Source organism: Macaca nemestrina, chromosome 15 (assembly GCF_043159975.1).
Source record: "Macaca nemestrina isolate mMacNem1 chromosome 15, mMacNem.hap1, whole genome shotgun sequence".
In the NCBI taxonomy this organism is placed as follows: Eukaryota; Metazoa; Chordata; class Mammalia; order Primates; family Cercopithecidae; genus Macaca; species Macaca nemestrina.
This window is the reverse complement of record NC_092139.1, coordinates 33418431-33490048: the sequence shown is the minus strand read 5'-3', so window position 1 is coordinate 33490048 and position 71618 is coordinate 33418431. Positions and strand designations below refer to the sequence as shown.

General features: G+C 42.4%; 3 protein-coding genes, 1 long non-coding RNA gene and 1 pseudogene across 7 annotated transcripts in view; 2 read left to right on the top strand and 3 right to left on the bottom strand.

Annotated features, from left to right (window-relative positions):
- Positions 1-5848, bottom strand: part of LOC139358483 (uncharacterized) — an 8256-nt gene extending 2408 nt beyond the window's left edge. For 2 of the 3 annotated variants that reach the window (XR_011613435.1, XR_011613434.1), the window contains exon 1: positions 3284-3759. This is a non-coding gene — a long non-coding RNA (uncharacterized lncRNA). The other variant, XR_011613433.1, reaches the window with a different exon arrangement.
- The window catches only part of LOC105496150 (beta-defensin 119), a 13187-nt gene extending 7155 nt beyond the window's left edge, over positions 1-6032 (bottom strand). The window contains exon 1 of the mRNA XM_011766273.2: positions 5864-6032. Within this exon, the coding sequence (XP_011764575.1) occupies positions 5864-5924 (61 nt within the window). The 5' untranslated portion in view covers positions 5925-6032. The remainder of the gene's footprint in view (positions 1-5863) is intronic.
- Positions 6033-20361: 14329 nt separating this feature from the next.
- On the bottom strand, positions 20362-28358 carry LOC105496152 (defensin beta 121). Of its 2 annotated transcripts, none has more exons than XM_011766275.3 (2): positions 28133-28358; positions 20362-20648 (listed from the first exon to the last, which is right to left on the bottom strand). In XM_011766275.3, exons 1-2 carry the CDS (start codon positions 28152-28154, stop codon positions 20476-20478), a joined length of 195 nt encoding a protein of 64 aa, XP_011764577.1. In that variant the 5' UTR covers positions 28155-28358; the 3' UTR covers positions 20362-20475. The 2 variants fall into 2 exon arrangements, with proteins under 2 accessions (XP_011764577.1, XP_011764576.1); XM_011766274.3 differs by lacking the exon at positions 28133-28358 and adding an exon at positions 21660-21801.
- A 21577-nt stretch (positions 28359-49935) lies between these two features.
- Positions 49936-54220, top strand: LOC105496518 (regulator of nonsense transcripts 3B-like; annotated as a pseudogene).
- Positions 54221-56673: 2453 nt separating this feature from the next.
- LOC105496154 (defensin beta 123) lies at positions 56674-63951 on the top strand. Its single transcript, XM_011766277.2, has 2 exons — positions 56674-56827; positions 63722-63951. Exons 1-2 carry the CDS (start codon positions 56770-56772, stop codon positions 63865-63867), a joined length of 204 nt encoding a protein of 67 aa, XP_011764579.1. The 5' UTR covers positions 56674-56769; the 3' UTR covers positions 63868-63951.
- Positions 63952-71618: the final 7667 nt, after the last annotated feature.

The window sequence follows — 71618 nt, the reverse complement described above, 5'->3', positions numbered from 1 at the left end:
GGGAAATCAGAGCATGGTAGATAAGAGGTGAGTCACAACCACAGTGTAAAATATTAAATTTAGGCAGATATCTGTAATTTGAAAATTGGAATTTGGAAGAAGTGTCCTCTATTCTACATGTATGCTGATTAGGATCAGCTGAGATCCCTCCACTCTGACATTATCCTCCCTAAATACGTGAAATGCAGACTTTTAACACAAATTTTTAAAATTTTTTTCTGATGTTCAGAGACAGCCTTTCCACTGTTCACGTTTCACTTCATGTGAGTGGTAAGAACAATAATGATCATTATCATTCTTTTCTTTTTGTTTTTAACCTAACCTGAGTCAATTCTCTCTGCCTTCTATTTTTGTAAAATATAGACACTAGAAGACACCATCCCAACTGAATTTAGACAATGTTATTGTAAATTTCAAAAATAAAATAAAATAAAACTGAAAAAAAAAGCTACTGCTCTCACCTTAATCTGAATGAATGTGAATACACAATACAATAAACAAACATTTCTGCCTTAGACCGCAGGAATACAAATTAACAAACTGCTAGACAAGACCATTATTCTGCTAGATGGAGAGTGAGGAAAGTCTAAAAGAGGCAAGGAATGGTATCACCTCACTGTTTTCTCAACTTAAAAATCCTTTTTCTACTCCAGATCTCTGCTCAGGCCTCATTTTAGGATTCCCTGAGAATTGTTCCTTTCTTGTAGAATGCCCAGAATCAGGTGATAATCCAATGTCTGCATTACTCAGTGACAGTTTAGTACCTACTTTCTATCAAAGAAACAAGACAAATAACAAAAGACAAAAAAAAAAAAAAGAACTCAGTTTGATCCCCTGCTCTATCTTAATACTGTGTGACTTGGGCTAATTATATCACCTCTCTGGGCCTCAGTTTCCTAATAAGTAAAATAGGGATGATAAGAGGATTGTTGTAAGAATGGAATGACACATAGCAAGGGTCAATGAGAACTATTATTACAGCTATTATAATTATTAAGAAATAATAAGACAGGGCTGGATGTGGTGGCTCATGACTGTAATCCCAGCACTTTGGGAGGCTGAGGCAGGTGGATCACTTGAGCCAAGGAGTTTGAGAGCAGACTAAGTGACATAGTAAGACCCTACCTCTAAAAAAAAAAAAATAGAAAAATTAGCCAGGCATGTTGGCACGCAAGTGTAGTCCCAGCTACTCAGGAGGCTGAGGTGGGAGGATGGCTTGAGCGTGGGAGGGTGAGGCTACAGTGAGCCATGATTGCACCACTGCACTCCAGCCTGGGCAACCAAGCAAGACCTTGTCTCAAAAAAAGAGAGAGAGACAGTGAGACAGAGTTTATGTGAAGACTTTCATGGGTGGGAGCATCAACTGAGCTTTGAAGGATGAGAGGGCATTCATCACAGAGGTGAGCTGAGTGTTGGGGACCAGCCGGAGGGAGCCATGAACAAACACAATGTGGGGGACAGGAGAGGATGGCAAGAGGGTGGCAGTGGCTGAAGAGAAGGTATGTGAGGGACAGTCATGGGAGGTGAAACCAGGTCACCATGTGAAGGCTTTGAATGTCCAGACCCTGGGTGGTGATGAGCAAAGGAAGAAATCTAAGCAGGAAAATGACACAGAGAAACTTCCTACTAAGAATCCTTCTAATAATAGAGATTAATGCAGAGAAAACCTGAGGGTAGGGAGACCAGCGAGGAAACGTTTTTGATGGTCTCACCCCAGGCCTGGGAGCACAGGTAGCTCTCATGGGCAGCCTAAGTGTCCCAGCTCCCAGAGAGGCAGTAAAACTGTGAAAAGATTATGCAGCTCCTGTCTCTGAAGTGGGCTGAAAAATACGTTGTGAACCTAAATATACATCAACAGATGAAGGGATAAAGAAAGTTTGCATATACACACAATGGAATACTATTTGGCCACAAAAAAAGCATGAAGTTCTGTCATTTGTGGCAACATAGATGAGCATGATGTTAATTGAAACAAACCAGATACAGAAAGATAAATATTACTTGTTCTCACTCTTATGTGGAAGCTTAAAAATGTGGATCTCATTGAAGTAGAGAGTAGAATTGTGTTTATCAGAGACTGGGAAGGGTAAGTGGGAAAGGAGAATACAGAGAAGCTGGTTAACAGATACAAAATCACAGCTAGATAGGGGGAGTAAGTTCTAGTGTTCCATAGCTTTGTAGGGTGACTGTAGTTAACAATCATTTATTGTGTATTTTCTTTTTTCTTTTCTTTTTTTTTTTTTTTTTTTGAGACAGAGTCTTGCTCTATCGCTCAGGCTAGAGTGGAGTGGTGCGAACTCAGCTAACTGCAACCTCCGCCTTCCAGGTTCAAGTGATTCTCCTGCCTCAGCCTCCCAAGTAGCTGGGATTATAGCCACCATGCCTGGCTCAATTTTCATATTTAGTAGAGACAGGGTTTCACCATGTTGACCAGCTGGTCTCAAACTCCTGACCTCATGGTGATCCACCCGCCTTGGCCTCCCAAAGTGCTGGGATTACAGGGGTGAGCCACCCACACCCAGTCTATTGTGTCTTTTCGATTAGCTAGAAAGAGGACTTTGAATGTTTCCAACACAAAGAAATGATAAATGTTTGAGGTGATGGATATGCTAATTACCCTGATTTGATGGTTACACTTTCTATACGTGTATTGAACTATCACGTTGTACACCATAAATATGTGCAATTATTATTTGTGAATTAAAAATAATTTTTTAAAAGAAATGGATTATCAGCCAGAGTAGGATCCAATACCAGGCACAACCCTAACATTTGAAGGTCCCGGGGCAAGAAGGCAAATGAAGGCTACTGTGTCATGTCATTTGTCTGCATGCTTAAATGTTTTAATCAAGCTAATAAAAAGAATACATAAAAGATATCTAGCTTCGTTTACAAGATAGCCCTTCATAATGACCTGAAAGGTCAGGTTTGAATTTATAATTCTCTGATTCCTCAGAACTCCATGCAGGAACATGGCATTCCGAGGGGAGCCTGCCCAGCCCACAGCTCACCTCTCTTCTCACCCGTCCCCAGCTCTGCCCACAGACCCTGCAAACAAGAGCATCCCTTGATGCTTCTCCTGCCTAGGGGTTGGCACCCAGTGGGCCCAACCCTCCAAGGATGGACCTTGAGGAAAGGCCCCTGCAGCTCCTTGAAGCAGGCACAAGGTTTCTCTGGGCAGGCAATCCCAGGACCCAGCTATTCAAAGCATGGCCCAGAAAGGGAGGAGGGTAGGCAAAGGCTCCTCGTGGGCATATTCCCCTTGCCCCCAGCAACTCCTTACCGCATGAGGAGGGACTTAGCCAGAGGAGGCCCAGAGTCAGATCGAGATCAGAGGAGAGGCCCCTCTTTCCAGAGTCTAAGAGCGGAAATATTGAGCTGAGAGCAAATAGTCTTCCTGGACGATAGTGAACTCCTTCTGTCTGTCTCTATGCCATGCATCACGCTTTATCGAGCACTCTTGGTCCCTGGCCTCACTGCAGAGGACGCAGTTCAGGGGTGAACAGCTGTGTTGGTTAAATGGGGCCCAGAGAATAGGACTTGAGATAATGAAGCCTGGGAAGACACCCAGATCCTCTAGGTTCCCAATCAGGATTCTTAAATGTTCCCCACGAGTGAGTCTTCTCCCGGGCTGAAGTACCAGTTCAGATGAGTCAGGCTTCTGTCTCCCTCAGAGTCTAACACCGTTAGAAGGCACACAGCTCATATTTCATAAATCCTTGAATAAATCAATGAACAATAGCTGATGACATTTGTTGAGTGCTTACCTTTGCATTAGTATGTCATTTCATCCTTACTGCAATCCTGAAACAGATTCTACTATTACTCTTATTTACAGAGGAGGAAGATAAAGTTCTGTGAGGTTTATATGCAGAGTCTGCCAGTAGAAAGTGGCAGAGCTGAGGTGAACATGAGTGAATGGATCGATGAAAGAATGGAAAAAATGAATAATGAACAAATTCATATATAAGTAAGCAAATCATGTGCTTTATCTTTTTTTAGTACTTAGACACCTTCTAACCCCTGGGGCTGGGCCTCCTGAGCACTAGAAAGCATCAGCTGGTTTCTCTAGAACCCCAAGGATTTGGGTTATATTCAGCCCCATCCACCCTCAGCCCATTCACTCTCAAAATGGACTAACTCTCCCAGCCTAAGGATTCTCCCACTCTCTAGGCATCTGCTATGCCTTTAAATCTCTCAGCTCCCACCATGTTCTCCCCACTCCACTCCTGACTCAATAGCCTCTCCTGCAGTTGGTAGATGGGGAATCATCTTCAAGACTGTAGTGATCACACCATCGCTATGACCCAGCCCTAGTGACTTCTCTCGACTACCTCTTCACCTCCCCTACCATCCCCCCACCCTCAATCCATTTGGGGTATCGTTCCTTATGACTGACAGACACCAGAAATAAATTTGTGAGTTTTAATTAAATGTGGAGCCTAAACAATCTGAAACAAAGTCATTTCTATCCATTATGTATATTTCTCTTCGGTTGTGGAGCTGTTGTGGACATCCGAGGAGTGGTCCAGCCAAGGATTCCATGAATTGTTACTGGTTGGATTGTTAAATAACGACTAGGGACACAGCACCGTTTACGATTTCGGCAGCGTATGATGCTGTCTTCACCATCTTTGCACAACAACCGGCAGTGTCCATCCATCCAACACTCTACTTTGGGGCATACGAACAACGATTAAGCAGATGTTAGTATCCCTCAAGTGGAGAGAAAAGAGAAGGCAGAGGAGGAACAGGAAGACAGGGAAGAAGAGAAGAAAGCCAGTTAAGTGAGTAATGCTAGACCCAGTCCCAGGAAAAGAGAGAAGAGACCTTGAGAGGGAAGAGAACTGAGACAATGGTTCCAACTGAGAACTCCGAAGTTTTCGGGGGAGCCTTTTTTGGACTTCTCACCCTTCTGTCTTCCTATCCCCAACTTCCTATTCCTTACTTTGGAATCAACTGAAGCTAATTAATGTCCCACCTAGCAGAGCTAGGAGTGAAGGTAAAAGGACATGAAAACCTGTAATATTAGGGAAAAGAGGATTCACTCACATTACACAGACCCGGTGTCTTATCAATAACCTGACCCTGTTTAACATAAGCCAAACAAGCCTCAGCTCCAGCCGCAGCTCAATCTCCAATCTTCCTTGACCCTATATTAACCCAATTCAAACTCAAACTCATTCAGGCCTACCTTAATTAGAACTCCCAGCCTTACTCAACTCAATGCCCCTAAGCCCCAACTCCAGGTCAAACCCTAATCTAATCCAATCTAACCCTAATCTAATCAAGTCACTAACCTCAATTCCCAGCAGTATCCCATCACCAAGCTGAACCCAAACACCCTGCAGCATCCAGCACTGACTCCCAGCCTCAGCCCAAGCCCCAGTCTAATCCCCGACACCAGCTCCACTCAACCCCAAATCCCATCCTCTCTCCAACTCTGCCCTAAACCTTCAGGGAAGCCCAGCTCCTCACCTCCTGCTCATCCTGACATTCCTTCTATCACCCCAATCCCAAGGTTTTTCCTCCACATCACAACTCACCCCAACCTCCACTCTAGTCTCCCAAAGCCCTCAATAAGTCCCCAACTTGCACCCATGCTTTGCCCCTCAAACCTCTCCCAAGCTCCCACCAGGATACCACCCTGGCCCTCAAGTGCCAGATGCTCCAAACGTCTATCATCCCACCACTCTGGCAAAAAAGAATCAGAGAGAGATATTAACCTGAGATGATCCTGGGGAAACTTCCCAAAGTTGCAGGAGAGAAGGAAAGGCTTTACATGATGCCCACAGTGAGAGAGGAGGGAAAGATGGGAAGTCCATGACCAGGAGCCCAGACCCCTGAGAGAGGCTCACGTTACCTGATATCACTGGTACTTCTGTGGCCAGAAGGATGGCAAGAAACAAGAAAAGAAATTTCATGGCTGGCAGACCCGAGAGGAGGAGGCGCCTGAGCTGCAGGGGAAGGAAATAGGGTTCCCTGCAGCAGCGCAGAGATGAGCTTTGCTTTTATCAGCAGGGCTGTGGGCAGTGAATTAGAACAGGAGGGGATTTATATGAGGTCATCCGGGCCAAAGGACAGTGTGTAGCAGATGTCTCAGCAAAGCACAAGATGAGAGTGTGGGAAACTGGCCAGTACCAGTGCCAGTAAAGGGACAGGCCAATTAAAGCCATTTGGCCTTTGAGAGCCACAAAGGAATTAATTAATACATAATAAATATATATCAAGAAATATTTAACTTAAAAATTACTTTGGCCGGGCGCGGTGGCTCAAGCCTGTAATCCCAGCACTGTGGGAGGCCGAGATGGGCGGATCACGAGGTCAGGAGATCGAGACCATCCTGGCTAACACGGTGAAACCCCGTCTCTACTAAAAAATACAAAAAACTAGCCGGGCACGGTGGCGGGCGCCTGTAGTCCCAGCTACTCCGGAGGCTGAGGCAGGAGAATGGCGTGAACCCGGGAGGCGGAGCTTGCAGTGAGCTGAGATCCGGCCACTGCACTCCAGCCTGGGCGGCAGAGCGAGACTCCGTCTCAAAAAAAAAAAAAAAAAAAAAAAAAAAAAAAAAAATTACTTTGCATTTCTCTGATAAATAGTAAGAACATTTATTCAACACTGGTCTTTTTATTTCTTCATTTTGAATTATTCAGTCAGATATCTGGACAATTCTATTGGGGTGTTGTTGTATACTTGCTGATTTGCAAGAACTCTTCAGTGCTGTTATTATATCAACTGTCTTGTCATGCTTGGTGACAATATTGTTCTCCATGATTATGTTCTGTTTTAAAATATATTTTTTGCCTATAAATGTTTAAATCATATTTAAATCTTAAAAACTAAATAAACAGGCCGGGTGTGGTGGCTCACACCTGTAATCCCAGCACTTTGGGAGTGCAAGACGGGGAGATCACAAGGTCAGGAGTTCGAGACCAGCCCGGCCAACATGGTGAAATCCCATCTCTACTAAAAATATAAAAATTTTCTGGGCATGGTGATGGGTGCCTGTAATCCCAGCTACTAGGGAGGCTGAGGCAGGATAATTGCTTGAACCTGGGAGGCAGAGGTTGCAATGAGCTGAGATTGTACTATTGCACTATAGCCTGGGTGACAGAGTAAAACTCCACCTCGACAATACAAATAAAAAGTTTTTAAAAAATAAATTAAACAAGAATTACTTATTCTCTGCTTTCTAACAGAAGGATACACATGTGTAATGTCTTTCGGGACTCTGAACTTGCCAATCTTGTTTCCAGTTCAGGGCCTTAGCAGTTGTCATCTGCTCTCCCTGTAAAGCTCTTTCTCCAAATCTTCCCACGAAAATCTCCTGCTCATCATTCCATATCATCCCAAATGTCACCTTCTTGGAGAGGCTTTCCCTGGTCACCTTAGGTTACGATATTCTAACCCTCAGTCACTCTGGACTGTAATAACTTGGTTTATGATCTTCATATATGTATCCATTCTTTCAAATTTTATTTTACATATTTGATCTTTGTCTCTCCACTTAGAATGTCAGAAACCTGGCTTATAACCCCAGTACCCATAACATCACCTGGTGTATTAAAATACTTATTCAACTGTTTTAACTGATATTCCCCCCAAACAAGAATGACTCCAAAAGACAGATATGGATTTCTTTTTTATGTAAAAGTCTGGGTATGCGGTTAAGTGTGACGGCTTCACCATTCAGCAGGGAGCTAGGTTCCTTTTGGCTTGACGCTCTGCCATCCTCATGAAGAGGCTGCTTCGTGTGATGACCATGAGCTGCTCCAGTTCCCACCGTCAAGTTCCCATCCAGTCATCAGGAAAGGAGGAGCGATGGAAGTGAAATGCAACACCCTTCCTTTTAAGGACACCACTCAGAAGTTGCACCCTTCAGCTTGGCACCGTGGCTCACACCTGTAATCCCAGCACTTTGGGAGGCCAAGATCGATGGATCACTTGAGGTAGGATTTTGAGACCAGCCTGGCCAACCTGATGAAATCTGTCTCTACTAAAAATACAAAAAATAAATAAATAAACTTAGCCAGGCGTGGTGGTGGGCGCCTGTAATCCCAGCTACTCAGGGGCCTGAGGCAGGAGAATGTCTTGAATCCAGGAGGTGGAGGGTGCAGTGAGCTGAGATTGCACCATTGTACTCCAGCCTAGGCAACAGGGTGAGACACCGTCTCTCCAAAAAATAATAATAATAAGTTACACCCTTTGCTTCCAATTCTGGCCACCTCCCAAAGCTCATTCAGACCATCATGCCCAGCTGCAAGGGAGGCTGGAAATACTTTCTTTATTCTAGGCAACCATTTCTAGCTAAAATGTACGGGTTGTTTTACTAAGAAAGGAAAGAGATACACGGGGGGGGTGGAGTTCTAGCAATCTTGGACATACCTGGCATTAAATATTAAATAATATTTAATAAATATCTGTAGGCAATAAATAATAAATATAACTCACTTTAATAAATAATTATAGATAAGAAATAACTTATACATTGAATAAGTATATGTTATTCTATGAGAAGTGATCTAGTGGGAAGGCTATGAGAAGTGATCTAGTGGGAAGGCTATGAGAAGTGATCTAGTGGGAAGGAAACCCAAGTCCCTGTAACTCCAGGGCTTTGGGAGGCTGAGAGGGGAAACTGCTTGAGCCCAGGAGTTCCAGGCCAGCCTGGGCAACATATGTGACCTCCTCACTACAAAAAAATTTTTTTTAATTAGCCAGGTGTGGTGGTACACACCTGTAGTCCCTGCTACTCAGGGGGTCAAGATGGGAGGATCGATTAAGTCTTGGAGTTCAAGGCTGCAAAATGTTCAGTTGTTTTTCTGCCTCTCCCGCAGCTAGAATATGAACACGTGGGTAGGTTCAGCCAATCAGATGACTCCATCCTATTTTTTGAATCAGGTGCTCATGATTCCAGGAAGAAGGAACAGTAGAGAATTTATCTTAGCAAAGGAGCCTGTCATGATGTCCAGTGTCCAAGGGCAATAGGGAAGCCGGGCAAATAGGGGTAGAGTTTAGGGTCCTGAGCAACAGTGTTTGGTGGCAGCTGTGTCCTCACTAGACTGGGTCCATGGGGTGATTTTTCACTCTGGGTCCTCCTACCCTTCCTCCCTGATTGCTACCCGTTTTCTAAGCCTTGCTCTAGGAATTCTCTGAACTTCCAAACAGCCAAAAGATGCCCTTTGCTAAACACCCTTATGGATGCAGTGACCACGGGCAAGTTGTTCAACCAGTTTTGGAGATAGTAATACTGGCTCATGGTTTGTTGTGACCTTTAAGTGATAAGTGCCTATCTGGAGTTCAAAATAGTGCCTGGCAGGTAGGAAGTGCTCAATACATTTTAGTTACAATTTCTTTGTTTCGAGGTAAGGGAGGAGGGAATTTAGAGCCTTGAGCGCTTCTGACCTCAACAGCCTCAGTGAAAACGAAGCCTAGTTTCTCTGCTGTGTTGGGGATTAGGTCTTGGAGAAAATGGGCAGGATCTCGAGAAGCCCCTGTCGGGCACGGAGGAGATACACTGGGCAGAGGAGGACCTGTGATCAGGGCTGGATGGCCCAATAGGAGGACTGAGCACCTGCCCAGGCTCCGGGCACTGACAAGGCATGGGCAAAATAAAAGGCAGAAAATCTAAAGAACCCCCTTCAACTTCAGCAGATAGGAATGTTTTGTATCATTTCACAGAAGTAAAATTGTATTTCAGAGTTGAGTGTTGTTTTATTTTGAATTCCACTTGGGAGCGCTGTAAACTTCTTGGTGTTTAACGTCACTAAAGGTGTTCGTGAGGACTTGCTTGCTGTGTGACGGAGCTGACCAGGATGAGGAAATTTGGGGGTGCTATCCAGCAGTGTGATGAACACACCAGGCATGCAATTTGGTCCAAGACTGAGCAACTTATCATGTGTCCTTGACGTGTCATGCAACATCTACAAGGCTCAGTATTGAAATGATACATCATAGGAGAGGGGTTACAAGTCTATATTCTGGAGTTAGTCTCCTGGCTGTGTTAACTTATAAAAGTTACTTAAAGCTGGGCGCAGTGGCTCACGCCTGTAATCCCAGCAATTTGAAAGGTTGAGGTAGGCGGATCATTTGAGGCCAGCTGTTTGAGACCAACCTGGCCAACATGGCGAAACCCAATCTCTACTAAAAAATACAAAAATTATCCAGGTGTGGTGGGACATGCTTGTAATCCCAGCTATTCAGGAAACTGAGGCAGGAGAGTTGCTTAAATTCTGAAGGCAGAAGTTGTAGTGAGCAGAGATCACACCACTGCACTCCAGCCTGGACAAAAGTGTGAGACTCTATCTCAAAACAAACAAAAAAAAAGTTAGTTAACCTCTCTGAACCTCAGTTTCTTCTGCTATAAAATGGGGATAATAATATTTCATAGGGTTGATGTCAGGATTAAATGAGTGTAATCACATAAGGCACTTCAAACAATACCTGATATTTGACTTCAATATAGATATCTGGTGTTATTATTGTACTAGAACAGAAGTTCCCAACCTGGAGGTTCCAGGCATTTCCTCACTATAGCTCTTTTCAATATTTCATAAGCCTTCTTAGGAATCCCTGTTTGCAAAGGACTGCCCAGGGAGTACTGTGATGACTCAGAAAAATGGCCTTGACCAACATAAGGAGAAATTGAAAAAGATGATTTAATTGCTATAGAACATTTACATTTCAGTAGCTGCGTTTATATTTGTGTTGTATTTTGTTTACGTGTACTTACATGTATATGTGTAGATTTGTAATTTTATGTATTTTCTGCATATTCTATGTATGTCTATATGTATTTTGTGTGAGTACTTGAATGTGTATGTGTACATACATTGATTCTTGCCTTAGTTTGCATGTAGACATGTAGAACATGTGTTTCTGTGTTGTTTAGTATCTGTGTACATGTGCATCTGTTCTCAGATCTCCAAATGCCATAGCCTGAGCTCCAGTCAGCTCAGTCCCTTTGTTCCTCTCAGGTCTCTACATCCTGTGACTCTGGAACATGACAGTTGTTTGGTGATTCTTCTATTCAGCTGGGAGATCTGGGCCAAGGCTAAGGGAAGTGCAGGGAGCATCGTGGCCAAGAAGCAGAGGCCACTAGGGGAAAAGAGGCCAGGAGATAAGAGATGAGGGGAGTCTTAGTCAGAGAGCCAACTTGGCCCATAATTGCTGCCTGATATCTCCTGGGGCCCACCAAGACTAGAACAGACTGTAGCCTCAGCCTTTGTAATGCCTCCCACATGGGTACAGCCTGGCCTGGCCAGTTCTGAAGACTGGACACCACCCACTCCCTCGAATCTGTGCAGTTGCCTTTGTAAGTCCTTGAAAAGCCACCCACTCCCTGCAGCCTAAATTCCACAGTAGGGAGAGTGGGGAACTATTCATACTAGTTATCAAGTTCCCAGGAAGGAATTCACACAGGCCAGGTATTTTTACCTTATCTCGTTTACTCCTCCCACTAACCTATTAGGTTAATAATATGACAAAAAGGTGAAAGAAATAAGAGTCATAATGTCACAGCCTTTAATGGACGTCTTTCACTTCCATGCATTTACACCATCTCCTTCCTTTCCCAGCGAGGCAGGAAAAGTGTCCAGGCAAGGGTAGGTGGCTCAGAGAAAGATAATATGAGGACCAAGTTTGCATAAAAGTGTGATGCAGCTTTTTTAGAATGGCTGGATTCCAGAGAAATCCTCTATGCCAGCATATCCCCAACTGTGTCCTGTTTCAAGCAGTGTTCCATGGAAAAAATAAATGCTAGTGAGAATATTTATCCTACAATTTATTAGAATATTAACAGTCACACACTAGCTATGAATGCCCCACACACTCAAGCCTCAGGAAATGCTGTAATTACTTGTTTATTTTAAGTGCAGCTTCAAGACACTACTTGCCAAAGTTAGTGAGATGTCCAGTGTCAGTTATTATTGGGATTTCATGCCGTCCTCCACTTGATCCCACTAGGACCCCATGGTTCTGGGAAATGGGGAAGGATCTGGTCCTTATTCCATGATGATGATCTTTATTTCCTTGCTCTTCATGGTTGGGATATTGCTGATGGACTCCATTGGCTGTTCATTGGATAGCTGTTTGTGTGTGTGTGTGTGTGTGTGTGTGTGTGTATGTGTGTTTCTTGAGACAGAGTTTCACTCTTGTTGCCCAAGCTGGAGTCCAATGGCACGATCTCAGCTCACTGCAACTTTCACCTCCTGGGTTCAAGCAATTCTCCTGCCTCAGCCTCCCGAGTAGCTGAGATTACAGGCGCATGTCACCAGGCCCAGCTAATATTTTGTATTTTTAGTAGAAACGGGATTTCAACATGTTAGCCAGGCTGGTCTCGAACTCCTGACCTCAGGTGATCTGCCCTCCTCAGCCTCCCAAAGTGCTGGGATTACAGGCATGAGCCACCGCACCTGGCCCTTCAGATAGTTCTGGGCAGCTGGAAAATTGCTTTTCACCATGGCTATCTCCACCAACCACCAACACAGCCGTCGAGACCTTTGCTGCTCCTCTCAGGACTATGGCCACAGTGGCTGTCTCCACAGTGACTGCCTTCCATGCAGGCAACCCCATTCAGCACCTGCTACCTTGGGGTGCTTCATCAAACTCCCTTGGAGCCAAACCCCCATCTCCTCTCCCGGTTCTGAGGAAATTCAACACCCTTAGATGCTATGACACTCCTCTCTCTTGCCCTCGAAGCTAAAATTCTTCATCTCACTTCTCCTGAAACGATACAATTTTTTTTCTTCCAAAAGTTTTATACAAATTTTATTTTACTTTAAGTTCTGGGATACATGTGCAGAACATGCAGGTTTGTTACATAGGTATACATGTGCTATGGTGGTTTCCTGCACCCATCAACCTGTCATCTAGGTTTTAAGCCCCACATGCATTAGGTATTTGTCCTAATACTCTCCCTCCCCTTGCCCCCCACTCCCCAACAAGCCCCGGTGTGTGATGTTCCCCTCGCTGTGTCCATGTGTTCCCATTGTTCAACTCCCACTTATGAGTGAGAACATGCAGTGTTTGGAAACCACGCAATTTAATTGCTCTCTTTGTGCCTAGTCCTCCCAAATAAAAAATGGTAAAGGTTATCTTCAGGGCAACCGATGACCTACACACACACACACACACACACACACACACACACACACAGAGTTTCAATTCCTCAGTAGAAAAGGAAGGCCAGGATTTAGAACACAAAGTCCTGACTTCCTTTCCAAAAACAGGATAGAAAAATATCTTTTCATTCTTTTTGCTGATGTCTGTTCAAACAAAATGAGGAAAAATTATGAGGTAATTGCTACACTAAATTCTTGATACATCAATCACCCTGCCAAAATGTTTGTTTTAAAAAAACATTAAATATGTGTATATAGTTGATCTGATTAATACACAAGACTGAGCAACTTACCATGTGTCCTTGCTTTTTTTTTTTTTTTTTTTTGAGATGCAGTCTCTCTCTGTTGCCCAGGCTGGAGTGCAGTGGTGTGATTTCCGCTCACTGAAACCTCCGCCTCCTGGGTTCAAGTGATTCTCCTGCTTCAGCCTCCTGAGTAGCTGGGATTAGAGGCGCTTGCCACCATGCCTAATTTTTTTGTATTTTTAGTAGAGATGGAGTTTCACCACGTTCACCAGGCTGGTCTCGAACTCTTGACCTCAAGTGATCTGCCCGCCTCAGCCTCCCAAAGTACTAGGATTACAGGTGTGAGCCACCATGCCCAACCGTGTCATTGCTTTTAAATGAGGATACTAGACAGGGAAGGAAAATGTTGCCTAATTTATGAAAGCACAACTTTCTCTCTCTCTCTCTCTCTTTTTTTTTTTTTTTTTTTTTTTGAGATGAAGTCTCATTCTCTCGCCCAGGCTAGAGTGCAGTGGCATGATCTCAGCTCACTGCAACCTCCGCCTCCTGGGTTCAAGCAATTCTCCTGCCTCAGCCTCTCAAGTAGCTGGGACTACAAGCACATGTCACCATGCATGGCTAAGTTTCGTTTTTTGTTTTTGTTTTTATTTTAAGAGGAAGTCTCACTCTGTTGCCCAGGCTGGAGTGCAGTGGCGTGATCTTGGCTCACTGCAAACTCCACCTCCCAGGTTCAAGTGATTCTCCTGCCTCAGCCTCCTGAGTAGCTGGGGTTACAGATGCGCACCACCATATTCAGCTAATTTTTGTATTTTTAGTAGAGACAGGGTTTCACCATGTTGGCCAGGCTGGTCCCGAACTCCTGACCTTGTGATCTGCCCGCCTCAGCCTCCCAAAGTGCTGGGATTACAGGGGTTAGCCACTGCGCCTGGCCTAATTTTTGTATTGTTTCAATAGAGACAGTATTTCACCATGTTGGCCAGGCTGGTCTCGGACTCCTGACCTCAAGTGATCTGCCCACTTCGGTCTCCCAAAATGCTGGGATTACGGACACGAGTTACCACGCCTGGCACAACTCTCAATCTACTCATTGATAATGAAATCATTGACTGGTGACCATCACAGTGATGGACGTGACCACCACGTATTTCTGTTGTGTCTCATCTTATATTTTTAATATATATTTTAGTATCATTCTGTGCTCACTTAATATCAAACACTCTTCTAATGTGAATAAACCTGAAAGAAAGAATTTTCTTGTGAGGCCATTTCTGCTGTCTATTTTAAGCTACTTATATATCTCATTTAGCCCATCAATTGCTCAACTCGTGGTCTGCGTCTTCATGGAGATTACAGTCTATCATGAAGATGAACACTAAGCAAAGATTAAGTACAGGTGTGGTGGGTGCTGCAAAGGTGATGTGCAGGATGCAGTTGGCAGGGCTGGGTCCAGGGTGAAGTGAGAAGTGCAACAGGTACCTAAAGGGTAACATTTAAGGAGGCATTTGCATGACCCTGAGAGTGAGTGCCTCCTTATGTGTCACACCCTAGGAACCTCCCTCTCCTCACCCTAGTCCTGGCCCTGGCTATCAGAAAAGCGAAGGTGGGGTGGGAAATATTCTGATGCAATATTCGGGGTAACATTCTCTGACAGTTGTCATTTACTGCATCTTTGGACACTCAGTATCTGAGTTCCTTTCCATTAGGGAAGCTAGTCTCTATTTTTGTGGTCTTGGTGGAAAGGAAGGCTGACCTTCAACTACAGAATGCCCTAAAGGCAAATATTCTCTTATGCCACCTTGAAAGTTAGCAGACAGGTGCATGACGCAGGCTCAGCCAAGTGGGCGCTCCAACAAAGGACTTGAATCTTAAAGGACTAAATCCAAACCACAGGGAAGGTGGAGGAAATACACAGTGGCAGCAGCAATGACAAGAGTCCAGGTGTGATACTGATGCCCAGTGCTCTGGCAGCAATGCTCGTGGTAAGATCTTGGCAGGCTATTTCTGCTGCCCACTCTGTCTCGGTCTTTTCAAGCCCGATTGTATAGACTTCTGGTCAGTTCTATGAGCTACATGATATCCTTCCAAGAAATTATCCTTTTTGCTTAAATTCCTCTCTAATGAACTCTTACATTGCATCCAATAATAAATGTAAGGTGTTTCATCTTCAAATACGTTGAGGGAATGTTGCTATATTCAGTAAGGAACTCTTGTGAGATTGGGTGCCAGAACGTGGGACAATCTGACCTGGCACAGAGACTAGAGGAACAGCAGCAACACTCAGGATAGAAGGCCTCAAATATGGGAAAGAGGAGGGAGACTGCTAATGAGGGACTGAGCTGAGATAGCAGTTCCAAAAAGAGTGAAGAGAGTAAGGTTTGCATCAAAACATTACAGGGGAAGAATCAGGGGGCCTCGATGGCTGACTTGATGTGAGAAGTCAAGAAATGAACGTACAAAATCAGTCTCAAGACAGCATAGAGCTGCCATCAGATTCTCTCTCTTTCTGTTTTCTTTTTTCTTTTCTTTTCTTTTCTTTCTTTCTTTCTTTTTGAGACGGAGTCTCGCTCTGTTGTCCAGGCTAGAGTCCAGGAGCGACCTCAGCTCACTGCAACCTCCGCCTCCTGGGTTCACATGATTCTCCTGCCTCAGCCTCCCGAGTAGCTGGAACTACAAGTGACCACCACCACGCCCTGCTAATTTTTTGTATTTTTACTAGAGATGGGGTTTCACCATGTTGGCCAGGCTGGTGAACTTGAGAACTCCTGACCTCAAGTGATCCACGTGCCTCAGCCTCCTAAAGTGCAGGGATTACAGGTGTCAGCCACCACACCCAGGCTGCCTTCAGATTCTTGAATGACTGTCCATACACAGACAGGTCTTTGTGTACTCAAAATATAGAACAAAGGCTTCATGTAAATGTAACCAGAATTTAGATAACTCCAGTTTGGGCGCAAACAGTATTTTCCACCCCTCCCTTCCCACCCACTCCCATTGCTAGATATGTTCTATAATGTACTCAAACCCCTGAATGTCCAGATTGAAGAAAGTCCTTTCTTCTTCAATCTAATGTTCATCATAACCTCAAAAAGAAGTGCTTGGATATCTTAGACTGCCCCCTTCCGTAAGGTCCCTTAAACTCACGCTGCACCACTCCTCAGACCATCCACATCAAGGAAAGAGGAGTTTTACTAAATCATGGAGAGTCAAACGTGGGTGGAAAAAGAAGGCTTGAGTTTCAGGTAATGGTAAAACACAAGAACTTGAAAAGGAAAACGTGTTTGAGTGGGAAAGCGATCATCCTTGGAGTGTAACTATTCATATAGGTAGCAAACACTGATTGTGTTCTGACAGTGTGCCAGGCACCATGGAATGGTGAGCAAAACCAACAAGGTCCCTGCAATCATAAAACCCAAATTCTCCTGGAAGAGAGACAGGAAACAAGTACATGAACAAAATAATTACTGATTTTTGAGAAGTGCTAGGACATACATTTGCATAGTGACATAAAGAACTTCATTAGATACAATAATCTAGAATGCAGTTAAATTAAGGCCTGGAGGATAGGACAAAAACAGCCATATAAACATCAGAGTCTTCTTGGGAAGAGGGAACAGCATGTAGCAAGGCCCTGAGACAAGAAAAGAGCTTGTTGACATCAAGGAACAGAAAGGAAACCTGGGTGACCTAAGTATAAGGAGGAGGCCGGAGAAGTGAACAAGGCCTGGTAGGGCAGGGCCTCCCAGTCCATGGCAAGGAGTCTGGATTTTATTCTTAATGAAATGGAAAGCCATGGTTTAGTGCAAAACAGAGTAGTGACAGGATATCATTTACCTTTCTGGATTTAGGACTAGATCTGAAAAAAAATGAAAATAATTTACCATTTGGCTGCTATGTGGAAAATTAATTAGAGAAAACAGGAGACTATTGTAAAAGATCAGGTGAAAATGGCAGTGGCCTGAACTAGATGGAAAGAAATGGATAGTTTTGATATGCATTTTGAAGGCAGAGCCACAGGACTTGCTGAGAAATTGAATGTAGGGAGGTGAAGTGAGGAATCACACATGACTTGTAGGTTTGGTGCATCTGGGCACACGTTGTTGCCATTTACTAAGAAGGGAAATAGCAGGGTACCAGCAAGGCCTGGTGAGGTGAGGTCCCCACTGGGAGTTCCATTCTGATATATTAGGTAACCAGATGGAGATGTCATTTAAGGGAGAAGATATACCGGTTTAGACGTTAGAGAAAGTTTAGGGTAGGAGCTATGAATTTGAAAGTGATCAGCATATAGAGGGTATTCAAAGTACCTAGTGAAAAAGAACAGAGAGAAAAGACAAAAGGAGCCTAGAAACAAGTCCTGACCTTTGGAAAGGGAAGGAGGAGCCAGGACAGAAGACTGAAAATGAACGGCCCAGGTGATCAGACGAAAACCAGGAGAGTCTGCCGTCTTAGAAGGCAAGAGAAGAAAGCATTTCAATGAGGATGTCATGGCCTCTATGTCAAACACCTCTTCAGGGGTCGACAAGAGGAAAACAGGGGTGCCTCTGTTGGATTTGGCAACACTGGAGATAGTTGGTAATCTTTACTAGAAAAGGTTCAGTGACACAGTCAAAACCAAATTGAACTGAGTTGAAAGGTGAATGAGAAAAAATTGATAAAGTGAAGGCAGGCGACATTCTGAGAAGTATTTTTTTTAAGCACTGCAAATAAATGAGGCATTGTCCAGAGAGGAATGTGGGACTCAGGGATTTTTTTTTTTTAATCTGGGAGATACTTGAGCATCTTTGTATGATAGAAATGATCTGGAAGAGAAGGGTAGAATAAGGAGAATAAATGAATGTGAAATTCTTGAGTAGGGGAGAGGAGACAAATGTGGACAAGTAAAGGGGCTGGTTCCTCAGGAGTAGATATCATTCTTCCACTGTAAACAAAAGGAAGACAGGAGCTGTAGGACCCAATACCAGAGTGTGTAGACTTAGTAGAGAGAAGATGAAGGAGTTGCTTCTGATGGTTTCTATTTTCTTGAAATATGAGGCAAGGAGTGATATTTTAGTGGGGACAGGGAATGGTAGAAGATTGAGGAGAGAGGAAAAATCATGGGCTAGTTATTTCAAAGAATGAGAAATCAACTTCTTAGGGAAAAACAGGAGATTAGCTGGGCTGTGTTGAGTGACCTTTGAGGTTGAAGGCCCTGAATTTCCAGTGAAATCAGTGAGACTAGTTGGATTATTTTTTCTAAGAATGATCAGCTGCTGACCTATAGGTCAGGCACAGTGACTCATACCTGTAATCCCAACCTTTAAGGAGACCAAGGCAGGAGGATGATCACTTAAGGCCAGGAGTTCGAGACCAGCCTGGGCGACATAGCAAGACCCCCATCTCTACAAAAAAAAAAAAAATTAACAACCAAGAGTGGTAGCACACACCTGTAGTCCCAGCTACTTGGGAAGCTGAGGCAGGAGAATCCCTTGAGTCCAGGAGGTTAAGGCTGTAATGAGCTATGATCATACCACTGCACTCCAGTCTGGGTAACAGAGTAAGATCTTGTCTCGAAAAATAAAGTTTACCTATAGAGAAGGCAAGTAGATGGTTATATTCTACCATGGTTGGGAGTTTGGCATTGATACCATGCAGAGTAGAGCAAGGGAGCTGAGTCTGCAAGAGAAACATTACAGGGCTAGGCTGGACAGAAATTGAGTCAGGAGGGTAAGACGATTAGTGAAAAAATGGCAGGGTACAGGGTTTTACTTCAACTTTAAGAGTCATTAACTCTGAGAAGTAGGAGTTGGTGGCAACGTAGTGAAGGAGGATTTAACTTTTTCCAGGCAAAGAATTGCTATGCAGAGCCAGAAGTAGAAAATTACAAAATGAGATCAACCTAGATTCTACTTACACTTATCAAGAACTGAATGTGCGCTAGATTCTGTGCTGGGCACTTTCCTGTCTGTTATCTCATTTAATTCTCATGACATCCCTATGCCTTGAGTAGGAAAGTTCTCCATTTTAGAGACGAGAAAATAGAGCACAGAGGGTTAAATGGCTTGCCTAGGGTCATGTAGCTGACCTGTGATTAAACAAGGATTTGACCCCAGATCTTCTGATCCTACATCAAACGCTCTTCCCTAGACAGCTTTGGTGACACTTAGACACTGACACTGAGGCTGAAGTTTGTCATCAGGAAGATGAACTGGGGACATGAGGCTGAAGCCAGGTCAGGGCTCCAATATGAAAGGGCTGAAGAGGAGGCGGGTGACTCCAAGTAGAACTTTTCAACTCAGGATAAAGAATCAAGTTCTTTTAGATTAGTCAGATAAGTAGCAAGAGTTGGGGATACTTGGGATCATGGGGCTGCATGTTGTAAAATTCCTGTTGTCTCAGTTCAGGATCAGTCCTGGAAAACGATTAGCCAGTTTAATGTCCCATGGCCACAACTAGGGGGAATGCAAAGAGATGGAGCAAGGATCCACAGATGGCCTGATACCAGCACTCTCCACCATGAGGAAGACTCACAAGAGGCATTGCCCTAGAGCCCCTGAGGGGCAGAACTGCAGGCGTGATCAAGGGAAAGTTACAGCCTTTGGCGTGGGAGTAGAGAGAATCCATGGGCCAAGAATGGGTTCTTGTGTTCATCATAGACTCTTGCTTGCCTCCTGGACTCTCCTGAAACACGCATAGATTGGGACCCACAGCCTGCCTCAGCCTAGACTCTAAAGCCATTGCTGTACAATACAATCACTACTAGCAACATTTAGCTATATAAATTTAAAGCTAGATTGAATCAAATTAAAACTTCAGGTCCACATTCACACTGGGCACATTTCAAGTGCTCGGTAGCCACATGTGGCTAGTAGCTACCATATTGAACAATACAGATAGGAAATATTTCCATCATGGCAGAATGTTCTATTGGCAGTGCTGGTCTAGAAGAAAACAGGAATCAAGTAGATATAATGAATATTCTTTAATTCATATCCTCTGGGACCAGCTATGGGTCAGCAGACTAGGAGCTAGTTGCAAGGTTTAGATTATTACCACCCACTGGTCCAGTCTGTTCTTCCTAGGATCCCATGATGCAGGATCCCATGATGCTGAGGCTCAAGGTTGGAAGATAGGTGTCAGACTGCAGAAGTTGATTCCAGGCTTGTATTTGTGTCTGTTAATTTTGATCTTACAGGTACATACTTGGGATCCACACAGCACTTAGCCTCAGTTTTGCATAATATATAGTATACTTCACTTTTTTTACATGTTGTTCTGCACCTGCCTGACTTACCCCAACATTTCGTGACTGAAAACAAAAGGGAAGAAGAGAACAGGGTCAGTTTTGAAAGAAAGCAGAAGGGTGGGAAAGGGAGGGGCTAAAGCCCAGTAGAGGAGTAGGAGGGAAATGAGGAGGTCTGTGAGGGAAGAAGCTCTTACACAGGATCCCCTAAGTTTAAGGGAGATTATAGACCACTACACTTTCTTCCTTCACTCATGCCCCCTGTTAGAACCCCCAGAGTCCCCCCAACTCAGTGGCATGGGACCTACTGGGTAGCTTCCCCCCCTTGGCCAGCTCCTTGGGAGGGGGAAGAGGACCCCTCTCCCAAAGGTTTTATCTCCCCCATATTATAACGTACCCAGGTGCCCAGTAGCAGTTAGCCACCTTTTCTTGTTGTTCTTCAGTATCCCCTCTGACCATATCAATGAAAGGTGACAGGAATATTAAATAAACTCATTTGAACATCTGTAAGGTTTCTAGGGCACCTGTAAAACTCCCAAGAACATCATACTGCCTTCTTCACAACATCCTGGGACTTTTCTCTGGCCCCAACCAGTTAAGGGAATTAGAAATAGCTACTCTGGGGAACCTACAACCTAGGGCAACCCAGATAATTTGAGGTTGCATAAAAAAGTGGAATCGGAATCCTCAAACAATCAGAAATTTGAGAACCATTTTCCTAGAGGCAACAAGAGATCAAAATTCAAATCCTTTCAAGAAAGATTTTTGAAAAAGTCCCCATTTTCTCTATACTCCATACCCAAGTCTCTCTCTTTACACTCTATCCCCTCCTCAGGTCATCATGTTCAGATTTTCCAGAGCTAACCAGAGATAAGGTTGGAGGGGTCAAGTACTGGGCACTGGGAAGATCATTTAGTACCAGAGAACTCAAACTTCCCCATGACTAGAGGGACTACCTAAAGGCCTCAGTGAGCTCTACTAGGCCTTTCTCCCAGCCCAACCTGTCAGAGCCCCCAGAGTTCTCTGAACATGCATCGGGTTCCCTGACTCCCATCCCCTTCTGGAGATCCTGTTTACCTGGGGTGACCTGGGCCAGGAGCAGGGTAACAGTCAAAAGCAGAAGAAGGAGCTTCATGAATGACGAGTGATCAGGGAGGGATAGGAGGCTTCTCAACTGGTAAAACAGACAGAGGACTCCATTCTGGGCAGTCCAGACTGGTATTTATTGCCCTGAGGAGCATGGGCAGAGCCAAGATCAGCGAAGCAGAACGGGAACAGTCATTGAGATCAGACAGGTAGGCAAGGAAAATATCAACCACACTGACTGAGGAGGCTGGGAGAGCGGAAGGGAGGTTAACAAAGAGAAGATACAGCCTTGCCTTTGAAGAATTTCATAGTACAGCGGAGAACCAAGAAGGGGGAAAATAGTTTCATCACTAATTTGTTTTTCATTAATGAGAAAAAAAGAGAGAAAAAAAGAGGTAAGACAAAAAAGGAGTGATACTTCTGTGCGCCTTGGCTTCTTCCCAGCAGCAAGGGCATCTTAGGATGTCCCATATGATGATGATTCCTTATAATACCAAATAAAGGGCAGAGCAGGGGAAAATACCTTAATAGCTGCATGGCCATTACCACTGGAAACCAGAATGTCAGAATTCATGGAGTGGAATGAGCAGGAAAGCCATAGCCCTTACTTTTAACAGTACATGTTTAATAGGAACAAGTAACACCCTCATAGGTAGCAAAAGAAAAGCCATTTATTATTGTTGTGGTCTTTTTTATTTTTTTATTTTTTTTTTTTTTGAGACAGAGTCTTGTTCTGTCACCCAGGCTGGATCATAGCTCACTGGAACCTCGAACTCCTTGTCTCAAGCAATTCTCCTGCCCCAGCCTCACAAAGTGCTAGGATTAAAGGCATGAACCATCATGCCCAACTTGGTCTTTCTTTAAAAAAATGGTAGATTGCCCCAGCATTTTGGGAGGCCGAGGTGGACGGATCACAAGGTCAGAAGATCGAGACCATCCTGGCTCTCTACAAAAAAATACAAAAAATTAGCCAGGCGTGGTGGCAGGCCACTGTAGTCCCAGCTACTCGGGAGGCTGAGGCAGGAGAATAGCTTTAATCCGGGAGGCGGAGGTCTCAGTGAACCGAGATTGTGCCACTGCACTCCAGCCTAGGCGACAGAGCGAGACTCTGTCTCAAAAAAGAAAGAAAGAAATGGTGGATTGCAATCTTGGCCCTTCTTCACCCCTACTTGAATTCACACATTTGTCAAGGTCTCATCCTAGAAGAACTCTATTTCGTTGTCTCTTCACTTTGGCCTTGGCATGTGCTTTTCTTTTGCTAGTGACATGTGAGCAGAAGTGACAGTGTGCCAGTTGTGAGCCTATGTTTTAAGAGATGATGAATGTTTTCATTTTCCCTTCTGTGCCTCTGCCATCACTATGAGAAGAACATGGCCCAGTGGTCCAAGGAGGATGAGAGATATGTGGGGCGGAGCTACTCCAGGTGACTCACAGATCTACAGTGAGAAATATAGCTGCCCCAGTCACTCCAGCCTCAGCAAGGCAATCTAGCCAAATATAAAGGAGTGCTGTTTTAAGCCACTGAGGTTGGGAGTGGAATGTTACATAGTAATGGCTAACTTATACATAAGGCCAGCAGATAGATCAGGGAAGAGTCAAGTGCTTTTTAGGACAATAATGGTAAGGTCTATCTTTCTTCTTTTTTTTTTAAGACAGAGTCTCGCTGTGTTGCCCAGGCTGGAGTGCTGTGGCACCATCTCAGCTCATTGCAACCTCTGCCCCCCGGGTTCAAGCAATCCTCCTGCCTCAGCCCCCCGAGTAGCTAGGACTACAGACACGCGCCACCACACCCAGCTCATTTTTGTATTTTTAGTAGAGACGAGGTTTCACCATGTTGGCCATGGCTGGTGTCGAACTCCTGACCTCAGGTGATCCACCCACCTCGGCCTCCCAAAGTGCTGGGATTACAGGCATGAGCCACCGTACCTGGCCTAAGTCTATCATTTCGAAATGGACAGAAGCAAAGACAAACCAACAAGAGGAATATCTTCTTTCTAACATGGAAGAAAACAACAAGCCAGGAGCAGAGGCTCCTGCCTGTAATCTCCACAATTCGGGAGGCTAAGGTAGGAGGATTGCTTGAAGCCAAGAGTCTGAAACCAGCCTCAGCAACATAATGAGACTCCATCTCTACCAAAAAAAAAAAAAAGTTTTGAATAGCCGGGCACGGTGGGGCAAAGCTGTAGTCCTACCTAATAGGGAGGCTGAGGCAAGAAAATCACTTGAGCCCAAGAGGTCGAAGCTACAATGAGCTAAAATTGCACCACCACATTCCAGCCAGGGCAACAGAGACTCTGTCTCCAAAAACAAAAAAAAAAAGACAAGATAAATTTTCTTGTTGTCCGAAGAAAAATTAATGCTCTGGACCAGAGGTCACCAGACTTTTTCTGTAAAGCCCAGATGGTAAATACTTTAGGATTTGCGGGCCACAGCTATCACAACTACTCAACCCTACAGTTATAGAACAAAAGTACCCACAGACAATATATAAGCAAATGAGTGTGGCTGTATTCCAATAAAACTTATTTATAGACACTCAAGTTTAAATTCTGTATGATTTTCACATCTCTAAATGAAATTTGATTGTTTTCAACTATATAAAAATGTACTGGCTGGGCATGGTGGCTCATGCCTGTAATTCCAGCACTTTGGGAGGCTGAGACAGGTGAATTACCTGAGGTCAGGAATTCGAGACCAGCCTGGCCAACATGGTGAAACGTCATCTCTACTAATTAGCCAGGTGTGGTGGTGAGCCACTGTAATCCCAGCAACTCAGGAGACTGAGGCGGGAGAATCGCTTGAACCTGGGAGACGGAGGTTGCAGTGAGCTGAGATCGTGCCACTGCACTCCAGCCTGGACAACAGGAGTGAAACTCTGTCTCAAAAAAAAAAAAAAAAAAAAAAATTGTACCAAGGCAAACAGATCACTTGAGGCCAGGAGTTTGAGACCAGCCTGGATGACACAGCAAGGCCCCTCCTTTATTTAAAAAAAAAAATTGTTAAAAAAAAAATTAAACAAAATTATTACTGATTTTGTTGGTATCTCCACTTTGGAAAACTAGTTTAACAGTTTCTTTTAAAGTTAAACATACACTTATCACACAACCAAACAACTCTACTCCTACATATTTATCAAAGATAAATGTCCACTCCAAAACTTGAATTGTCATAGTAACTTTGTTGACCATCAGTGAAGACAACCCAAAAGTCCATTAATTAGTAAACAGACAAATTCTGGTATCTTCATGTAATAGAATACTATTCAGCAACAAAGAATTAACCACTGCTATGCAACATATGCATGAACCTAAAGAGCAGGCTGGGTGCGGTGGCACACGCCTATAATCCCAGCACTTTGAGAGGCCGAGGTGTGTGGATCACCTGAGGTCAGGAGTTCGAGACCAGCCTGGTCAACATGGTGAAACCCTGTCTCTACTAAAAATACAAAAATTGGCCGGGGGTGGTGGTGGGCACCTGTAATCCCAGCTACTCGGTATGCTGAGGCAGGAGAATTGCTTGAACCCAAGAGGCGGAGGTTGCAGTGAGCCTGAGCCAAGATCGTGCCACTGCACTCCAGCTTGGACAACAAGAGTGAAACTCTGTCTCAAAAAAATAATAATAAAAATAATAATAAACATTTTTTAAAAAGCATTAGCCTGAGTGAAAAAAAGCCAGACCAAAAAAGAACATACTGAACAAGCTTATTCACATGAAACTCTAGAAAACACAAATGTAATCTACAGTGACAAAAAAACAGATCAGTAGTTGTCTGGGGCTGGTGGGAGGAAGTGGGCATTGACTGAGATGGGGCATGAGGGAACTTTCAGGGTGATGAAAATGTTCTATAAGCAGATGTCAAAACTCATCAAAATTGACACATTATATTTTATATAAATTACACCTCAAAAAAGTTGACTTTAAAAAAAAAACCTGTGCTAGTTTTTAAAATAAGCAACAGAATCAGATAAATAACATAAAACCACTTAAAATATATACACATTTAATGTGGTACACATATACCACGGAATACTATGCAGCCATCAAAAAGAATGAAATCATGTCCTTTGCAGCAACATGGATGCAGCTGGAGGTCATTATCCTAAGACAACTGATGCAGAAACAGAAAACCAAATACCACATGCTCTCACTTACAAGTGGGAGACAAACCTTGGGTACATGTGAACATAAAGATGGGAACAATAGACACTGGGGACTACTAGAATCAGGAGAGAGGGAGGGAGGCAAGGGCTGAAAAACTACTTATTATATGCTATACTCACCACCTGGGTGACAAGACACATCATAGGAGTTAAATTAAACATCATAGGAGTTGCCTATATGAGAGATGGATAGGAGTTGATTATGGGGATAAAAGTTAATAAATCAGTAAAATAAAATAAGACAAGGGCTTTGTATAAGGCCGACTATGATTAATCTGCCATAAAGGCATAGCCCTCTATAACAGAGGACTAAAATAAAGTGCTATATTGACAAAGGGCTTGCTTATAAATATCATTACTAAGGAATCAGCCCCCTGGACTGGAACCCATTTCCTCTCCTTCCAGAAGGGGCTGCAGAGAGGAAACCTGAGATGCCATTCAAGCAAACGGCACAACTTCCTCTACTCTTGAGAAAGGGAATTGTTTCTGGTTTGAAGGGTAGGATACTGGGCTGAGAGCCTTGAAAAACGAGAGAGAGAGAAGAGAGCAAATCATGGGAGCACCATCTTTACATAAGTCTTAGTCTAGAAGGTACTTTCTTTGTATATCTAAGGAATCCCCAGTGGCACAGAGTTTCACCTACACTGAATGGTTTTGAGATCTACTTCCCTTTCTTTAAAGAACTCCATCATAGCCCTCAAGTTTGTTCTTGCGAACACTGATAAGCAGAATAAGGCTGCCTAATAAAAGGATGACCTGAATCCATTATGTGCATGATTTATCAGAATTAATAGTAGTTTTCAGCAGTAGAGAAGACTCTCATAAAAGACCCTTTTCCTATCTGTCATAAAAGACTGTGAGACAAAATGCCTTGATTGCTTTGCGAGCTAAAGAGGACTCCCCCACAGTTGAACTATACACATCTACAGTTCTGGAGTGTCCACCATTCTTAGATTCTGCTTAAGATTCCACATCTTCACTTCTACTGATATCCAACCATGTTGTCAAGACTACCATTCCAAGCTCTCCAAGGAAATAATCTGATTGGCTAAACATCATCTTATTCATTATCTAATAGAGATAAACCATTTTAAAAGGATAGAAAACTGTGGAACAACCTCCCTTACTGATATCTGCAAATTTCAGCTTTTCTTTGTTGCCACACATGAAGTCATATCATATGCTCTCAACAGATGGGGTGAATGCCTTTCAGTAAAAAAAGAAAAGGAAAAAAAATGTATGAAAGCAGAGCAAAAAAATAAGAAAGCGATAAAGATCTGAGGAGATAATACGTGTTTTCCAAAGATTACAGAACTACAAATGAATCTGCAAATGGTCCATTAGGAAAATTATCTGAGGATGAAGAAAGGTAGAAGGCACTCATCAGAGAAAGGTTGATACTGATGAGTGGATTCTGCTGTGAAGTGTCCGGGAGCCTGCAGTCCACATACTAAAGGTGTATGCAGTAACCTGGACCTGAGTCCAATTCAGTGTACTCAACCCCTTTAATTAGGTTTCTGCAGTGCTGTGGTCCTTAATTCAACATCATTCCCCTCTTCTTGAGCCTCAAGTGGGTACCACTGCCATCTCTGGCTTAGTAGAAGATAGGGTGGTATCTGAAATTCAGAAAACTCTGAACCTGTTCCCTGCCTGGCCATTGACTCTTGCTTTGACCCATAAGTCATAAGTGACCCTAACTGAAGAGTTTGCCCAGCATCCTTCTACTCCCTTATCAGATTTCTTCCATCCACTTCTGGTTAGTTCCTTGCTCCCAGCACTACAGCAGGGAAAGGAAATATATCTACATATCACTTCTTTGTAATCTTTAGGGGTAGGAAGCATTGGAGGGTAGTGGGCAAAGAAGATGAAACTTCAGGCCCAAATAAGGCTTGGAGATTTTCTGGGGTTCTATTATATTCCAACTCTCTGGCTCCTGGTGCTATGTGTAACTAGCAATGGTAATGGATATGTTGGGCTTTTTTCTTTGACTTATTCGAAATGATGTTTGACAATCTCTCACTAGGAGTAATGTGGGGAAGTGGAAAGAACACAAGCTTTGGAGCCAGACAAATCTGGGTTCAAATCCTCACTTTGCCACATATTAGCCACGTGACTTTGAACAAGTTAGTTAATGTCTCTGAACTTCAGTTTAATCATCTCTAGTATAGAGATGATACTACTGACAGCAGAGGTTTGCTGTGAAGATTAAATTAGGTGATACTTGTAAAGCTCACGGAATAGTGCCTGGCATAGACAAAAGCCTCTGATAACTGGTGGTTATTGTTATTTACTATGAATTCTCACCTTCCTTGACTTCTTGAAACATTTGGCTATTGACCTCTTTCCTCCTTGAAGCTCTACTGGCTTTTCATTGTCAACATAGTCAATGTTCAATACAAGGGACATTAGGATTGGCAGAGCACCAGAGATCTCTCTGCTCACCGTGATTTTCAAGTTTGAAAATTTCAAAACTTTGCATCTCAAGTCTAAGACCCAGAGGGCTCACCCAGAGTCAAGGCTCAAGAACAGCCCTCCTTTGTGTCCAGAGTGTATACGATGTAACTCTGTACAGGCACTGGTGAAAGATAACAGAGGAAACGCCTGGCTTTTTATCAGAACATGTTTCCAAGCTTATCCCTTTTCCCAGCTCTCCATGTCCCTCCAAGGATCTCTTCACTGGCCTCTTATCTTTACTGTTGCCAAACCTTTTCAGAAGCTGCTGTTTCCCTCAATCGTTCGTTTGTCTTCTTGTCCAGTAACCAACCACTGCTGTCTTCATGTCAGATCAGCTTCTCATCTCTCCTCAGGGGCCTTCAACTACTCCACATCCAAAGCTACCCAGGCCATTTTAAGTTTCCTGTGGACTAAGGACTAAGGTGCTGGGAGGTGAGGCCAGAAATGTTCAAGAGGGTTTCTGTCCCTAACATGCTTACCACTTATTGAGGAAAATGGAAAACAAGTATTTTTAAATGAGCTTCATATCCCTCAAAAGCATACACAAGAAGTGTTTTCTAAATAAATCAAATCTTGATTAAGAACCGATTACATGCAGAGCACTCTCCTGAGCACCAGGAATTCAAAGCAGTAAGGATCCTGACCTCTTAACAGCCAGCTCTGTTAGGATAAACTAGCGTATGCCGCAGTAACGAAAAAAAGAAGAATCTTGGTAGCTTCTAAGAACAAAGGTCTGTTTGTCCATTCCCCATACATGCTGCATATCCACTGAAGGCTGGCTGGAGACACTGCCCCATATCTGAGTGTGGAGCCCAGGCTGACTGAGTAGCCACTCATTTGGTGCTGATCACTATGGCAGAGGAAAAGAGAGCTCTAGAGAGTCTTCAACTGGCCAGTATATGCCCTGGCCTTGGAAGTAAAATGTGACCACTTCATAACTCGCTGGCTACAAGTGACATGGCTCCATCCAACCACAAGGGGGCCAAAAGTACAATCCTACAATGGGCTTAGAATGCAGAAAGCCAGAATTATCGAAACAACAAAAGACAATTGTGGGCAAGGCTGTGGAGAAAATGGAACCCTTGCACACGTTGTGTGGGAATGTAAAATGGTGTGGCCACTATGGAAAATGGTATGGAGGATCTTCAAAAAATGAAAGATAGGCCGGGTGTGGTGGCTCACACCTGTAATTCCAACATTTTGGGAGGCTGAGGCGGGCAGATCACCTGAGGTCAGGAGTTCGAGAACAGCCTGACCAACATGGAGAAACTCCACCTCTACTAAAAATACAAAATTAGCCGGCCATGGTGGCACACACCTGTAATCCCAGCAACTCATGAGGCTGAGGCAGGAGAATTGCTTGAACCTGGGAGACGGAGGTTGCGGTGAGCTGAGATCACCCACTGCCCTCCAGCCTGGGCAACAAGAACGAAACTCCATCTCAAAGAAAAGAAAAAAAAGAAAGAAAGATAGAACTACTATATGACCCAGCCATTCCATTTCTGGACATATATCCAAATAAACTGAATCAGTATCTCAAAGAGATATCTGCATACCCACATTCATTGGCATTATTGACCATAGCCAAGATATGGAAGCAAGCTAAATGTCCATTAAAAAATGAATGGATTAAAAAAAAATGTGGTGTATACACACAGCAGAATACTATTCGGCCTTTAAAAATAAGGGAATTCTGCAATATGTGATGACATGAATGAGCCTTGAGGGCATTATGCTAAGTGAAATAAACCAGTCACCGAAAGACAAATGCCGCATTATTCCAGTTACATGAGGTGTCTAAAACAGTCAAACTTATATCAACAAAGAGTGGCATGATGATTGTTAGGAGCTGGGAAGTGAGGGAAATTAGGAATTACTAATCAATGAGCAGAAAGTTTCTGTTAAACAAGATGAATAAGTTCTAGAGCCCAGGTGCAGTAGCTCATACCTGTAATCCCAGCACTTTGGGAGGCTGAGACAGGAGGATCCCTTGAGGCCAGGAGTTCAAACCAGCTTAAGCAACATAGCAAGACCTTGTTTCTATTAAAAATAAAAAATTAGCTGGGCATAGTGGCATGCATTTGTAGTCCCAGCTACTCAGGGAAAGTGGGGAGGTGGTGCTGAGATGGGAGAGGATCTCTTGAGTCTAAAACTTGGAGGCTGCAGTGAGCCGTGATTGTGCCACTGCACTCCAGCCTGGGTGACAGAGAGAGACCCTGTCTCGAAAAATTTTTTTAAATGTTTAAAGTTTTAGAAATCTGCTGTATTACACTGTACCTAGAGTCAATAATAATGAACACAAAAAAAATTGTTAAAACAGATCTCAACATGTTAAGTGTTCTTACTACAATAAAACAAAATCTTTGAAAAACTCAGAAAGCCAGAATATTTGAAGAACAGTTTTTTTGTTGTTGTTGTTTTTTTCTTGGAGACAGAGTCTCGCTCTATCCCCCAGGCTGGAGTGCAGTGGTACGATCTCAGCCCACTGTAACCTCCACCTCCCAGGTTCAAGCGATTCTCATGCCTCAGCCTCCTGAGTAGGTGGGATCACAGGCACCAGCCACCATGCCTGGCTAATTTTTTTTTTTTATTAGAGACAGAGTTTCACGATGAACAGTTTCGCGATGAACAGTCTTAATGACTACCAAATATATCATCACAGTGGTCAGGCAGAATGGCCATATACATAAAAATACTGCAAAGTGGGCTATGTCTAATCAAAATATATATATATATATATATATTACAGTAGAACAGAGCATGGGAACAACCACCCAAGGGCCAGGGCATTCAGGGAGGGGTTCATGGAGGACCTTCCCCTTCCCCAAGGCTTGAAGGAGAATAGGTTTCAGAGAAATGGTGGAGAAGGAGAGGGTGTAAAAGAGTACTCCAGGCAAGGGAGCAGTGTGAACTGAGGAGTGGTGGCAGGAACACTTGCAAACCATCTGGAAATAACGAAGATACTGCCTTCCCGCAGCTGCCAGCTCCTGTACCATATAATGTGGGAAACTGCATAGAAATAAGATTTTTATAGTCTTTGAATGCAAATGTAAAATACTTAGACTTGGTTCTCAGGTCAAAATCAGGGAACTGAGGAAAGTTGAAAAGGCAGAGATCTGAGCCCTTCTTCCCACTTTTTTTTGTTTGTTTGTTTGTTTTTAGACAGAGTCTAAAGAGTGGCATGATGATTGTTAGGAGCTGGGGAGTGAGGGAAATTAGGAATTACTAACCAATGAGCAGAAAGTTTCTGTTAAACAAGATGAATAAGTTCTGGAGGCCAGGTGCAGTAGCTCACACCTGTAATCCCAGCACTTTGGGAGCACGATCTCGGCTCACTGCAACCTCCACCTCCAGGGTTCAAGCAATTCTCCTGCCTCAGCATCCCAAGTATCTGGGACTACAGGTGTGCGCCACCATGCCCAGTTAATTTTTGTGTTTTTAGTAGAGACAGGGTTCCACCGTGTTAGCCAGGCTGGTCTCGAACACCTGACCTCAAGTGATTCACCCACTTCGGCCTCCCAAAGGCCTATTACAGGCATGAGCCACTGCGCCCAGCATTCTTCCCACTTTAAACTGAGCAGCTCCATTTTTATCTGTTTGATACATTGAGTTTCATGTAAGTTTTTGGTTTTAAAAAGTTTTCTCCTTTAAAAATTTATTTGAAAAACCTTGGTTTTGGAAATACAGAGCCATTTTTTCTTTAAGATTTTGAGCATAGAGTCTCAGAATTCAGACCTTAGAAGTTGTTGCATCTGATATATATGAAAAGCAAGAATGCCCTCTAAACAACCCTTGCCTTCTCTCTTAAAGCTCTTCCAGCAATGGAAAAATCAATACATGTCAAGATAATGCATTCCATCACTGGACCCCTCTAATTTTTAGGAGATTATATCAATTAAGCCAGAATTTACCTTTCTGTAACATCTACCTATTATTCCTAATTCTGACCTTTAACAGTTCCAGAGAATAAGTCCAAAAACAATTCCATGTCAAATGCTTGAAGACAGCTATTATGGTCCTATTTGGTCTTTTTTTTTTCTAGGCTCATTATCCAAGTTTCCTCTCCCTACAAAGTAGAGCAGCATATTCTCTTATACTGGTGAGGCCTCTCAGTATACGCTGTTTATCTGAATCCTCTCCCTTTCTTAAAGCAGGGAGACTGATCTCAAGCAAAAACCTGAAAGGGGGTGTTTTAAGAAGGATAAGGCCAGTAGCTTGTGTATATAGGCCTCCCTTCACATTAGAAAAGAAAGAAGAAGGCCGGGTGCAGTGGCTCACACCTGTAATCCTAGCACTTTGGGAGACCGAAGCAGGCAGATCACTTGAGGTCAGGAGTTCAAGACCAGCCTGGGCAACATGGTGAAACGCCGTCTGTACTAACAATATAAAAATTAGCCAGGCATGGTGGTGCGTGCCTGTAATCTCAGGTACTCGGGATGCTGAGGCAGAAGAATTGCTTGAACCCGGGAGGTAGAGGTTGCAGTGAGCCAAGGTCACACCCTTGTACTCCAGCTTGGACAACACAGCCAGACTCTGTCTCAAAAAGAAAGAAAGAAGAAAAATGAGTAATGATAAAAACTTAGAAATTAAAAGTACAAAGATGAAATTTCCAGAAATTATAATAAAATGACAGAGATAAAATAAAAGCAGTAGAGAAAATATAAGAAAACCAGTGAATCAATCAAGGAGTCCAACATTTGAAAAATAAGCAGACCACAAATAGGGAACAGGAAAAACAAAGACCAGGAAATTATCAAAGAAATAAGTAAAGGAAGATTGTCCTAAAATTGAAAGACATGAGTTTGCAGATTGGCAGGGCTCACCGAGTGCTCAGAAAAATTGATTTCAGTAATCCTACATGAAATTTAGGCACAACAGCCAGGGGCGGTGACTCATGCCTGTAATCCCAGCACTTTGGGAGGCTGAGGCGGGCCGATCACCTGAGGTCAGGAGTTCAAGACCAACCTGGCCAACATGGTGAGACCCCCGTCTCTACTAAAAATACAAAAATTAGCCAGACTTGGTGGCAGATGTCTGTAATCCCAGCTACTCGGGAGGCTGAGGCAGGAGAATTGCTTAAATCCCAAAGAAGGAGGTTGCAGTGAGCCGAGATCATGCCATTGCACTACAGCCTGGGCGACAAGAGCAAAACTCCGTCTCAAAAAAAGGATAAGAATAAATTTAGGCACATCAATATGAAACGTCAAAACCCTAGAGAGAAGACCTTAAGAGCTTTCAGAGCGGCCGGGCGCGGTGGCTCAAGCCTGTAATCCCAGCACTTTGGGAGGCCGAGACGGGCGAATCACGAGGTCAGGAGATCGAGACCATCCTGGCGAACACGGTGAAACCCCGTCTCTACTAAAAAATACAAAAAACTAGCCGGGCGAGGCGGCGGGCGCCTGTAGTCCCAGCTACTCGGGAGGCTGAGGCAGGAGAATGGCGTAAACCCGGGAGGCGGAGCTTGCAGTGAGCTGAGATCCGGCCACTGCACTCCAGCCTGGGCGGCAGAGCGAGACTCCGTCTCAAAAAAAAAAAAAAAAAAAAAAAAAAAAAAAAAAAAAAAGAGCTTTCAGAGAGAAATAACATAGAAGACTGGCTGAAACACCAAAAGCACCTTTTCATAAGACTCACCCACCAATGTCATGACAGTTTACCATTGCCATGGCAACACCCGGAAGTTACCACCCCTTTTCTAAAAATTCCTAGATAACCCATCCCTTAATTTGCATGGAATTAAAAATGGATATAAATATGACTGCAGAGGTGCCCCTGAGCTGCTACTCTCAACACACTGCCTGTGGGGTAGCCCTGTTCTGCAGGAGCCCACACCGAGCTGTAACGCTGCCACCACCTCCATAAAACTGGTTTCTTCTACCACCGCTCACTCTTGAATTCCTTCCTAAGAATTTGCCCAACATGGGTAACACTAGATATTGGAAAAGACAATGAGGCAATGCCTTCGAAAGTCTAAAGTAAAATAATTTCCAATTTGGAGTGACCAACCAAACCACTAACCAAGTATAAGGATAGTACATTGAAGTCAGACATTTTCAGGAAGCTCTCAGGAGGTGCTCTGTCCAAATAAGAGTAAATCAAGAAAGATCTAGGATCCAAAAAGCAAGGCATTGATCTCAGGAGAAAGTCGAAAAGAATCCACAGGATGACACAAATAGAGATCTAGGATAACATCAGGTCACCAGGTGTAACATCAACCAGTTCAGAGTGAAGCAGGTCTGAATGCCCAAGGAGAAAAGTCTCCAGGAAGACAAAATTGATAAAATACCTAAAGGTTCTGAACATATTCAGAGCAGATGGCAGACAGCTAAATCCTCATTTTCCATAGCAGAAATCCAATGGAAAGTGCTTAAAACTAAAACATTAAGAAGTAACCATATAAGCATATTGGTAAATAATGACGGAAGACATGGAAGTGAAATCCAAAGGAAAAAAACAAAAGATGTGAAAGTAGTTTTTTGAAAAGCAAGAAATGAGGAAAGGGAGACAGATGACTCCTATATTTTATTATAGTCTTATGTGATACTATTATATACTATTATAGTCTCTTATTCAAAGTCAATTTTTAAAACTATGTGGATGTATGGTTTTGATAAACATTTAAACTAAATATGAAAATTAAAATAACAAATACAGAGAGAAAGCAATGGAGTAAAAATTAGACTTGTGGATAAAGTTAATTTTCCTGCTTAACTGCTCAACTTCTGTAACAATCCCAGAAATTAAGACCCCTTTGTTTTTGTTTTTGTTTTGAGACGGAGTCTCGCTCTGTCACCCAGGCTGGAGTGCAGTGGCACAATCTTGGCTCACTGCAACCTCTGCCTTCCAGGTTTGCACCATTCTCCTGCCTCAGCCTCCCAAGTAGCTGGGACTACAGACGCCCGCCACCACGCCTGGCTAATTTTTTTTTTTTTTTTTTTTTTTTTTTTTTTTTAGTAGAGACGGGGTTTCACTGTGTTAGCCAGGATGGTCTCAATCTCCTGACCTCATGATCTGCCCACCTCTGCCTCCCAAAGTGCTGGGATTACAGACGTGAGCCACCGTGCCCAACCTAAGACCCCTTTGTAACACTATCCACTCCCAGATTTTCATTTAAGAAATTCAAATAAATACAATAGACATTTCCATTTATATCAGCAATGGTCTAGGAGCAAGGAGTTATTTGCAAGCTTATATCTTCTACCGTCTCCTTTGGGTCGTGTATACTAGTATTTAATTCCAGTACCTCCTCTTGTTAGTTATATGAGTATCATAGCATTAGGTAAATTACTTCACCAATCTGACCCTTGGTTTCCCCATTCATAAATAAAAGTGATGACAATAACTACTTATTGGATTGATTGAAAGGATTCAATGAGTAATGAACTATCTTAAAAAGATATTTAAAAACAGGCCAGGCATGGTGGCTCACGCCTGTAATCCCAGCACTTTGGATCACCTGAGGTCAGGAGTTTGAGACCAGCCTGAACAACATGGTGAAACCCTGTCTCTACTAAAAAAAAAAAAAAAAAAAAAAAAAGCAAAATAATTAGCGGGGCATGGTGGCGGGAGCCTGTAATCCCAGCTACTTGGGAGGCTGAGGCAGGAGAACCACTTGAACTTGAGAGGTGGAGGTTGCAGTGAGCCAAGATCATGCCATTGCATTCCAGCCTGGGTGATGAGCGAAACTCCGTCTCAAAAAAAAAACAAAAAGATATTTAAAAGCAATCCCACTTACAATAGCATCAAAAAATAAGGAATTTAGTAAAGTTGCAGGATAGTAATAAAAACAGCATGGTACTGGCATAAAAACAGACACACAGACCAATGGGACTGAATAGAGAGTCCAGAGATAAATCCATGCATTTACAGTCAATTGATTTTCAACAATGGTGCCAAGAACACACAAAAGGGAAAGGATATCTCTTCAATAAATGATGTTGCAACAACTGGATATCCACATGCAGAAGAATGAAGTTAGACCCTTATCTCACACCATATACAAAAATCAACTCAAAATGGATATAAGACTTAAACATAAGACCTGAAACAGTGAAACTACTAGAAGAAAACAAGGAGAAAAATCTCCATGACATTCGTCTGAGCAATGATATTTTGGATATGATCCCAACAGCACAAGCAACAAAGGAAAAAATAGACAAATGGGATTACATCAAACTAAAAAGCTTCTGCACAGTCAAGGAAATCAACAGAGTGAGGAGACAACCTACAGAATGGAAGAAAATATTTGCAATTCAAACATCTGATAAGACGTTAATATCCAAAATATATAAGGAAACTCATATAACTCAATAATTAGAAAATAAATAACTTGATTTTAAAATAGGCAAAGGACCTGAATAGACATTTCTTAAAAGAAGACATATGAATGTCCCACCAGTATATGAAAAAAAATCATCAACATCACAAATCATCAGGGAAATGCAAATTAAAGCCACAGGATATCATTTTACACCTGTTAGAATGGCTATTATCAAAAAGATGATAGATAACAAGTGTTGGCGAGGATATGAAGAAAAAAGAACACTGGCATACTATTGGTAGGAATGTAAATTAGTGCAGCCATTAAGGAAAACCGTATGAAAGTTCCTCAAAAAAATAAAAATATAATTACTATATGAATCCTGGGTTGATATGGTTTGACTCTGTGTCGCCACCCAAATCTCATCTTGAATTGTAATCCCCACATGTCAAGGGAAGGACTTGGTGGGAGGTGACTGGATTGTGGGGGCAGTTTCCCCCATGCTGTTCTCGTGATAATGAGTGAGTTCGCACACGATCTGATGGTTTTTGAAAGTGTTTGGCAGTCCCCCGGTGACCTCTCTCTTAACTGCTGCCATGGAAGATGTGCCTTGCTTCCCCTTCACCTTCTGCCATGATTGTAAGCTTCCTGAGGCCTCTCCAGCCATGCAGAACTGTGAGTCAATTAAACCTCTTTTGTTTATAAATTACCGAGTCTCAGGTATTTCTTTATAGCACAGTGAGAACAGACAAATACATGGGTAGATATCCAAAGGAAATGAATTCAGTATGTTGAAGGAATACCTGCACTCCCACGCTCATTGCAGTATTATTCATACTAGCCAAGATACGGAATCAACCTAAATGCCTGTTTATGGATGGATGGATAAAGAAAATATAGTATATTATACAATGAAGTATTATTCAGCCATAAAAAAAGAAGAAAATCCTGCCATTTATGATAACACAGATGAACCTAGAGGACATTATCTTAAGGGAAATAAGCCAATTACCAAATGACAAATAATGCATGATCTCACTTATATGTAGAATCTAAAAACGTTGAATTTGCAGACACAGATAATAAAATGATGGTTTCCAGGGGCTGAGAGATGTGGGAAATGGGGAGATGTTAGTCAAAGGATACGAACTTTCCGTTATAAGATGAGTAAGTGCTGGAGATCAACTGTTACGCATGGTGATTGTCTGGGATCATTTGTGCTGCTGTAGCAAAATACCTGGGGCTGAATGACTTATAAAGAAGAGAAATTTATCTCTCACAATTCTGGAAACTGGGAAGCCCAAGATCACGGCTCGTGAGGGCCCAGTTTCTCTGGTTCCAAGATGGTTCCTTGTTGCAGTATCTCCCAGAGGGTAGGAACGCTGCGTCCTCACATGGGGGAAAGGGACACACGGGGTGAAAAGGGGCAAACTCCTTCTGTCAAGCCCTTTTAAAAGCTCACCGAATTCCTTTCATGAGGGTGGAGCCCTCCTGACCCAATCACCTCCTAAAGATCATACCTCTTAATACTGTTGCATTGGGCATTGTGTTTCAACATGAATTTTGGAGGGAATAAAAATGTCCAAACCACACTAGTGACTACAGTTAACAATACTATACAGTATACTTGAGAGTTACTAAGACAGTAGATCTTAAGTGTTTCAACACACTGTAAAAAAAAAAAAAATTGGTAACCATGTGAGGTGATGGATGCATTAATTAACTTGACTGTGGTAATCATTTCACAATGTATTTGCATATCAAATCATCATGTTGCATACCTTAAATATACATAATTTTTATTTATCAGTTATACCTCAATAAAACCACTTTAAAAATTAAGGAATAGATGAGATTTCCTTTTTCATAAAAAAGGAAAAGCTCTGCGTGTGGTGGCTCCCGCCTATAATCCCAGCACTTCGAGAGACGGAGGCAGGAGGAAAGGTTGAGGCCAGAAGTTTGAGACCAGTGTGGGCAACAAAGCAAGACTTCATCTCTACAAAGAAAACAAAATTAGCCAGGCATTAGTCCCAGCTATTCCGGAGGCTGAGTCAGGAGGACTGCTTGAGCCCAGGAGTTCAAGACTGCTGTGATTCATGATCATGCTACTATACTCCAGCCTGGGTGACAGACTGAGACTCCATCACTAAAACAAAAATAAATAAATAAAAAGGAAAGTAACCAAAATACCTAGCACATAGTAGGTCCAGTTTCCTCTCATGTATATACAACTTTACCCACACATTTTCTGCTTGAGCTTGATTAGGTATACTAAGAGACAAACACAGAAGTCAGCCAAAGATGTTTTAATAAAGCTCAGGAATCTACTGACATCAGAGTCAGGGCAAGTTTATCTTCATTTTCGTGGCCTCAGACTTTAAAGCACTAATTCTTTGTACGCTGTGGTAAATGTGGTTGGTCCTTGGGCTTCAAACAGCACAATTTACCACTCATGCAGAAAACATAGACCTTTTCGTTCTTCAGGCATTCGTCACGGCAGGAGCCACGAAAATTCCAACATTTTTCAATGCTGCCTACTGCAAAAAGAAAAAAGAAAGGACCTGATATCAGTTATGAGCAGAAATGGGTCCTGGATTGAGAAGACTAACAGAGGGCCAGACAGAAGAAGGGGGCTGTAGAAGAAGGAGGCATTCCCTCTAGATATCTAGGGTGGTGTTATAGTCTATCACCATATTGAAACTCAGGAAATATCCAGTGAAACCCATGAGCCCTTTCTAAAGAATCTACTAGAAAAAGAGCTGTAGACAAGCAAATGAGAGGAGCATTGATACAGAACTAAATATTAAATATAAAGATACTTGTAGAACCAAAATGAGGATTTTAAAAGAGGGAGTGAAGTACATAATGGCTATATGTTCTGACAATATAAATACAGTACAACATAAAAATAAGAGAATAATGGTGACAGCATATGCAGACATCTTAACTAGTTTGGGTAATCATGACATTATGGTAGGATTGATATTATTTTACTAAGACTATTGTATATGTAATGAGAGATCAATCAAATGAGTAATCATGGGATATTCTAATTCTATCATCCCCTGTGACCTTGAGAACCAGAATTCTCAGTATAGAAAAGAAAATACTGATGTATATAAAAGTTGATTCTGAATTTGAGTTCTGAATTTGAATTGAAAATGCCAATATGAACTCACAAGTATTTTATATTTAAATAGATAAAATAAATAGATGATTGACAGATGGATAAATAGACTGAAATTTTTCCAGCTCTGGTCACTAAGAAAGTTTAGAAACAATGACTAACTAGTAGAAATTAGTATCCCTAGTACCCATGTTGTAATCTTAAAATACTATCTCCCTGTAAACTTTTTTTTAAAAAACAGGACTTCTTGGAGATATGGTGGATTCCAGTTATTGGGCAGTAAATTACAAGATGATCTTGAAACATTCTGTAGTACCAGATACCAAGAAAGCCATCAAAGACTGATAGGGATATATCTAAAAGACTAATGAGCCAAATTAAAGAGACTCTTATTGGCCAAGATTAGGACAATTTGTACTTCTATAGCGATAATAATTGTAATAGATTGAACTCATTGCTTAGAATCATCAGTTCAAAATAAATAATATTTAAGAAAACCTAATGGCTCAACCTCAGAGGCTGATAGAAAACTAATTCATTATCTCTCAAACTGATTAAGCAAAGATAAACTCAAGCATTTATCCTGCCTTCCTCTCTGAACTCTCTAAACCCCGAGGTAACCAAATAGATGAGGGAAAATGCCTCTTTGATAAGGAATTCAGCTTATAAATGAAGGTTCTTCCCAACATATCTGTATGGTTCACCCCTCACTTCCTTCGAGTCTTCATTTGAATGTCACCTTCTCAGTGAGGCATTTCCTTAATACCCCTTTTTAAGCTCCAAACTCACATCCCCTGATACTTGCTATCCCCTGCTTACCCTGCTCATTCTCTCCTCCAATAGAATCATAAGCTCCAAGAAGATGGAGATTTTGTTTGTTTGTTTGTTTGGTTGGTTGGTTGGTTGGTTGGTTGATTCATTGCTCTATCTCCAGCACCTGTGCCTGGCACACGGAATCCACTCAACAATATTTACTGAATGAACGAGTTATTTAACTAAGCAATGACATGTCCACTATCCCCTAAATCCAGCTGCCATCCTGAGAAGAAGAAGGGGGCAGGATGAAAGCAGAAATGCTGAAAGACTGAACATTTTAAAGCAGAATGAGCTAATCTGAGAGGCTCTTTTAAATCAAAAAAGATGAATACAATTGTCTTCTGAAGTTACGTACATCCCTGTGCCCTAACTCTCACTTTTCCTACCAGCAGGATGGGAAACATTCAAACGAATTACAGAAAATTTAAAAAGCTACGTTTGTTTTACATCAAAATTTCAGGGTCTCCAATGTTGATCCCTCGACCTAATTTATTATTTTAAATTGAGAAAGGAATAAACTGAAACTCATAGGCACCAAGTAGATTGCTGGGGGCATTACAGAACTTGAAAATGGTGAGTCATGTTCTAAACCAGGATCTGGAGACTCTTTCCTCTTCCTCCAGACAATTAATATTTCACATTACTCCCTGTCAGCCCATCCTCCCAGGCCCTGGTGTGCCCTGACCAAGACTCACTGTCTACTCCCAGATCCTCCCCTGAAGAGGTTTAGGTTACCTGCAGTGACTTGGAAGAAGAGCAGCAGCACAGCCAAAGTTACCAAAAAAGGCTTCATGACTTCAAGTAGCCCACAGAGTAGTCTCGGCTCTGGTGAAGTGGCAGGAAATGGAGGCGAGCTCAGGACTCTCTGCTGCCTCTAATCAGTTGGGAATTGTGTCACTCACACGTGCCATTAGCTGCCCACGGGTACAGTTCGCTCTAGGACAGCCTGTCTTTTTCATGCTCAGCCACCATCCCAACACCCCCGCACCCAGTGTGGCCCCCACACCCCGAGCTCACACACCTCCCTTTGTCCACCATCATCTTTTAGGGACCAGCAAGAATAAATCATACAACACCCAGAAGGATACTTTTTAAAATATATGTCAGCCCTTGTTATAACTCAGGTTAAAAATCCTCCAAGACTCCACATCACAACTAGAAAAAAAAAATCCAGTCTTTACTATGCCCTACAAAGTCCCATATTCTCTGGTTTAGAAATCCACCATTATCATGGTTCTAATGTAAATTAAGCAAGCTCCTTTTTTCAAATGCAATTCCCAGTTTGAGAGCTGAGGAGTAAAGAAGAAAGGACGATCATTCGTATCTTAGGAGAATGTGTCTATTGGATTATTTCCTATCTAAGAGAGGAAGCCCCAGTGCCTAAAATCCTCAGTTTCAGGAAGCATTTTGGCATGGAAGGTGAGAGAAGACAAGCTGAAATATTCAGCTCCTTGTCCTGGCTGTGCCAGTTAGTGGCTGTGTGACCTTGGGAGAGTCACTTCCCCTCTCTGGGCTTTAATCTCACCAATGAGCAGATTGGGGCAGATGGGCTGTAGGGATCAACTCAATCCTCATATACTATGGTTCTTTAGGTGCTGAAAAGGCACAAAAAATGGAATGCCTAGAACACTAGGTTTTCATCCCCCACCTAGGCAACACTCATTGGGTTTACAACTTAAGATTCTCAGGGCTGCCCTCATCAGACTCCAATTCTCTTTACACACTGGGATCAGAGGCCTCTTTCCCCTGATACCTACACCCAATATGCTATATGGTCCTTGCAAAACACAGCCCTTCTTTGGGCCTGCTTCTTGTGTAGTCAAAGCACTAAACTTTGCTCTGGTTATCATAAAAGCTTATTATTCTCTCTAGAGCCCTTCAAGGGCATCACACCAGGCTGTTTTAGACATGAGAACCATTAGATACTGATGAAAGAGCAGGGAAGACCTTGTTCTGTCTGTGTACCTCTGGCACATCTCAGACATCACAACCTGTTCATGGTGGACCAAAACTCCTTAGGCATCAAAGGGCCAAATCTCATCAGGAATTAAAAACAATAACAACAAATTAAAGTGACATCAAGCTATCATTCTTCACCTATCAGATTGACAAGAAGCTCTTTTTTTATAATGATAATCCCAGAGTTTCATAGGATCAAGGACTTAGTTTCTCAACAAATGGCTATCCTTGTCTTTTCACTTTTGCCCAGAATACAATGTCCAGAACAAACAGTAGGGTTCATCTGTGGGATCCTGAATAGGAAGCCTCAGGATACCACAGGAAGAGTCTCAGGAGCTGGCTCTCCCATGTCTGTGGCAAAGGCCAGCCTACCTATCAGTGAGTCCTTTGGGTTTATTGTCATCTTAGGTGCTACAGGGGCTGTCACGCCTTCCCCCAGTTCATGTGTGGCCCCTGGCAGATCCTACCTTTGACAACACCAGCACCTTCAACTAGGATGTGGTGGAGACCCAGATAAAGGTACCCCAGCCTGGATATGCTTCTGGACAAAGTGTAGATGGTCCCTCAGTGCCATTCCCATCGGTAGCCCAGAATCTCTCCTTCCAGTTGGTTTCATAGAATCTTGACGCTGTCCAGACCACAAAGATATTCAGCCTTAGGGGTTCCTATGTTGTCCAGAGCATGATAGGGGCCTGCTTTGTTGCATCAGTCAACATTAACTCTTAATGTATCTTTTTCCAATATTTATTCAAGACTTAAAGATGCAACAGAAATGCCTTCTTCCCAATGACTTATTTGACTGTAGTTGGAGATGAGGTTAGATGGGATGGGACACCCAATACATTTTGTTTCTTTTTCATTGCTCAGAGGTAAACTCAGTGTCCAAAAAGAGGCAAGAGAATGCATTAAGAATCTGCCTGCCTAAATAGCCTATGGTAGATTTTTCTTTCCTCAGAAATAGGGAAAGAGCAAGGGTATAGGTGTTTCTATTTGAACAGAAACAACAACACTCTTGTTCATTGCATCGTGAGCATCTAAAGATATACTAATGCCTTTGTCATAATAAATTTGTTACCATGAAGTGTTAGTTTCCTAACACTGCCATAACAAAGTATACTTGCCATAACAAATTTAATGGCTTAAAGTAATAAAAAAAAAATTATCTCACAGTTCTGGAGGTCAGAAGTCCAAAATCAAAGTGTTGGCAGTGTTGCTTCCTCTTTAGGGCACAGAGGGAAAAACTGTTCCATGCTTCTCTCCTAGTCCATGGTGATTGCTAATGATCATGGTGATTGCTAATGATCATTGGCTTGTAGCGGCGTAACTCCAGTCTCTGCTTCTGTGGTCATACAGCATTCTCCCTGTGTGTCTCTGTCCAAATTTCTCTTTTTTTTCCTTTTTTTTTGAGACAGGGTCTCACTCTGTTGCCCAGGCTGTAGTGCAGTGGTGAGATCTCAGCTCACTGCAACCTCCACCTCCAGAGTTCAAACAATTCTGTCTCAGCCTCCCAAGTAGCTGGGATTACAGGCACCTGCCACCACACCCGGCTAATTTTTGTATTTTTAGTAGAGACGGGGTTTCACGCTGTTGACCAGGCTGGTCTCAGACTCCTCACCTCAAATGATCCACCCGCCTCGGCCTCCCAAAGTGTTGGGATTACAGGCGTGAGCCACTACGCTTCGGCTGAAATTTCTTTTTTCTTATAAGGACACCAGCCACTGGATTAGAGCTTCACCCTTATCCAGCATGACTTCATCTTAACTTCACTACATCTGCAAATATCCTATTTCCAGATAAGTCACATTCATAGGCACTTGGTGTTAGGACTAGAACATATATTTTGGGAAAGACACAATTCAACCCACAACAGATTTTTTTTTATTCTTATTATGAGTGAAACTGAACATGTTTTCATATGTTTAACGCCCTTTTTTACCTTTTTTTGTGGACTGTCTATTCGTATTTTTGTCTGTGTTTAAATAATTTTTAGTAATATCTTCTTCTTCATTTTATTTTTTGTTCCCTGTTTCTAGAATTCTTATTTTTCAGATATTGGGCTCTCTGGACTGATTCTCTAATTTTATATATTTTCTCTCCTGATTTCCATCCATTTGGCTTTTTTCCTTTAGCTTCTCAAAAATTTTTATCAAATTTGTCTTCCAGCTTTTCTATTAATCTTTATTTTCCATTTTCTGCTATTATATTTTTATTTCTAAGAGTTCTTATTTATTCCCTTACTTTTCCTTTTTATAGTATCCTATTCTTGTTTCATGGTGGTAGCATCATCTCTAAGTTCTCTTGAGGCTTTTAATAATGTTTTCCTCTCTGCATAATCTATTTCCTGTAACTTTTTGTTGATTGGATGGTTGATCTGTTTTACATAAGACGTTTGCCTCTCATCAATGATCATATGGCTAATGATCCTTAATTATGTACTTATATATAAAAGTGGGCCACTGCAAAGCTTATTAGAAACTCAATGAATGATTTTGTTCTGTTTGGTTTTGGTATCTAATTTTCATAATAGATACTTTAGTGGCAATATTTGTGGTTCCTTTGTTTGTTTGTTTTGTTTTGCTTTGCTTTTTGAGACAGAGTCTCACTGTCACCCAGGCTGGAGTACAGTGGTGCAATCTTGGCTCACTGCAACCTCCATCTCCCAGGTTCAAGTGATTCTCCTGCCTCAGCCTCTTGAGTAGCTGAAATTATAGTTGTCCGCCATTATGCCCGGCTAATTTTTGTATTTTTAGTAGCGACAGAGTTTTGCCATTGTGGCCAGGCTGGTCTCAAACTCCTTGCCTCAAGTAATCTGCTGGCCTCGGCCTCCCAAAATGCTGGAATTACAGGCATAAGTCACTGCACCTGGCAGATATTTGTTAATTTTTAAGAATGAGAGATTAAAATGCTGATTAAGCACATGAATGGGGCTTACCAATTGTGACATTGACAGTAAGGTGATTTGACTGGGTCATTTAGTGGAGAAATGCCGGTGTCAGTTTTTTTAGACTCTTTTCTACTTCTCTACTAATCTCCTGCTGGGAATTCTGAGAGTTAAGTGGAGAATGAAGCCTGGGGGCTAAATAGTTTCTCAGCAACCAATATACATGCTTCAGCTAATCCTCCCATTTTCTGCTTACTAAGTTTATCTTCAGTTATGCTTGGAATCCGCAAGTTCAGAGGGCCTGTTTCACCCTTGCTATAGAAAAGCTTGAAGTCTTTTTTTCAGGATTGGGGTAGTATAGTATTAAGTACAGAGTGATGGCTGGCTGCATGAAAAGGAGAAGGAATAGAGTATCTAAGGATTTGATTCTTAAATACTATTTCAACCAAACCTCCTTATTTTAACTCCTCCACATTTCCCCCTATTTCCAGATGTTTATGGTGCCACTAGATTCTGAGCTCTTATTTATTTTGTGGTTTAAATTGGGTTGGTCCTTTGTTTTCTCCACTTCCAGCTTTAATTCAGTTTTCTTTAGACTGCTTACTCATTTCCAGCTCATCCAGCTGCCTTCTAGCTTCTAAATTGTTGTGTCCTCTATTATCTCCTCATATTTATTGGTTTATGACTTTTAAAAAAATGTTGCTATAGTTGCTGTCGCTTAAGTGAGGTTTGGGGAGTGAATAACTAAAAATATTTGTATTCAATCCACTGTTTTTACCCAAAAGTCAATGATGTGCTTTTATAAATTGTATTTTATTTTAATTTCTGATGTTTAAAAATGCTATTGGCCGGGCGCGGTGGCTCACGCCTGTAATCCCAGCACTTTGGGAGGCTGAGGTGGGTGGATCACCAGGTCAGGAGATCGAGACCATCCTGGCTAACACGACGAAACCCCAATGAAACCCCGTCTCTACTAAAAATACAAAAAAAAAAAAAATTAGCCGGGCGTGGTGGCAGGCGCCTGTAGTCCCAGCTACTCAGGAGGCTGAGGCAGGAGAATGGCATGAACCCAGGAGGCAGGGCTTGCAGTGAACCGAGATCAGGCCACTGCACTCCAGCCTGGGAGACAGAGCAAGACTCCATCTCAAATAAATAAATAAATAAATAAATAAATAAATAAATAAATAAAGCTATTAACGACTGAACTCAGTGGCTCATGCCTGTAATCCCAGCACTTTGGGAGGCCGAGAAAAATTAGCCGGGCGTGGTGGTGGTGGGCACCTGTAATCCCAGCTATTCAGGAGGCTGAGGCAGGAGAATCACTTGAACCTGGGAGGCAAAGGTTGGAGTGAGCCAAGATCACAGCACTGCACTCCAGCCTAGGCGACAGAGTGGAACTCTGTCTCAAGAAAAATTAAATTAAATTAAATTAAAATTTTAAATGCTATTAACATTGTTTTTTATTTTTAACCAGAAAGTATTAATTTGGCAAATTATATTAACTGATTTTCTAATTTTTTTTCTTTTTTTTTATTTATTTTTTATTATTATTATACTTTAAGTTCTAGGGTACATGTGCATAACGTGCAGGTTTGTTACATATGTATACTTGTGCCATGTTGCTGTGCTGCACCCATCAACTCGTCAGCACTCATCAACTCGTCATTTACATCAGGTATAACTCCCAATGCAATCCCTCCCCCCTCTTCCCTCCCCATGATAGGCCCCGGTGTGTGATGTTCCCCTTCCCGAGTCCAAGTGATCTCATTGTTCAGTTCCCACCTATGAGTGAGAACATGTGGTGTTTGGTTTTCTGTTCTTGTGATAGTTTGCTAAGAATGATGGTTTCCAGCTGCATCCATGTCCCTACAAAGGACACAAACTCATCCTTTTTTATGGCTGCATAGTATTCCATGGTGTATATGTGCCACATTTTCTTAATCCAGTCTGTCACTGATGGACATTTGGGTTGATTCCAAGTCTTTGCTATTGTGAATAGTGCCACAATAAACATACGTGTGCATGTGTCTTTATAGCAGCATGATTTATAATCCTTTGGGTATATATTTTCAACTGAGGTACTGGGTTCATCTCACTAGGCAGTGCCGGACAATCGGTGCTGGTCAGCTGCTGCAGCCCCACCAGCGAGAGCTGAAGCAGGACGAGGCATCGCCTCACCTGGGAAGTGCAAGGGGAAAGGGAATCCCTTTTCCTAGCCAGGGGAACTGAGACACAGAACTGATTTTCTAATTTTAAATCCAACTTGCATTCCTAGGATAAACCCAACTTAGTCACAAAGTATTGACATTTTACATATTTCTGGACTTGCTGTGCCAGTGTTCCATCTAAGATTTCCACATCTATGTTTCCAAGAGAGATTGGCTTTCCTAATTCTGTACTATCCAGGTTTTAGTCAGGTTATGCTGGCCTCATAAAATGAGTGGGGAAATACTCCTTTTCTTTTTTTTTTTTAAGCATTATTTATACAAATGTATGTTATTGTTTTAAACAGAACAAAATAAGAGGCAGAAAATATTTGCATATAACAAATCCTAGCTTATAAATGTAGTTTTTTAGCGGTGATGTCTCTAATCATCATTCGGGGATTATTATTATTTTTTTTTTTTTCCTTCACTCTGTCTTGAGCACTGATATTGGAGAAGAGCATATCTGGCAAAAAGTGTATACCAGTGTCTCAAACCACTGGAAGGACCGGGAGGGCAAATATGATTTTTCTTAGGGGAAATACTCCTTTTCATCTTCTCTGGGAAAATTTGTGTGAACTGGAATTTTTGTTATTATTATTTATTATTTGTCCCACGAACGTTTGGTAGAACTTGTGGGTAAGCTATCTGGGACTGGGACTTTCACTCTTGACCAAGATGGAGTGACAGGGACTATATTGATCTTTCCACCTGAAACAACTAAACAATCAGGCAGAAAATATAAATTGATACTTTCTAAAACATTAGACATTGAGGAATGGAGGACAGTGTTTCTTGAGATATGATAAATAAACAATGCGAGCCCTGTGAGTGCCCCACCTTATTGCCTTGAGAGAAACTTCAGACCATAAAACAGGAAGACAGAAAAAGTAACGTTTTTGTGTTTCTTTTTTTCTCCTTTCTTAATCTTATATTTGAAATTTTTTTCTCATTCCACTTTTCCCTTCTGCTATTTTAAAAGTTATGCCTTCTATTTATATACCTAATGGTGTGTTTTTCAAATCTTTTTGACCATGACACAATATATTTTACATAGTGATCAAGATATGTATGATGATATATATATGACATAGAAATCATAATATATTAGATATACATATATTGAATTATTATTATTGAATTCAATTATCAATTGATTGAATCAAAACTTCTTTTTTTTTTTTTTTTTTGAGACGGAGTCTGGCTCTGTTGCCCAGGCTGGAGTGCAGTGGCCGGATCTCAGCTCACTGCAAGCCCCGCCTCCCAGGTTCACGCCATTCTCCTGCCTCAGCCTCCCGAGTAGCTGGGAGTACAGGCGCCCGCCACCTCGCCCGGCTAATTTTTTTTTGTATTTTAGTAGAGACGGGGTTTCACCGTGCTAGCCAGGATGGTCTCGATCTCCTGAACTCGTGATCCGCCCGTCTCGGCCTCCCAAAGTGCTGGGATTACAGGCTTGAGCCACCGCGCCCGGCTTGAATCAAAACTTCTATGAGACAGTAGTTGCTTTTACTGAAAGCAATATCCTCTTGTCTATTTTATCCTACTCTATCCTGTTTATCACTTTCTAAAATGATTTCATAACTGCCATGAAAAGACTCTAGGAGTCTTTCCCCTTATCCCTGCCTCCTGTTACTTACACATTTGAGATCTCCTTCCCTTGAGTGTAGGTAGGACCTGTGACTTGCTGTTAACCAACAGAATACAGGTGGTAAAGGGGATGGAATGTAATATCTGTGATTACATTGCATAAGATTATAATCTATCTTGCTAGAAGTCCCTCTCCCTTGCTGACATTGATGAAGCAAGTGACCATGTTAGGGAGGCACACATGACAAGAAACAGAGGACACTCCCAGCCAATATCTGGCAAGAAACTGAGACCCTGGGTCTTACAACCTATAATGACTTGCAGGCTGCCAACAACCACATGAGCATAGAAACATATCCTTCCCCAGTTGAGTCTCAGATGAGATTGCAGCCCTCAACAACACCTTGACTGCAGTCTTGTGAGACCCTAAAATAGAAGACTTGGCTAACTGGGTGACTTCTGACCCACAGAAACTGTGAAATAATAAATATATGTTATTTTAAGTGGCTACACTTATGAAAATTTGGAATAATACAATGATTCTTTAATTGGTTGTCACTCCTCATTTGTTTAAAAAAAAAAAAGCTCTCTTTATGGGTATGTTAAATACTTTAGCACACATAATTAACTTGCCATTGTTTAAAGTTAATGACTTGAAATGGGCTGAGTAATATGTCTGAGTAAGTTTCTAATGTACCTAACCTCCCACAGATAACAACTATAAACTCTCAATAAAATACAAAACAAATTACTTGAAGGAACTGTTCACAGAACAAAAGCAGACAGATTCAAAAAGGGAGCTGACACTTGAAAGGAAGTAGCATGGGGTAAGTCTGCCACTTTTTTCAGCTTTTAGTCTCAGAGCAGGCCACAGTTGGCACCATATAAGACAGCTAAAACTCACAGAAAACCTTCAGTCTTTATGGCCTAAAAAACAGAGGACAGAGTTTGAAACCACCACAGACATTGCAAAGTAAGGGGGGAATCCCAAAAAGAGTCAGAAAAAGGGAACCACAATTTCTGTGTATAAACTTTGACCAAATCTCTGGCTGACCCCTGAATCTCATAAACACAGAGCAGACCTCATGCAGTCCAGCTAAGAATAAAAGACCCGAACTAAAGTTTGAGCTGCTACCCAAGAGACAGAGTTTGCAGTTGCAGTCCAACCAAATTAACTGAATGCCAAAAATGTCAGCATTCTTTGAGGAAATATGAGAGAATTCAAAGTTTCCATAACATGGCTTTCATAATATCTAAGTTACAATCCAAAATTACTCAGTATACAAAGAGAAAAAGGTGACCCATTCTCAAGAGAAAAACAACCAAGATCAACCTCAAGATGACTCAAAGGTTAGAATTAGCAGACCAGGATTTTAAAATAGCTATTATAACCTTGCTGTTTGACATAAATAAAAACGTGTTCACAGTGAATCTCAGCAGAGAAACAAACTATTTTAAAAACAGGCCAGAGCAGTGGTTCATGCCTGTGATCCCAGCACTTTGGGAGGCTGAGGTCAAGAGTTCGAGACCAGCCTCCCAACATAGCGAAACCGCATCTCTACTAAAAATACAAAAATTAGCTGGGCATGGTGGCTTACTCCTATAATCCCAGCTGCTCAGGAGGCTGAGGCAGGAGAATCACTTGAACCTAGGAGGCAGAGGTTGCAGAGAGCCCAGATGGTGCCACTGCACTCCAGCCTGGGCAACAAGAGCGAAACTCCATCGAGAGAGAGAGAAGAAAGAAAAGAAAAAAAGAGAAGAGAAGAGAAGAGAAAAAAGAAAAGAAAACTTTGTAGCCTGAGTTGAAAATGGTTCTTTTCAAGGTCTCTGTGTTTTTTCTACCAGGCACATCAAGTAATTTAAATTAAGTCCTTAACTAAGGATTTGGGGCCGAGTGCAGTGGCTCACACCTGTAATCCCAGCACCTTGGGAGGCTGAGGTGGGTGGATCACTTGAGGTCAGGAGTTTGAGACCAGCCTGGCAAACATGATGAAATCCCATATCTACTAAAAATACAAAAATTAGCCGGGTGTGGTGGCACATGCCTTTAGTCCCAGCTACTCAGGAGACTGAGGCAGGAGAATCACTTGAACCTGGGAGGTGGAGGTCACAGTGAGCCAAGGCCTCACCATTGCACACCAGCCTGGGTGACAGAGTAAGACTCCGTCACAAAAAAAAGAAAAAAAAAAAAAAAAAAAAAAAAAAAAAGGAGTGCCGTTCCAGCTGAGCTGCTGCCACAAGGAAGGTATCTGTGGCCATAAAGGAAGAAAAGGAGCATAGGCCTAAGGAGAAGTGAGTAACCCTGCTAACCATTAACCCTCTGTACCACACCCCCCAAGACCATAGGCAGTGGAGGTGGGACTTCAGGGGACAGTTCCAAGGGAACTGGATAAGCAGGATCACAACAAGGAGAAGAAAGAGGCACTGAGCAAGGCGGTAATTCGAAGATCACCTCCCACATTGACCAAGGAGCAGCTTCAGGAATGCTGCGGGAAGTCAGGGACCCTGAATGGAGGGACCGGCTGAAGCCGCAGCAAAAAAACATAAATTGTGAAGATTTCATGGACATTTATTAATTAATACTTTTATAATTTCTTAGTAATTAATACTTTTATAATTTCTTACGCCAGTCTTTACTGCAATCTCTGAACATAAATTGTGAAGATTTCATGGACATTTATCAATTCCCCAATCAATACTCCTGTGATTTCCTATGCCTGTCTTTAATCTCTTAATCCCGTCATCTTCATAAGCTGAGGATGAAGGTCACTTCAGGACCCTGTCATGATTGTGTTAACTGCACAAGTTGTTTGTAGAGCATGTGTATTTGAACAATATGAAACCTGGGCACCTTAAGAACAGGATAACAGCGATTTTCAGGGAACAAGGGAGATAACTTTAAAGTGTGACTTCCTGTGGGCCGGGCAGAACAGAGCCATATTTCTCTTATTAACAAAAACGGGTAAGATAAATATCCCTGAATTCTTTCCCCAGTAAGGAATATTAATAATTAACAGCCCTGGGAAAAGAATGCATTCCCAGAGGAGGCCTCTGAGTGGCCGCTCTGGGGGTGCCTGCCTTATGCAGATGTAAATAGGGATGAAACACACCCTAGTCTCCTGCAGCAACCCCAGGCTTGCTAGGATTAGGAAATTCCAGCCTGGCAAATTCCAGTCAGACTGGTTCTCTGCTCTTGAACCTTGTTTATCAATGACAATGTGTGCACAGCTGGACATGGAAGTTCATTAGTGATTCTAGTTTCGCCCTGACCTTGTGATCTCACCATGACCTCCTGCCTTGTGATCTTTTGCTGCCCTTGAAGCATGTGATCTCTGTGACCCACACCCTATTCGTACACTCCCTCCCTTTTGAAAATTGCTAATAAAAACTTGCTGGTTTTACAGCTCAGGGGGCATCACGGAACCTGCCAACATGTGATGTCTCCCTCGGACACCCAGCTTTAAAATTTCTCTCTTTTGTACTCTTCTCATACCAGCCAACACTTGCGAAAATAGAAAAGAACCCATGTGAAATATCAGGGGTCGAATTTCCCCCAATACAGGAACATCTTCAACCTGTGCCTGAGCATGATTATTTTGAGTTTTTTTCAAATGATACTAGCTCATATCCTATGCCAGAGCATACATCAACTTTAAAAACCAAGAGGACATTATTTTGTTCAGGGATTGCTTTGATGGTTATGTATTCCTTGACAATAAAGATCAGGAATATCCTGCTATCGTAGAATTTGCACCTTTTCAAAAACCTACAAAAAAGAAGACTAAGAAAAGAGATACCAAAGATGGGACTATTGATGATGATCCAGAATATAGAAAGTTTTTGAAAGTTGTGCCGCAGATAATGAGAAAATAACATCTACTCCAGAGACACTGCTAGAGGAAATAGAAGCAAACCATAGAGAATTAATAGCTAAAAAGACAACCCCACTTCTGAGCTTCCTGAAAAACAAGCAGAGAATGAGAGAAGAAAAGAGAAAAGAAGAAGGCAAGAAATAGAAAGAAAAAGACAACGAGAAGAGAGGAGGAAATGGAAAGAAAAGAAATGAAAAAGAAAAGATATAGAAAAGCTAAAGAAGACAGACAGAATTTAAGAAAGGGACAAGTTAAAAGATGAACCAAAGATTAAGCTACTCAAGAAGCCAGAAAAAGGAGGTGGAAAAGAATTGGACAAAAGAGACAAAGCCAAGAAACTGGACAAAGAGAATCTGAATGATGAAAGAACCAGAGGACAAAGTTGTACATTGCCCAAGCGTTCTGATAGCAAATTTAAAGATGAAATGCCAGGGCTGGGCGAGGTGGCTCCTGCCTGTAATCCCAGAACTTTGGGAGGCCAGTGTGGGCGGATCACTTAAGGTCAGAAGTTCGAGACCAGCCTGGCCAACATGGTAAAACCCTGTCTCTACTAAAAATACAAAAATTAGCCAGGCATGGTGGCGGGCACCTGTAATCCCAGCTACTTGGGAGGCTGAGGCAAGAAAATTACTTGAACCCAGGAGGCAGAGGTTGCAGAGTGAGCCGAGATTGCACCACTGCACCACAGAGCAAGACTCTGTCACAAATAAATAAATAAATAGATAGATAAGAAAAGCCAAAGAGACCTGAAGATGAGAGCAGCAGAGACTACAGGGAGGGGGGACGGGATTATGAATGAGATCAGGGCGCATACTTTGAGAGAGAGAGGCTGAAGCAGTAAGAGGAAGAGTGCCGTAGGCAGAAGGAGCGCTATGAGAAAGAGAAGACTTTTAAGAGAAAAGAAGAAATGAAAAAAGAGAAAGAAGTACTTCGGGATAAAGGAAAGAAGGCTGAAAGTGCAGAATCAATAGGCAGTTCAGAAAAAAACTGAAAAGAAAGAAGTGGTCAAGAGAGATTGCATAAGAAACAAGGATCCAGCGATGTAGCTTTACCAACCAGGAGCTTGAAGCTGAAATCAACTCTCTGCCCTGATGACAGCACCGAGTCTGGAAATTCAGCAATAGAAAAAAAGCAGGAAGGTGATATTAGCCATAGAAAAGAAGGAGGAGAGGAGTGATAAGTCCAGATGGCCTTAGGTGTCCTGACTGTCTAGGCAGCCAAAGAGCGCATGTTAAGCAATCGGGAAGTTCCTTCAGGGCAAAGGAATAGAGAGAAAGGGGATCGCTGTACTGGTGGGGTACACTGCAGAGGAGTAACTTTTATATCAAAGCAGGAACCTGATTGGAGGTTCAGAATTGAAAGTATAATTTCATTGTTTTTGCAGTTTCTACAAATTAACTTTAAAGTGTCAGAAAAAGGTGATGGCGAGGACATGCACTGCAATTCGCAGAGGAAAATGTCAAGTGAGGACTCCGTTACGTATCACATGAGAGGAAAATAAGAGCTGGTTCTAAAATCAAAAGCCGTTGTTCATCCTGAATTGAATTTTCTTAATTTGGGTGGAACAGAGTCGTTTTGAAGTCTTATTCTGATCTAGTTCTATTGCATTGTTGATGATAACTGTTGACTTTATGTAGTGTAGAAGCAACAAGCATGTCCTTTTAGTACAAGTACAGTGAAGGGTAGAACAAACTTTCATTGATGCAAAAATTTAAATAGTCATGTTACTTCTGTATCCAGTGTCCTAAAGTTTTAAGATTAGTTCTAGTTTTGTGTTTGCTTACATGAGCTTAGCATAAAGAATATTTTAACCATCTCATTTTGTCTTCAGCATTTTTTCTATTAAGAGGTAAAATGCAGGCCTTGTCAGCATTTTTTCTATTAAGAGGTAAAATGTAGGCCTTGTTTGACTCCTGACAATCCAGTGCATGTTTGATCTTAGATCTCGTGATCTGAGTGCATCTCTTCTCCAGGAAGGAAAGTGCACCAATGTCTGTTCCTGTTAAATAGCAACTTTTAGGGCTGGGCACGGTGGCTCACGCCTGTAATCCCAGCACTTTGTGAGGCCTAGGTGGGAGGATCACCTGAAGTCGGAGTTCGAGACCAGCCTGACCAATATGAAGAAAACCTGTCTCTATTTTTAGTAGCTGGGTAAAATTAAAATTAGCTGGGTATGGTGGCACATGCCTGTAATCCTAGCTACTCAGGAGGCTGAGGCAGGAGAATCACTTGAACCTGGGAGGCAGAGGTTGCGGTGAGCCGAGATGGTGCCATTGCCCTCCAGCCTGGGCAACAAGAGCAAAACTCCATCTAAAATAAATAAATAAATAAATAAATAAATAAATAGCAACTTTTAGTTTTAGCTTGTTTTGTTTTGATGTCAATAAATAGTAACAGCATTCAAAAATAAATAAATAAATAAAAGGGCAGGTGCGGTGACTCACACCTATAATCCTAGCACTTTGGGAGGCCAAAGCAGGCAGATCACCTGAGGTCAGAAGTTCAACACCAGCCTGGCCAACATGGCAAAACCCCGTCTCTACAAAAAAAATACACAAATTAGCCAGGCATGGTGGCGCATGCCTATGATCACAGCTACTCAGAAGGCTGAGGCAGGAGAATCGCTTGAACCCAAGGAGGCAGAGGTTTCAGTGAGCCGAGATGGCACCACTGCACTCCAGACTGGGCGACAGAGCGACACTCCGTCTCAAAAAAAAAAGATTTGGGCATCATCTAGGTAGTGTGAATTTTGTCCGCAAGCCCATGTGAGGGTTTAATTATATTTACAAGTACTTTCCCCATCTCCATTCAGTGTTGAGACTCAAGATAGGCCATTTTCTCTATGATTCTCTCAGTGGGGCATGTATCCTTATTTCTAATTCACCTTCACACTGATGTCATAGCCCTTTGAAGTCAAAGATTTACACAGAGGGGACTCCACTAAAGATTCCCCAATTTAGCTTTCTTTTCTACTAGTTGCATCACTTAATATTATAAAAACCAAGTAGAGCATGGGTTAAGTTGCTATAATTTAAAAAAAAATCAAAATACAATGAGAAGAGAAGTCTCACTCTGTCGCCCAGTCTGGAGTGCAGTGGAGTGATCTCGGCTCACTGCAGCCTCCCCAGGTTCAAGCGATTCTCCTTTGTCAGCCTCCCAAGTAGCTGGGATTAGGCGTGCACCACCACGCCTGGCTAATCTTTGTATTTTTAGTAGAGACGGGGTTTCACCATGTTGGCCAGGCTGGTCTCGAACTCCTGACCTCAAGTGATCCGCCCACCTTGGCCTCCCAAACTGCTGGGATTACAGGCATGAGCCACCGTGCCCCACCAAGAATGAGTTTTCAAAACCCGAGTTCAGAAGAGGGATTCTGAGAGGTTGGTTCTTAGATCTCTGAGGAAGGGGAAGGATGGCCCTAGGGCAGGTCCACCGCATGTTAGAACCCAGCAGGGGGCTGTGACAGACAGGCTGGTGCTGGGAACTTCATCTCCCTCTTCCCGGACCTTCTGGAGCTGGTGTTTGTGGCGCCTCCTGCTGGTCACTGGGTTCAAGCAGTTTGGAGCTGGCTGGAAGGATGGGAGGTATTAAAGTCTTGGGCCCTGGACCTTGTTGGCTGATCTCTCCCTGCTGACCTAAATGACAAGGGGAGGCGTGTCCAGTCAGAGTGTGAGGGCTGTACCCGTGGGCAGCTGAGGGAGCGTGAGCCACAGGCCAGGCACTCCCCCTCTCCCATTAGCTCAGCCGTGACATCGGACTTGCAGCTTCACTTTGGGCTGCCTTAGCCATGAAGCTCCTTTTGCTGACTTTGACTGTGCTGCTGCTCTTATCCCAGCTGACTCCAGGTAACCTGGACCTCCTCGAGGAAGGGGCAGGGCTTGCAGACTAAGGCCTGGTCAGGGAATCCCAAGGGTTAGAAGGATGGGCTGCAGCTTGCCATCTGGCACCACGTATAGGAGGCAGGAGGCGCCTCACCAGCAGCAGGTGCCAGCTGATAGATGCCAACTACGACATCCAGAACTGCTCTCTCAGCCGCTCCATCCCTCCTCTTCCTGCCCAGCTCCAGGGAGCATGTGGGGGTGGCCTAGTGTGTGAGGAGGAGTGGGAGGGGTGAGCAAGAGAAGCAGGAAAGAGGAGAGGCAGGTCTGACCCTTTTGCAAAATATTGCCCAGAATGAATGAAGCTTTGTGAAGATCACAGCCGCCTTAATGGCAGAGAAAACTCATTTATACTGTAGCTGTCTCTGTGCCAGACTGCACTGGAAGCTAGGACCATGGAGAAAAATGACATGGCGCCAGGGGAGCTAACTGGGGGAGACAGTTAAATAGCATTTACAACCCAGGGTGACATGGCTGTGACAGTGGGAAACCAGGGGGCTGGGCACACATGGTCCAGCCCAGGCTGAGGGAAAGGAGAGTCCTCCTGGAGGGATATCCTGAGTCCTAAAAAGTGAGTCAAAAATAGAAAAGGAAGAAGAAGAGAAAGCAGAAGGGGGTCCCAGGCAGAGAGGTCAGCCTACGCAAAGGTCTGGATGCGGGAGAGAGCATGGGAGCTTCAGGGACCTACATAACATGGAGGGGTGGGTTAGGAGAGAGGCGGGGGTAAAGCTGAGGAAGCATTCAAGCTCCAGGTCTCGGTGGGCCTCGAATGCCAGGTGAGGGACCCATGGGAAGGTTTAAACAGAGAAGGACCCTGGTCAGACCTACCACCCACCAATTCCAGCATGAGCCACCTACCCCTTCCTGCTCATCTGGCAGAAGTTTCCACCCACCCTGAGGCTGTCGGCTAACCTTTCTAGAGTCAGAAACATGTGACTTTCCTAAACAAGCTGACCTCAGTCCTTGTGTCTTCCTGAGGCCCTAAAACACCACTCACCTGGAGTAGAGAGGCAAGCCCAGACCCCGGGTTAAAACCTGCCCCATCGTTTTCTGACTCTGTGACCCCCAACAAGAAGCTCAGCTGCTCAGAGTATCAATTTCCTCAGTTCTCAAACTGCAATAACATCAAGTGTGTAGTAATGTCAGGATGAGGGAACAACACTGAACACACTGAAATTTTAGTCTGCAAAAGAAATATGTCTTCTTTATTTTCCATAACTCACCAAACTTTCCCAGGAACTTCCATCCTGACTGTGGGTGTTTGTGGTGGGAGGAGCAGGACTACAGAGATAAATGACATGGCACCAGGGGAGCAAACTAGGGGAGACAGTTAAATAGCACTTACAACCCAGGGTGACAAGGCACCTAAGGGCTGGGCCTGAACTCAGCGGTTCAATATTTATCTTTTCTGCTTTAAAATGATTTCTAAGCTAATTCAATCTCTTTTGAATAAGTGTTGAGTCTTTCAGCATGTATCTTTCTTCCATCACCCCTTCTCTTTCCTGGGATAGTATCTGGTTATAGGGAAAACTAACTTGATATGTCATCAAATAATTAATTGCTTCATTCAGTAAATATAGTTGAATGGATTTCTTGTTCCAAGCACTGTGATGGGTGCTAGAGGTAGAGCAGTGAATAAAACAAAACAAGATAAGCAAAATCTCTGTCCTCTTGGAGCTTACCTTCTACTAGAGGACCCAAAGAATTTGAAAAATAAATGAAACATATGGTATGTCAGATGATGAGTACAGTGAGCAGAATAGGCAGGAAAGGAAATAGTGAACACCAGGGGAAGGGGAAGGTGATTTGCGTTTTGTTTTGTTTTGTTTTGTTTTTTTAGAGACAGAGTTTCGCTGTGTCACCCAGGCTGGAGTATAGTGGCATGATCTTAGCTCACTGCAACCTTCACCTCCTGGATTCCAGCAATTTTCATGTCTCAGCCTCCTGAGTAACTGGGATTACAGGCGCATGCAACCATGCCTAGCAAATTTTTGTATTTTTAGTAGAGATAGGGTTTGGCCATGTTGCCCAGGCTGGTCTTAAACCCCTGACCTCAAGCAATCTGCTTGCCTCAGCCTCCCAAAGTGCTGGGATTATAGGCTTGAGCCACCATGCCCGGTCATTGCCATTTTTAAGAGGATGCTCATGGAATGTCTTACTGTGAGCTGAGGGAACAACTGGGGTGAGCCATGTGGATATGTAGGGAAGGAAATTCAAGTTGGGGAAAACAGCAAATGCAAGGGCCCTGGGACAGGAACATAAGGAGGTGGTGTCAGGTCCTGTGCTGGACCCTTACTGACTTCTGGGATCACGTCCCTCATTGGATGTGGTCAGTGAGTGTCTCGCTAGCACTTACTACTGGATTTCATGACTGATGAAATCTCTTAGCCCTTTTGGGGACCCCACTGACTCGACCCTTCATCTCAGCCAGATCTTCCATCTGGTCCTCAAGTTAAGGCTGTTCACACCCTCCCTTACTGCCTTCTGCACTAGGGGTGTACTCTTGGCAGGTCCCTTACTGGTTTTCCTATCTCAACCAGAGATAAGGAAACTTGGGGACCTTCTGGGTCTATTTTATTCAACAGAGAGCTGAGAGCGATGTTCAGTCACTTCCCTCAGCCATTTCTAGTCCCCCTTCAAGTAGCACCATGCGGTGCTGTATCCATGCTAAAGACAAGAATTTCTCTAAAGAGCTACCAGTTTCCCTGAGATATGCTCTAAGAGGCAAAGAATAAGTGTCCTCTGCATTGGCAATTTTTTCCAACCAATCTGGGCATTCATAGCAAGAGACTCTCTTGCCCCTACCTTTCTCACATTAATTATCTCTACTTCCTGAGTGTTCAGGTCAACCAGTAGATGGCTAGCGGGAGACACATGAAAGGGCTTTGTCCCTAGCTTGTTGGTGCGTCCACCATCCGGCTGGCAGAATGAGGCATGGGTTCTAGCAGGGCTCTCAGGCCCAGTGCTGCTGCTGCAGGAGCTGGATTTAAACTTCCAGCTTCCCTGGAAATTATGGGTAGAGTATTTCCCCTCTACTTCCCGTTGGGTATGGTAGTGGTGACAGAGGTTAAATGGGAGCTACTTTAGCCTGACCCTCAGCTTTAGCCTCCTATAGCTTATGGTGAAGTGGTATTGCCTGAACCCGCCAGGTTCACCTAATAATGTATAAAGGAGCTCTTTGAAATTTGGAAATCCCTGAACTTCCTTGATAAATGTTGGTCCTTAAAATTGTCTTTCTATGCACAACCCTTATCTCATTTAAGCTGAGCAATGAGTTTGTTGTTCTGTTGTTCACCATTCCCCCAAAACCCAGAAACTCTGCCCAATTCTGCTTTATGACAATCAATGGATCTTATGATTAAAGGGGATTGAAATATGCATCACTTTAATATTTTCAAAATATTGTCATACTCACCATTAGGTTAATTGTGGGAATTCAGGAGACATATGTAAAGCCCAGAAACCCAGCAGAGATGATATTTAGGTGGCACACCTGCCCTTCCATTATACATCCTCACAGCACCCTGAGTTCTTTCTTTATAATTTTCACCAGATTCTAGTTAATCAAATATCTGGGTATCTATTTTTTAATGGCTCTTTCTCCCCTGATTTGACTGGAAGTTCTCTGAGGGTAGGTGTCTCACTCATGTATAGTTTTATCTCCAATGTATAGGCCTTTCAGTCTATACATGTGAGTATTTCCCTGGTGTAGATATCTGGAAAGGAATTGCTAGGTAAAGACTGTGTATAGTTTTAAAATGTGTAAGTTATTGCTCAGTAGCCTCCACAGATGCTAAAAAAAGTGTATGAATGTCATTCCCCTCACTCACCAATAGTTCCTCTTGACACTCTTAAATTAAAAATTGAGATTTTGTTGTTAAATGGTTGCTTTTTCCTTATCTTTTTGTAAACTAAAACACAGAATCACAGGTACTGCACACCACATAATACAAGTGTGCAGCTTAATGGAGGTTATAAGTGCACATCCTTGTAACCACCATGCAGGTCAATGAACAGAGTATTGACAGTCAGCCCAAAAATGTTTCCACCTATTGCATCCATCACAATTGTCTTCATCCTCCAAATTAAGCACTCTCCTGACTTTTATAGCAATCAGTTCTCTGCATTCCTTTACAGTCTCATTGCTAGGGGTGCATCCCTAGACACCCTATTTATACTGTTAAAATCTGATATCTCTTTAGATTCCTTGAATTTTTTAATTTACTGGTTCCATATTCATCCCTTTCTTATCTTTACAAGTTATCAGTGGAAACATACATAAGTCATTTGATCTATAACTTTCCACAATATAAATTTTGCTGATTGCATACTCAAGGTAAAATTCAACGTGTTCCTCTGACCTCTGCATTTTCTGCAAATTGGCATCTGTATCCAGAGGTTTGTGAGGAGGAATGGGAGGGGTGAACAAGAGAAGCAGGAAAGAGGAGAGCTTTCAGTGATCAATTTTCTCCATTTTCAAATACCTGAAAAAGTCTTTATTTCTCCACTTTTAGAATATTTTTACTCTGTAAAGAATTCTGGGCTAACTTTTTCCTTTTATTACTTTAAAGATCTCTCTCTACCATCTTCTAGTGTGCAGTTTCTGACAATAATTCTTCTGGGTTGTTGTTTTTTTTCTTGAGACGGTGTCACTGTGTCACCTAGGCTAGAGTGCAATGGCGTGACCACAGCTCACTTCAGCCTTGACCTCCCAGGCTCAAGTGATCCTCCCACCTCAGCCTCCCTAGTAGCCTGGACTACAGGTGCACACCAACACACCTGGCTAATTTTTCTATTTTTTTGGAGAGACAGGGTCTCACCTAGGTGGTCTCAAACTCTTGGGCTCAAGCAATCCTCCCACCTCAGCCTCCCTAGTAGCCTGGACTACAGGTGCACACCAACACACCTGGCTAATTTTTCTATTTTTTTGGAGAGACAGGGTCTCACCTAGGCTGGTCTCAAACTCTTGGGCTCAAGCGATCCTCCCACCTCAGCCTCCCAAAGTGCCAGGATTTCAAGTGTGAGCCACCACACCCAGCCTCTTCTAGCATTTTTATATTTTCTCCTGTGTACAAAATGTGTCTTTTCTTCTGGCTTAAGATTTCTTTCTTTCATATGATTTTGCAATTTGATTATTTGCATGCTTCTCTTTTGGTTTTATTCAGCTTGTAGTTCACCGAGGGTTATGGTTCTAATGGGCTTAGAGTTTTCATCAAACTTGAAATTTTTCAGCCATTATTTCTTCAAATACTTTTTATGCCTCTCCCCTCTCCTCTCCTTTTGGTATCCCAATTATATGCATGTTACACTACTTGTTATTGTCCCATGGGTCACTGACACTCTGCTCTTTTATCCCCCCCATCTTTTTTCTCTCCGTGTTTCATTTTGGATGATTTCTGTTGCTGCTATGTCTTCAAGTTCGTTTATCTTTTCTTCTTCAGTCTAACCTGCTATTAATCTTACTAAGTATGTTTTTCATTTAATATTTAATGTTTCATCTCAAGTATTCCTTGTGAATATATACATATACATGTTTTTTGTTTGTTTGTTTGTTGAGACAGAGTTTCACTCTTGTTGCCCAGGCTGAAGTGCAATGGCATGATCTCGGCTCACTGCAACCTCTGCCTCCCGAGTTCAAGCTATTCTCCTGCCTCAGCCTCCTGAGTAGCTGGGATTACAGGCATGTGCCACCACGCCCAGCTAATTTTTTTGTATTTTTAGTAGAGACAGGGTTTCTCCATGTTGGTCAGGCTGGTCTCAAACTCCTGACCTCAGGTGATTCACCGGCCTCAGCCTCCCAAAGTTCTGGGATTACAGGCTTAATCCACTGAGCCCAGCCATGAACATTTTTTACATCTTTATTTCTTCTCATCATGCTCATGGCTTCCTCTACCTTTTTTACTACTTGGAGCATATTTATCATAGCTGTTTTATCATCCTTGTCTGCTAGTTTCATCATCATTGTCATTTCTGTGTTGGTTGATTTGGTTTTTTCCTGATTATGGCTCATATTTTCTTGCTTTTTTTTTTTTTTTTTTTTTGGTATGCCTGAAAAATATTTTTACACTTTCAGTTTCTGTATTTTGTTATACTCCTTTAAAGAGTGTTAGATATTTTTCTGGCATGCAGTTAAGTTACTGGGAATCAGATGAATATTTTCGAGACTGACTTTTAAGCTTCGTTAGGATAGATACAGGGTATTCTTTAGTCTAGGGTTAATTTAGCCCCCTCTACTAAGGCAATAGCCTTCCGAGTACCAAATGCTGCAAATTTTACAGGGTCTTTCCACTCAGGCAGGTGGAAGCACAAGCTATTCCCAGACCTGTGCAATCATTGGGAATTGTTTTGCTTACTTCTTTTTGTTGTTTGCTATTTTTCCCCCAGGCCTTTGGTAGTTTCCTCTTGCACATGCACAGAAAGGTACTTAAAGACTAGAGGGTGAGCCAAGCATGGTGGCACATGTCTGTGGTCCTAGCTTCTCAGGGAAACCGAGGTGGGAGAGTCCCTTGAACCTGGGACGAGGAGGTTGCAATGAGCCAAAATCATTCCACTGTACTCCAGCCTGGGTGACAGAGCAAGACTCGTCAAAAAAAACAAAAAACAAACAAACAACAACAAAAAAAACACCACTCACATAAAGGCTTTATTCAGCTGATGTACACCAAGGTCACTCTGTCAGTCAAAGGTGGGGAGCAAAAAAAGAGAGTAAAAGAAAAACAGTGATAGGTGAAAAGGGTCAAAAGCAAGGGAAACAAGGGACCTTCTATCACATCTGCTTCCATCCATTTACAGACCTTTCAAACCCAGAGCCTACTTCTTAGGACTGACACTGTCTCCCTTCTTTTTTCTGCTTTGTGTCAGGTGGCACCCAAAGATGCTGGAATCTTTATGGCAAATGCCGTCACAGATGCTCCAAGAAGGAAAGAGTCTATGTTTACTGCCTAAATAATAAAATGTGCTGCGTGAAGCCCAAGTACCAGCCAAAAGAAAAGTGGTGGCCATTTTAAGTGCCTTGAAGCCTGAAGCCGTGAAAATGCAGATGAAGTTACCCAGTGGATTCCCACACTCTATCAATAAACACCTCTGGCTGATCCCTGCGTTTGCCTGTTAGTGAAGCCCAGCAGCTCTCAGGAGTGCCTTTCGGGTGGTTTGGAATGTCAAAACTGTTTTCACAATAAATAAGACATTTTTTACTTTTTTTTTTTTTTTTTTTTTTTTTTTAGATGGAGTCTCGCTCCATCTCAAAGTCTCGCCCAGGCTGGAGTGCAGTGGCGTGATTTCGGCTCACTGCAAGCTCCGCCTCCCGGGTTCACGCCATGCTCCTGCCTCAGCCCCCCGAGTAGCTGGGACTACAGGCGCCCGCCACCACGCCCGGCTAGTTTTTTTTGGTTTTTTTTTTTTTTTTTTTTTTGCATTTTTAGTAGAGACGGAGTTTCATTGTGTTAGCCAGGATGTTTCTGATCTCCTGACCTTGTGATCCGCCCACCTCGGCCTCCCGACATTTTTTACTTTTTTAAGCTCTCTCTTTCACAAGTGTATAGTGGAATTTTCTGGAATCTCCATGACATATAATGACATAATTGTTCTGGCAGCTAACGAAAGATGTGCTTATGTGCTCTTGTGTAGAATTTTTTAAGGTAGAAGGCTTAAAATATAAGTATGCTCATTTTCAGAGATTCATGCAATTTGTTCTCAGTAATTCTACTGTCCCCTTACAAACTATCTTTGGTTATATTATTAACTGTAATAATTACTCTCTATACCTTCATTATCATCTAATAAGTCATTACTTTGAAATCCCACAACTTACCTTGCACCACAAGAAATAAGAATACTTTGTCGTCTTGGTTTGCAGAGGTATTTTGTTCTAATTTTTTTTTATAGAGATAAGGTCTCGCTTTTTTACCCAGCCTGGTTTTGAACTCCTGGCCCGCCTCCCAAAGTCTCCCAAAGTGCTAGGAATACAGGAATGAGCCACCATTCCCATGGGGCCTTGCAGAGATATATTAACAACAGTCCTAACTGTCTAACAGAAGAAAGGACATGCTCTCCCTTAGGGAAAAAATAACACCTATTCTAGTCTCTATAGTTCTCCTGAATACAATTTCTGACAAATATACAATTTTAAAATTATAAGACATGCACAGAAGCAGGAAAATATGGCCCATAATCAAGAATAAAAATAATCAATTAGAAGCAGACCCAAAGATGGTGATACGGCTTGGATCTGTGTCCCCGCCCAAATTTCATGTTGAATTGTAATCCCCAGTGTTGAAGGTGGGGCCTGGTGAGAGGTGATTGGATCATGGAGGTGGATCCTTCATGAATGGTTTAGCACCATCCCTTTGGTATTGTTCTTGTGATAGAGTTCTCACAAGATCTGGTTGTTTAAAAGTATGTGGTACCACCTCGCTCTTCACTTCCCCCTGCTCTGACCATGTAAGACAGGCTTGCTTCTCCTTCACCTTCTGCCATGCTCAAAAGTTTCCTGAGGCCTCCTCAGAAGCCTTCATGCTCCTTGTGCCATGAGTCAATTAAACCTCTTTTCTTTTTTTTTTTTTTTTTTTTTTTTTTTTTTTGAGATGAAGTCTCACTCCTGTTACCCAGGCTGGAGTACAGTGGAGTGATCTCGGCTCACTGCAATCTCCACCTCCCGGGTTCAAGCGATTCTCCTTCCTCAGCCTCCCATGTAGCTGGGATTACAGGCGTGCACCACCACACCTGACTAATTTTCATATTTTTAGTATAGACAGGGTTTCATCACGTTGGCCAGGCTGGTCTTGAACTCCTTACCTCAGGTGATCCACCCTCCTCGACTTCCCAAAGTGCTAGAATTACAGGCGTGAGCCACCATGCCTGGCCTAAACCTCTTTTCTTTATAAATTACCTGGTCTCAGGGTTTTTTTTTAATACCAGTATGAGAACGAACTAATACAGATGGAGTAGTTGTTGGAATTAACAGACAACCTTAAAATAACTGTTATAAATATGTTAAAGAAATTAGAAGAAAATATTGATAAAATGAATGAAAGCATGAAGAATCTAAATACACAGACAAATAGTGTATTATTTTCCCCTACTGCATTACAAAACCACTCCAGAACTTAGTAGACTAAAATAACAACTATTCGTCATTTTTCACAATTCAGCGCATTGATTAAGTGGTTCTTCTGATATTCTCAAGAGGTCATTCATGTTACTACATCTCTCTTCACATAGCCTCTCCACCTCAAAGAAGTTAACCTTGGCTTCTTCCATGATAGCTGGGGCCAAGAGCCTCCCAAAGTGCTAGGAATACAGGAATGAGCCACCACTCCTGGCCTTGCAGAGGTATATTAACAACAGTCCTAACTGCCTAACAGAAGAAAAGATATGCTCTCCCTTAGGGAAAAAATAACACCTATTTTCATCTCTAGAGTTCTCTTAAATACGTTTTCTGACATATATGGATAAACCTCAACATCTGGCATTTCTCAAATTTCTGTTTGTATTACATTTGCTGAAGTCCCACTGGCAAGTCATATGCTAGTCACTGTGAAAGAGGACTACATAAGGGCATAAATACTAAGAGCATGATGGAAACTCTAAGAATAAATTGGGCCTTCTAAACTGAGACATACTAAAATTAAGAATGTATTGGATGGTAAGCCAGGCATGGTGGCACATGCCTGTAGTCCCAGCTACTTGGTAGGCTGAGGCAGAAGGATCACTTATGCCCAGGAGTTTAAGTCTGTAGTATGCTGTGATCATGGCTGTGAATAGCCACATGTGCACTCCAGCCTGAGTAACATAGCGAGACCCCACCTCTTTAAAAAAAGGAATCTATTGGATGGGTTTAACAGCAGAAGACAGGGCATTGTAGAAGAATGAATCAGTGAACTCAGAGACAGATTAGAAAATATACAAACCAAAGCATAGAGAGAAAAAATGCAAAAGAAGCATAATAGAGCATGAGAGACTTATGGGACAATATCAAATGATCTAACATGTATATAATTAAATCCCAGAAGAAGAGATGGGAGACCAGGCACAATGGCTCACACATGTAATCTCAGCACTTTGGGAGACTGAGGCAGGAGGATCACATGAGTCCAAGAGTTCAAGACCAGCTTGGACATCATAATGAGACTCCCCTTCTCTATTATTTTTTTCTTTTCGAGATGGGGTCTCAACATGTCGGTCGTGAACTCCTGGGCTCAAGTAATTTGGCCTGCCTCAGCCTCCTAAAATGCTGGGATTATAGGAATGAGCCGCCATGACCAACCCCCACCCGTCTCTATCAAAAAAAAAAAAAAAAAAAATTTAAAGAGGTGAATGAGGAAGAAGAAATATTTTTAAAAGATAATAGCTGAAATTTTTCCAAAATTGTTAAAAGACATCAATCCACAAGAAGTTCAGTGAACTCCAAAGCAGCATAGACACAAAGAAAATCAAACCTGCCGGGCATGGTGGCTCAAGTCTGTAATTCCAGCACTTTGGGAGGCCGAGTCAGGCGGATCACCTGAGGTTAGGAGTCTGACATCAGCCTGGCCAACATGATGAAACCTCGTCTCTACTAATAATACAAAAATTAGCTGGCCATGGTGGCACAGACCTGTAAGCCCAGCTACTAAGGAGGCTGTGGCAGGAGAATAAAAAAGGAGTACAGACAGTATAATTCCATTCCTTAAACATTCTAGAAAATGTAAACTAATCTACAGTAGAGTTCATCAGTGCAGTGAGAGTTCATCAGTGCTTGGGACAGTATGTGGAGGGAAAACAGAAAGCAGTATTATGAAAGGATTACAGGCTGGGTGCAGTGGCTCATACCTGAGGATCCAGTTTCCCAAATAAATTTGGGGTTCCTTGTGTAAAATTCCCTCCATTGAAATACCTAGTATGGTTTTTGTTTTCTAGCTAGATGATGACTGATACAGTACATGGGACATGATTTATTCATTTATATTGAATAAATATATATTGCCTTCCCAGATGAATATATATATATGAATATATATGTATTCATTTGTTTATTCAACTAGAAATTTACTGAGTACCTATGTGCCAGTTTAGTGCTTGGGGAGGGGGGTACCTTACGATTGGAGCTGGTGCCTCTGAAGGACATTGCAGTACTGGCAATGAACCCATAACTACCTAAGCTGCTGGGAGGATACAGATGGAATCCAAAGCAGAGAGTGAATGCCTTCTCTCCTCACCTCCCACTTTCCAGACTCCCATCATTGTCTCCAATTAGCAAACTCTTAGCAGGAAGCCACCTGGTGAAGGAGTCTGGGAAATTGTAATATCGGACTCCCAGCCCCAGCAACACAGAGCTGAATATAGGCTGGGTTTGAGGCCGCACTGGCACACCATTTAACTTCTGAGATGTAAGTATAAATCTGAAGTAACATCCCAAAAAAGTAATCATCAGTATTAATTATTACAAATTCTAGAAGTCACGTTTTAAAGGTTTAATATTAGAATGCAGGAACAATTATCCCTGCAGTCACTGTCCTGCTCATCTTAGTTCATTGTGGCCTCAACCTCTTGGGCTCAAGCAGTCCTCCTACTTCAGCCTCCAAAGTAGCTGGGACCACAGGCATGTGCCACCATGCCTGGCTAATTTTTTTTTTTAATAGAGATGAGGTCTCTTTATGTTGCCCAGGCTGGTCTTGAAGCGAAGGAGTTGCTGTACTAAATAGATGCTGTACTAAATAGATGTTATTTGCTGTACTAAATAAATGCTGTTTCAACATCCACTAACTTTTTCAGTCATGGAAGAATGTTAACTCAAAAAAATGAATTTGGCCACATGTGGTGGCTCATGCCTGTAATTGCAGCACTTTGGGGGGCTGAGGCAGGAGAGTCTCCTGAGCCCAGGAGTTCCAGACCAGCCTAGGCAACATAGGGAGACCTCATCTCTACCAAAAAAAAAAAAAAAATTAAAAATTTTCCTGGGCATGGTGGCATGTGTCTGTGGTCCCAGCTACTTGGGAGGCTGAAGCAGGAGGATTGTTTGAGCCCAGTAGGTTGAGGCTGCAGTGAACAGAAATCACATCACTGCACTCCAGCTGCCTGGATGACAGAATAAGGCCCTGTCTCAGAAAAAGAAAAAAAAAGGAAACAACAAAGGAATTTCATATTCCCAATACAAAGAAATAATAAAGGTGATGAATATGCTAAATCCCCTTATTTGACCATAACACATTATATGTATGTATCAAGATATCACATGTACCCCATAAATATGTATAAATATTTTTTTTCATTTTTAATAAAAATTTTAAAATTGCCAGGCATGGTGGTGTGCACCTATAATTCAAGCTGCTTGGGAGGCTGAGGCAGGAGGATCACTTGAGCCCAGGAGTTCAAGTCCAGCCTGAGCAACATCTCAAGATCCCATCTCTAAAACTGAATAAATTAATTAAATTCAAAATTAAAAGATAAAAATAAATAACTAAAAATTTAAAAATAAAAATAATTTAAAAGAAAATGAATTTCAGAAACATACTTCCTAAAAAGAACTTTCAAATTTAAAAATTTAGAATTTGCACCTTGAAAAAATGTCAAAAATATTCTATCTTCAACTAGTGAAACTAGTTGTGGTTTATAGAAAAAATATCTGGCAAACTTCATTGTTTAATTTTTTAGCCTTCATAAAATTTGTGATTTTGAAAATTAGTGAGAATAAAATATGCCTAGGGTGCCTCACTTTTCCCTAACACTTTCCTCTGTTCTTCATTGACTTTATACCCAACAGTGTGTATAAATTGAAGGTGACTTATCATCGATGTCATGGTACATGGTTTTGGAGTCTTTCCTACCTGTGAAATTCTGAGGTGACAAAATTCACACTTAGCTTTTTATTCATCCTTACAAGGTGTGAGAAATTCTCAACCATAATTTTTTCCTAAAAGGCTTATGTCCTAAATGGAATTAAATAACTAAAGAATAACTAAAGGCAAGTACTTTTTTTTTTTGAAACAGGGTCTTGCTTTGTCACACAAGCTGGAGTGCAGTGGCGCCATCTCAGTTCACAGCAGCCTCAACCTTCAGGGCTCAAACGATCTTCCCACTTCAGCCTCCCAAGTAGCTGGTACTACAGGAACACAACACCTTGCCTGGCTAAGTTTAGTATTTTTTGTAGACAGGGTTTCGCCATGTTGCCCAGACTGGTCTTGAACTCCTGAGCACAAGCCATCCACCCACCTTGGCCTCCCAAAGTGCTGAGATTACAGGTGTGAGCCACCACGTGTGGCCTCTTAATAGTTGTTGTTGTTTTTTTAATTCGATGAATGGTATTTTAACAAAGATTTGAACTATAATATAATCTCCATTATTTTGCCTAGTGTTAATATTCACAATATTTAAAATATTGATTGGATATAACATTCTGAAGGTTATCAAGCTAACAAATTTTAGGTCTCAATATTTAAATTAACTCATATTTTCTCCTAAGTTGAATTGTTGAAAGTTCTTAATTATTTTTCTAACACTGATAGCTTTCACAATCGTCTTTAACTGTTGCAACATTTTATTCCTACAGTAATAAATATATACTTCTATCTCAAATGACTAATGAATTTAAACATGTAAAGTGCATGAGATTTCATTCCAAGTTACATCTAAAGTGTTTACTACATGTGAAAATGAATATTCATATGTAAATGATAAATCCAAATGCTGTGTTCCAAAGGTGTTATGCTTATTGGACATGCTGGTTTACCGTGCAATTACAAAATCATTGAACACACACAAGTTCACGGTGCCACAAGTGACTCTGAAGTAGGTATCTGGCAATTCATCCTTCCAAAGGGTGAAGCTAAGGCTGGATGCTGAGACCAAAGTCAAAATTGGGCTTATTCTTAGAATGTAAGCTCCATACAGGTAGGGATTTATCTGTTTTGCCCCCTGCTGAGTCCTCCATTATTTAGAATAATGCCTGGCACATCAAAGGTATTCAATAAATATAAGTTGAATTAATGAAAAACAGAAAAATAGAGTGCCGATGCTAGTGGTGCATAGGTGAAAATCATCAACAGTTGCTTTTCAGCTGGGACAAGGATGGAAATCATGAGGCGTGCCCAAATCAGAGAGACCTTAGTTTCGGCCAAGAGCTCACTGCACTTAAGCCAGTCTACCGTGAGTTCAAATTAGGAGGAAAGGAGCGAAATTAATGAACACGTACAAAATGTTGGAGATATATCATTAAAAATTGTGCCTTGGCTGGGCGCGGTGGCTGAGGCCTGTAATCCCAGCACTTTGGGAGGCTGAGGGGGGGCGAATCACTTGACCCCAGGAGCTCGAGACCAGCATGACCAACACGGTGAAACCCCGTCTCTACTAAAAAAAAAAAAAAAAAAAATAGCCGGGCGTGGTGGGTCACGCCTTTACTCGGGAGGCTGAGGCAGGAGGATGGCGTGAACCCAGGAGGCGGAGCTTGCAGTCAGCCGAGATCGTGCCACTGCATTCCAGCCCGGGCGACTGAGCGAGACTCCGTCTCCAAAAAGAAAAAGCAAATTCCCAAAATAACCGCTAGAGGGGAGTATCTCCCCTTGAGAGTCATTGATCTAGCCATTAAGAGAGTCCTGAAAACATTACTCCAGTCTCCTGGATCATCCAGCTCTTTACGACACGAATGGAGCTGCATCCTAAGCACAGATAGTTTACCCAGACTCAACTACATGTGCTCAGAAAAAAAAGATAAATTTAAAGAAAATAAGACTTGGGGTGGGTTTTTTCTTTTTTTTTTCTTACTTTTTAAATCAACTTTGTTTTG

What these genes read in the sequence shown, in the direction of transcription:
- LOC105496152 (XM_011766274.3), bottom strand. Translation starts at nt 21,717, where the DNA reads ATGAAGCTCCTTCTTCTGCTTTTGACTGTTACCCTGCTCCTGGCCCAG. An exon ending in CCTGGCCCAGGTCACCCCAG is followed by an intron (nt 20,649 to 21,659) that starts GTAAACAGGATC and finishes TTTTGTTTTCAG; the next exon opens with TCACGAAATGTTGGGGTAAG.
- LOC105496154 (XM_011766277.2), top strand. Translation starts at nt 56,770, where the DNA reads ATGAAGCTCCTTTTGCTGACTTTGACTGTGCTGCTGCTCTTATCCCAG. An exon ending in CTTATCCCAGCTGACTCCAG is followed by an intron (nt 56,828 to 63,721) that starts GTAACCTGGACC and finishes GCTTTGTGTCAG; the next exon opens with GTGGCACCCAAAGATGCTGG.